This window comes from Petaurus breviceps, unplaced genomic scaffold (assembly GCF_028583685.1).
Source record: "Petaurus breviceps papuanus isolate PSGF00001 unplaced genomic scaffold, PetGlider_PUasm1.0 98, whole genome shotgun sequence".
NCBI classification, from domain to species: Eukaryota; Metazoa; Chordata; class Mammalia; order Diprotodontia; family Petauridae; genus Petaurus; species Petaurus breviceps.
Genome location: NW_027187460.1, coordinates 28,937,895 through 28,994,113, shown reverse-complemented (window position 1 = coordinate 28,994,113; position 56,219 = coordinate 28,937,895). Strand labels below are relative to the sequence as shown.

General features: G+C 41.0%; 1 long non-coding RNA gene across 4 annotated transcripts; it reads right to left on the bottom strand.

Moving 5' to 3' along the window:
• Nucleotides 1-1,766: 1,766 nt before the first annotated feature.
• On the bottom strand, nt 1,767-44,072 carry LOC138156137 (uncharacterized). 4 transcript variants are annotated; one of them, XR_011167078.1, is made up of 5 exons: nt 43,505-44,072; nt 42,308-42,395; nt 16,938-17,144; nt 2,758-2,795; nt 1,767-2,403 (listed from the first exon to the last, which is right to left on the bottom strand). It is a non-coding gene; the product is annotated as an uncharacterized lncRNA (long non-coding RNA). The 4 variants fall into 4 exon arrangements; XR_011167081.1 differs by lacking the exon at nt 16,938-17,144 and having other exon boundaries at nt 42,303-42,395; XR_011167080.1 differs by lacking the exon at nt 2,758-2,795.
• Between the last annotated feature and the right edge of the window lie 12,147 nt (nt 44,073-56,219).

Here is a 56,219-nt window from a genome sequence, read left to right as displayed (position 1 = left end):
GAGAGAGAGAGAGAGAGAGAGAGAGAGAGAGAGAGAGAGAGAGAGAGATTTTTTTACAGCCCAGGGAGGCTGATGTTCTAACTTTGTCTAGGCCAGACAAAAGCCTTGGCCCCTCTGAGGAAATGATTGTTTCCTGTATTTTCAAGGAAGAGCTGCCAATCCCAGGGACAAACACCTCAGCAGAAGAAGCACCATGTTCAGACAAGCTTCTTTCCACCCAGCTCAGACTGCACATCCTGCTCCCCCCTCCAGGCTCTGGGACTGAAGTGGCCTCCCACCCCAGCTCAGGGACCCAGAAGGGCAAGGGCAAGACCAGGCCCAGGGAGATGAAGAGGCAGATAAGAAGCCTCTAACCTCATTGTTAGCATGTCTGAGCTCACCATTTCAGTATTTTTTTTTTTTTACAACACAACAAAGAATTGAAAAGGCTTCCTCCAAAATGCCTTTTTTTTTTAAAAATAAGAACTGGGAGATGAATCAATCATTGTTAATCAGGGTTCTGTGATCTCTAGTCAAGTTATGGTGCTAAGAAAGCAATCGCAGCCATGGGAGGAATTGGAGTAGGGGGCTGGGGGCGGGGGCCTCTCTTCTTCCAGCTATAGAAATCCTTCTTTCCAGTGAATAGGAGCGTGAGCCAGGCTATTTATACCCAGCTCTGGCAGCTCAGGCAAAGGGAGGCTGGGAGATAATGGTCACAGTTTCCATTTGGAGCTGTCAGCCAAACAAGGCATCTCCCCCTTCAGGCGACCAAGCCTCTCTGTATCCCCTACAAAGCCCCCACCTCAGCCCTCAGCTGCTGCCCTCCTGTTCCTCCCGGCCCCCAAGCAGCAAAGGCTGCACAGAGGAGGCAAAGCCATCAGAAATGAGGGAGAGAATTGTGAATAATCCACAGGCTTGAGGGGCCTCAGACTGAAGCCGGGGGCTACACTTAGCAGACAGAGGCCAGAGCTGGCTCTGTAATTTCCATAAATCTTGTTTTGGCACAAAGAACTATTTTAAGGCCTAAAGGAATGACTCTGCATTTAGCACTAGTAGAATAGGGTTCAGACTATGGCTCAAAGTGATTGTGGATGGGTGGGGGAACCTTAACTTTCCAACACAGTCTCTTCCCAAGTTGCTGATGTAGGAGGTGAAGCCCACGGTAGTCTAGAACACTAGGCGTTGGCCCCGTGAGGACCACAATACTACTGAGTAAGGCCCTTGCCAGATTAAAATGTAATTTCTATCTGATTTTAATGTGTTGATGTTTTAATAAAAATAATTTATAAACATGTGGTTTTCTAAGACAATAGGCAGCCCACAGTGATCCTTATGTACAGTTCAATGGCTCCCTTTTCCACCTGAGTTTGACACCATTGGTCTAGAACTCTGAACTTTAAAAAAAATTCCCTCCTGTTTCTCTGATCTGAGGATCTGAGTTGCAGGAAAGGCAGGTCGGTAAGCAAACAGTGCTGGAAAGCCCCTCTCTGGGCTGCCAGGGAAAGAGACCGTCAAGAGGCCTGGACTCTGGCTCCGGTTCTTCTGCTAACTGGCTTTGGGCAAAGTCTGTCTTGTCATCAATTTTACCATCTGTAAACTACAAGTGCTGAGCTAGACTGGAGTTTCTTAAACTTTCCTGTGTCACCACAGTCTGGTAAAGCCTGGAGATCATTTCTTAGAATACTGTTCAGAAGTGCACAAAATGAAATAAATAGCATTATAAAGGAAACTGATTACATTAAAACACGGTTATCAAAATATTTTTTAATTTCAGAGATTCCCCCCCACCCTGTCCAGGTCAAGAACCCCCAAACTAGAGAATCATAATTATTTATCTAACACTTTAAAGTTTTCAAAGCCCTGAACAAACTATTTCGTTTGAGTCCATGGTACCTACCCCACAATAACATGTGTGGTAGGTACCATAAGATAGACTCACAAAAGTTAAATGACTTGATCATGATAACACAGCTTATATCAGAGGCAAGATTTCTCCTGGGTCTGTAGCCTTTTCAGCTGTCCATCTAAGTATCCTCCATGTCCTCAAACTTCTATGGCTATTACCCAAAGGCCTTTGCTTTGGTCCAGCCTTGCCACCTAGTGAGTTCCCGGCCTCTGAGGTTTTTCATGAAAATGAAAAATTTTCATTGGAAATCAAAATGGATGGCCATTTGTTTGGAATATTGTCATTGAATTCATGCTTTGGATAATCATGATCACTTCCTGGACTAGATGAAATCTGAGATCACTTCTAAATGTGGATGACTGTGATTTGGTGGTTATTTCTATTCTCCTTTTCCTTCCCAAGGAGAAAGTCCTTTGTTACCCAGATAGTCTTGAGACAGTTATGTTTCCTTATTTGCATCTGAGTCAGAAAATGCTCCTCTACTTCCCTTTCTTCTTTCACTCAGCCAAGGCAGGAAGCTGCATTAGGGAAGAGTGAAAAGAAAAGAGAGAATAATGGTGAAGGGAGTTCTTTGGCCTGAAGTCTTGAGGTCAACATCAGTGAGAATCAGACAGGCATTCAATAATCATTTAAGTGCTTGTTAAATGTCAGGCACTGTGCTAAGCACTGGAAATATAAAGGAAAGCAAAAGAGAGACCTCTGCATCATAAGAAAGTCGTACTAACTAATGTGATTCCCTTAATTCCAAAGACAATATTCACTACCCTAGAAATATGTCCAGTTCTGGGCACTATGGTTTATGAAGAAACTTGATAAGGTGGAGAATGGCTAGAAGAGGGTGACCAGAATGGTTAAGGGCATCAAGTACATACCATGTATGGCTCAGTTGAAGGAACTGGGGATGTTCTGCCTAGAGAAGAGAAGATTCAAGGAGGAACATTATTGCTATAATTGAAAGATTGTCATGTGGAAGAAGGATTGGGCTTATTTTGTTTGAGGATATGGGCCAGAATGAGGTGGAAATTTCAAAGAGACAGACTGAGACTTGATATTATGAAAAACTTCTTAACAGAGCTATCCCAAAGTGCAATCAATGAGCTGCATTAGGAGGTCATGGGTTCCCCCTCACTTGACGGATCAAGCAAAGGCAGACGTGGCCACTCTGGGGGTGTATTATGCTGGGGGTTCTCTTCTGAGTAGTGGATGAGCTATTTGGCCAGTGTGGTCCACTCCGATGCTGACTTTTCTATGAGTCTATGGTAGTGCACATAGTAGTACATGGTATGTGCACGTAATAGTACATGGAGCTTTATAGATACATGTTTTTACCCATGCAGAGTCATAGAAAATCAGGGCTAGAAGAGACCTTGGACTCTAAGAAGACTTGCACTCTTCCAATGTCAAATCCATGACTTTTTCTACTAAAATGGAAATTGCCAGTGTAAGTGTACCTCAAATGATCTGTGACCCCATCCTTCCCCACTCTCTCAGGATGGAGTTAATTAACACAGCTGTGGCAGTCTGCTGAGAAGTCATCTCCAATTCAATTAGATGCTTATTTTATCTCATTCCCTTAAATTTATTGTTTTTGGAGTTAGATCCAAAACCAAGTCAGTCACCCAACCTCAGAAATATTTATACAACTGAACTTTGATCAAAGTCCTTCAAACTAACAAAACAGCAAGACAGTGTACAGTCCTGAAATAACCTCTTTCTGTGTGGTCTTAGAATAGCTCATTCCTGTCTCACAAAACAAGTCCTTTCCATCCATGGTGCAGCAACGTTCACTTTGGTGTAACCCATGTTTAGACAGGCAACTCTGAAGCAGGGGGCATAGTGGGTTATCTAGGAATTTGGGGACATGTAGATAGGTTAGTCAGTCCTAGGGCCATAGATTTAAAGCTGTAAGGCACCTTAGAAATAACTGAATCTTCCATAAAAGGGCCAAATTTCCTAAAACACAAATCTGGCTGTATCATATTCCTTAGTCAATTAAATTAAATTAAATCTAACCCCCCTCTGAGATTCAAAAGGGTTGTTTGTTTATTTCATGCACAAAATAAAAAAAATTGACAAGCATTTATTAAGTATCTACTATATGCTATGCAATACACTGGGGATATGAAAACAAAGGTGAAAGAGTCCCCTACCCTCAAAGAGCTTACAGTCTAATGAAGAATGGCAATGTGTATGTAGGTATGCTCAGAATAGATGATAATTGGGGTGAGAAGTAAATAGGAGTCACCCACAACCACCAGGATCAGGAGAAGTTTCATGTGGGTTTGATCAGGGTTTTGAAGAGAATTAGATATTCTAAAAGGAGGTAGGTCAGTCAATCAACAAGCATTTATTAAACACTTCCTATGTGCCAAGTACTGTGGGAAGAAAGGCAGTCCCTGTTCTCAAGGAACTTACATTCTAACGGGGGAAGATAGCATAAAAGAGAAAACTGGAAAATATTAGGGGAGGGGGAAGGGGAAGAGAAGAAAGGTACCTGGTAGGGACTGTGATGGAGAAATCCAGAAAGAAACCTGGTGAGAAGTGAAGAAATGGTTGGCATGGGCACCCTCCTTTACTTTATTTGTCTGTCTGTCTATCTATGTATCCATCTATCTATCTATTTATTTGCAGAGAAAGGCCTTTATTTACACTTCCAGCAAGGAAGCTGGTATGCTGCTCACACCCTCCTTTATTGAGATTCTGGGAGAAACCATCCAATCAAATGGAGGGACTGCAGGGGTGGAAGGTACTTCCAAGATGTGAGTTCCACTGATGGAGTGAACTTCCAGGATGGAGAGGTTTCTGGGGGCATGGTGGAAACTCCAGGACACAGCCTAGTGAAGGACCAAGGAGTTTAACCTTCTTACACAGAAGCAATTCCTTCATCTAGAATCATCTTGAGAACTGTCTCAGATCCTCCCTTAACTTTTCCCCCAGATTGTCTCATGCCTGGCAAGCTCAGGGATAGATAAGCTTTAGGAGACAGGATTCATTTGCACAGATAAAGTAAAAAAAAACAAAACAAACTACTTGATCATAAAGTCAAGTGAGACAATTACTTAACCAGAGTAGATCTCGGGTCTACTGAATCTAGAGCTGGTATGGAGATTTGTTGTTATGTTATTTCAGTTGTTTCTGGCTCTTTACAACCCAATTTGAGGTTTTCTTGGCAAACACACCGGAGTGGTTTTCCATTTCCTTCCTCAGTTCATTTGACAAAGGAGGAAACTGAGGCAAACAGGGTTAAGTGACGTGCCCAGGATCACACAGATTGTAAGTGTCTGAGATTGGATTTAGACTCAGGTCTTCCTGACTCAAGGACCAGTGCTCTAACCACTGTGTCACTTAATTGTCCAGAACAGGGCTTTAGAAATCATGAACTTCAATCCTCTTCAACCCTTTACAGAGAAGAAAAGCTGAAGGCCAGAGGGGCTGGGTGACTTGCCCATAGGGCAGAGGTGGGATTCAAAGGCAGGCTCTCTGAAGACAAATCAAGCTGTCTTTCCACTATACCACACTTAGAGCAGAGTTGAGATAACTCCAGAAACCTAGTTGGGACAAGTGGGCTTCTACAATGGCTGCCTGCTGTTCTCAAACAAGCTAATTGGACTTGGTAGGATAGCATCCTTTTGTAGAGGACTCACAACTGAGCCTTGTGGGAGCTTGTCTGCCCCCAAGTTGACTTTCAGCCAGTAGCCAGATGCATTCAGTGGGGAGTAGGGCCCTCCAAATGGGGATGGGGCACTGTTACCTTTTCTGTTGTTCTCCGGATTCACCAGAGATGCATAAAATGACATTTCCAAATATTATAGTTATTTTTTGTTGCACTTAATAGTATTTTGTTTTTTTCCAATTACATGTGAATTTCAACATTCACTTTTGTAAGATTTTGAGTTCCAAACTTTTCTTCCTCCCCCCTCCCCAAGACAGCAAGCAATCTGATGTAGGCTTTACATGTACAATCATGTTAAATATATTTCCACATTAGTCATGTTGTGAAAAATGAATCAGAACAAAAGGGGAAAACCATGAGAAAGAAAAAAACAAACAAAAAAGTGTAAATAGTATCCTTCAATCTGCATTCAGACTCCATAGTTCTTTCTCTGGATATGGATAGTATTTCCAGTCAAGAGTCTTTTGGAATTATCTTAGATCATTGTATTGCTGAGAAGACCTAAGTCTATCATAGTTGGTCATTGTACAACGTTGTTGTTTCTGTGTACAATGTTCTCCTGGTTCTGCTCACTTCACTCAGCATCAGTTCATGTAAGTCTTTCCAGGTTTTTCTGAAATTCCCCTGACCATCTTTTCTTATGGAACAAGAGTATTCCATTACATTCATATACCACAACTTGTTGAGCCATTTCCTGATTAATGGGCATCTCTTCAATTTCCAATTCTTTGCCACCACCAAATATTATAGTTTAAACCCATCAGTGATGCTCATATGTTATTGTGCTGACATCAGCAGAAAGTGGAGCCCTGGGGAGAGAGATTGCAAATTTGTCCATGACGTGGGCTCTGATATACCATAGTGAGAGAACCTGATGGGGCCTGGGGACCTCCTGAAGAATGCCATCCTTCAGGCTTAGAATGCATATACAATCTCTCGTTATGAATGTTTCACGATCATGCTGTAGACTCTCTTTGTTATTACCTTAATAAAACTAACAGCATACATCAGAGCTGTAACTAGTATAGGGTGAACAGGGGTTTGCCCCAGAGTGTCAGCATTTGAGAGTGAGTGGTTAGGAAACCTCTGGGACAGAGGGGTAACTGTCTTTACACCTTGCCAAAATCTTCCTCACCATGCAGCACAGTCACTGTCCCTAAGGTCCTACCTCTGAAGTATTTGTCCCCTGGACGCACTTCCCCTCCAACTCCTGGGGGCTGGGGGAAGGAAGAGGAGGTCTGGACCTCCCCCTCTCCTAGCACAACTGTACCCTCAGTCAGACTGTACATTGTAGCATTTCTATATGCTATCATTCTCCCATTTCTGACTTTTTCTGCTCCAAGTAAAAACATGTCTAGCTAAGATTCTAGCTCACACTGATACAGTATTTTAGAGTCACAAAGTACCTTACATTTATTATCTCATTTCATCCTCCCAACTGTATGAGGTAAGCAGTGCAAGGAACCCAATTCCCATTTCATATATAAGGACACTGATGCTCAGAGTCATGAATTGACACAAAGCATCATGGTCCAGTGGGAAGAGGACTAAATTTGCAGTCAGAGTCCTGGGTTCAAATCTTGAACAAGTTTCTTTTGGTCTATGTGACTTTGGAGACTTTATTTCTCCCCTTTGTCTGAGTTTCCCATCTCTAAAATGAAGGGTTGACTGGATGGTTTGTAAGGTCCCTTCCAGCTCTAAATCTATGACCCTATAAAGAACGACCCTGGTCCTTCCAGCTGCGAGTGCCTTTGCCTTTCAGATTTCCTTAATTCTCTATCTTACATGTACTTAGCTATATACTTGTCTCTCCTGGTTAGAATGTAAGCTCCTCCAGGGCAGGCACTGCTTTTTGTCTTTATCTCTTCATTACTTCTCTTATGCCTAGTCCATAGTAAATACTTAATAAATATGTATTGACTGGTTGAGAAAATCATACAGCTGGGGGATCACAGTGGTCAAAGTGGGGATTTGAACATTAATCTTCCAATTCTAAGTCCAAGACTTTTCCCACTGCTTCCTATCATACATTCTGTGACTAATGAAAAACCCAAGAGACAGAGTTTCTGGGTAATTAATAATCAATTTATTCATTAGGCTAACTAATAATCAATAAATTGATGGTCAGTGTGTTCTCTCAGCAACTAAAGACAAAACCTTGGAGAGGCTGAAAGCTTTCATGTACTTTTGGGAAGGATGATGCCCCTGACAAGTGAAAGTCAACCCTGATTGGTGGATATTTAATGAGGAGGTGGGCTAAAAGTCTTCAGCTCCTCCTACTGAGAATGTGGCTTGATCACCAGACTCAGCCACCTCAAGCAATCTGGACAAGGGAATCCATCTCCATCCAGACCACTCTGGTTGGTTTTCTCCTTCATGAGCTGGGTCACTCTAAATTCTAATGGAGGAGTATGAGGACAGAGGCTTATTTCCTCAATACAAGGACTTGCCTAGACTGGATTCTATTTACACTCTAAACAGAATTAAGGTCTCTTAGTTGGGTGGGGTCACAACCAAGACCCAAGAGCATGTTCCCAGAGGTTTAGGGCCATCTCCTCAGTCATGTCTTCCAGAGACTGACTGACCTTCCATGGAGGCTGGACCTTAAATGAAGAAATAAAAGGAGAAAAATCCTGCATCCTAATTTAATAATTGGCTATTAATATAATAAAAAAGTTAAATTTCTCTCAATTCTCTTAGATTCTGTATCTTGCCCTCTAGCCCTAGACTTCATGTAGTTTTTTTTTTTTATTGTTCTCTAGTTTTCTCATGTTCGCCTCTGCAAACTACACCAAAGACTGATAAAAGGCAAGGAATATATCATAGTCTGTCTTAATCACCTACTGGGTTGAGCCAAGTACTCAGGTATCTCCACAGGCATAGAGTCCTCAAGTAATAAAAATATCTCACGTTATATAGTATGTTAGGGTTTGTCTTATAGAGGAAGGGAAGAAGGATTTATTACATGCCTATTATATGCTACGCCCTGTGCCAAGCACTTTATAGATACTATCTCATGTAATATTCACAACAACCCTGGGAAGGGGGTGTTGTTACTATCTCCATTTTACACATGAGGAAACTGAGGCAGACAGAGGTTAAGCAATTTGCCCAGGGTCACACAGTTGGTAAGTGCTTGAAACTGGATTTGAACTCAGGTCTTCCTGACTCTAACCTCAGCACTCTATCCTCTGTGCCACCTAGCTGCAGTGGCTGGTACATTGTGGGTTTTCCCACAATAACCTTTATTTTGTAGATGAGAAAATTGAGATGGGGGGGGTTTGAAATGACTTATCCAAGGTCATTCATCTAGCAAACAGAAGAAGAAGGACTCAGACCCAGGTCCTTTGATTTCACATCTGGTGCTTTTTCCTCTATACCACATATCCTCAAAGTACTTTAGAATTCTGAAATACTCAAAACAATCTGTGATCTCATCAAAGTGGATTTTCCCTCTAGTAATAATAGCAAGCAATAGCATTTTAAGGTTTGCAAAGCTCTTTACAAATATCTCACTTTATCTTTACTACCACCCTGGGAGGTCGGTCCTATTTTAATCTCTACTTTACAGATGAGGAAACTAAGGCAGAAAGACAGATTAAATGACTTGCCCAAGGTCACACAGCCAGGAAATGTCTGAAACTGGATTTGAACTCAGGTCTTCCTGACTCCAGTCTACCCATCCTATCCCACTCTTGTTCACATTCTCCTGGAAGCTCATCTCGAGGGCTCTAAAGTGCTGTGGACCTGCCTTGGTTTCTCCTGGTGTCTGAGGATGCCAGTAAGCATCATGAGCCATTCTCTGGTTACTTTATACTCAGTCCGCATGAACAGTCCATCTTCATTTTCATTTAGCATTTAGTGTAGTGCCTGGCATGCAGTAGGCACTTAATAAATGTTCATACATTCATTCATTGGATGCCATCCTCCATATTTTAATTATTTATTTATTTAATCAATCAATTGATTGATCAATCATTCATTCATTTATTTTCCTCCATAATTGCCTGTTTGTGGGTGTGCCTTGTGCCTTTCAAAAGGCCTCTGGGTGATAGCCATTTTCAGTTCTTTAGAGATTATAATGTTCCACATCTTGGAGTCATAAAGCAACATGAGAAGAATACTGATGCTTAAAAAAAAAAAGTAGGGTCTGTCTCTCAGAGATGAATTTGGACTCATTAAAATAACTTTTCCACTTTCCAATGGCAAAAACATTCTCCTTCCCCCCCACCCCCACCCCATTTGATTCTGGCCCCAAGTCACTGTCCATGAATGTGAAAGATACACAAACTGGGTGTTGTCTGTATATCTGAGGTTGTCCCCCAAGTCTGGGTGGGCTCTACATTCTTCACCAGAACAAGATGCCCACAGGCTTTCCCTCCATTTCCTCTCCTCTCACTCACTTCTCCACTCTTTGCACACTGGATTCACCATTAAGCTATTATGACTACAATATAAATGCAGAGACATATTAGAGAGAGAAAGCCCTAGCAACTGGAAGATCAAGGAAGGCTCCATGGAGAAGAAGGTATCTGAGCTGAACGTAGAAAGAAACTAGGAATTCAAGGAAGCAGAGATGACAACAGCACGCCCTTCAGACATGGTGGTGAGCCAGTGCACAGATACAGGAAATGGAGGGTGTGAGCCAGCTATGTGCTAGTAAATGTTTAACAACTGGCTTTCTTAAAAAAACCAAAAACCTGTGTGCAGCACATAGGGAAGCTAGGTGGCGCAGTGTGTCTGCTCTATTGAGTACTAGACCTGGAGTGAAGAGGACCCCTCTCTTCCTGAGTTCAAATCTAACCTCAGAAATTTTCTAGCTGTGTGACCCTGGCCAAGTCACTTCACCCTATTTGCCTCAGTTTCCTCATCTATCAAATAAGCTAGAGAAGGAAGGGGCAAACCACTCAGTATCTTTGCCAAAAACACCCCAAATGAGGTCACAAACAGTCAAACATGACTGAACAACAAAGTGTAAATGCTCACCCTAAAAATTTAACAATAGGTTATCATGAGCTGGTATGAGTTGACTCCAGCACGCCCCTAGCTTTGGGTAGGGAATAGTAAGAGGTCCAGGTAGGTTACAAAGGGCTTTAAATGCCAAACAGATGAATTTGTATTCAATCCTAAAGATAATAGGGAGCCACTGATGTTTATTGAATAGGAGGGGACTTTGGCAGCTATGTGGAGGACTGGTTATTATGGGGAAAGACTTAAGGCAAGTAGACCAGTTAGGAGACTATTATAATAGTTCAAGTGACAGATGATTACAGTCTGAGTCAGGTGGCTATGTTCTTACATAGGACATAGGATACATAGTCCTTACATAGGAGAGGAGACAGATCCAAGAAATACTGTTGAGATAGAAAAGATAAGATTTGCACTTAATTGGATATATGAGGTGAGGAAGATGAGAAATTGAGGATAAGATTGAGGTCAAAAGACTGGAGGAGTCAGGAGGACTTCAACAGGAATAGGGAAGTTAAGAAGGGTGGGTTCAGATTATAAAAACTGACAATAAATAACAAATGTTGGAGGGAAAAAGAAGTGTGTTGATGGACTGTTGGTGGAACTGTGAATTGTTCCAGCCATTTTGGAAGTATATCTGAAAATGTCTAAGCTATGCACACCCTTTGAACCCATAATACTATACCTCAAAGAGAACAAAGAAAGAGGAAAGGGTCTTCTATTCTATATGCATAAATATTTATAACATCTCTTCTCATATCTGCAAAAAACTGGAAACTTAGGGAGTGCCTATCAATTGAGGAGACTTAGGTGTGTTTGTGGGCACCAAAGAAGGAACCAGTAGGCAGAAAGAAATTAAAGATTAAAAGCAGAGAGAATGATTATGAGGGCAATCTACTGGAAAAGGGGGGAGGAGATAGGATCAAGAAACATTTGGAAGGGCTTGCCTTAGCAATGGGGGAGGTCATCTCTTCATCAGAGTAAATGAGGAGAAGACAGAAAATGATATCAAGGAGGTGAGGAATCTTCTTATAACAAATGGCCTCCGTTCGACCAGTAAAGTATGAAGTGAGGTCCTCAGCTGAGAGGGTGATGATAGAAGGTACATTAGAGGGCTTGAGGAAGAAAAGAAGGTTTGGAACAGCCACTGTGGGGAATGGGGTAGAGAATCAATTAGGGAAGAACAGAAGGATTTCCTTGCTGCAGTGAAGTCCTAGATTAGATCAGATAGCATAAATTTGTAGTGGACCCAGTCAGTGCGATGTTTGCTTCATTCAGCAGCATATGAGTAGAAGTAGGTGGTGGAAGCAAATCACCATTGGAGTCTGGAAAAGTATGAGCTCAAAGATCTTAGAAAGGCAATGGAAAGATTTGCTCGAAATGGTGAAGACTCAAGTGAGCAGAACTAAAAGAACACTGTATATAGTAACAGCAATATTGTTTTAAGAGTGACTTTAAGTAAATAAGTCCTTTTGACTATTATAAATACACAAGTTAAAAATAAACATATGAAGAAAGATGTAGAGAAAGAACTGACAAATAGAAAAATGTATAGAATATATATGCATATATATATTTGTGTCTAACGATAGTTATCTCTAAGGTGGGGAAGAGGGAAGAAAAAAAGAAATTTACATGATAACTTTATTATATATTTAAAAGAAATAGCAAGTTGTACATAATAGATTTTCAGTTTCATGTGCAATTATCTTTTTTATTATATTATGTTATAGAAATGCTTGTTTTGTTCCATAAATTAAAAATAAAACTATTTTTTTTAAAGTACGAACAGCAGTAGGCCAGGAGACCAAGGAATTCAGATGTGGAGTTTAACCAGTTAATTACAGGATTAAGAATGGGAAGGGAGGAAAGTGAAGCCAGAAGAGGGGTGATGGTTGGAGGATTAGAGGGACTGTAAGTCATGGTGAGGACAAAGAATAGGTTTAAGAAGAATAAAGCATAAGAAGAAATTGAATGATAGGTTAAGATCAAATAAAGGAATTTCAGTGTTCTTTGTCATAGAAGTTGAATGCCTGTGGGGGAGATGGTGTAATGTTAATGGGGATTTGAAGATCTTCCCTTCTCCTTAATAGACCGAATGTAAGCACATGGAGTCCACTAGGGGAAGTGCTTGTGTTATAGATGGCAAGATTAAGAGTGTGACCATCCCTGTGCTCGGGTGGAGTGGCAGGAAGGTCAATCTCTTACCTCCAGAAGAGTAGACTTCTCCTATGCACAATGGGTTTAGTTCAGTTGTTTTCCCCACTTTTCTCTTCAGTATCATTTCTTCTTCTTGTATAAGCATATATCTTGGACTATGACATTCCTGTCCAAGCATGGGTTCCTCCACTCTCCATGATAATGGAAATGGCTTATTGTTGCCATTGTTCAAAGTCATTCACCTCATTCTCTCCTCCAGAGTCATCCAAGACCAGTGGCAGGACAAAAGTCAAGGCAACTGGCAATGGCCCAGAATGCTGAAAATAGTTTGTTATTAAAAAACCAAAATTGCCCATCTCTTTCATGTTTCATCTGTCTGCTATCTTCCTTCTGGTTCCATTTGAAAATGTCCTTGAGATTGAAGTTGGGTTGAGACTCAACTTTACTAAGCTCAATCTCTTGCCAAGTTTTCTTGGAACTAATTTTATCCTTCACTGCTTCTCTATGTTATTAAGTGATATTGCTCATAATCTTCCACCATCCTTCCCTTTAAGATTTTACAAATGAGTTTATATTCTAAATCTATATTCCCTTTGGCTGCTCTGTTTCTCTATTTGCTAAGAAATACAAGTGTCTACTAATTGAGATGGCTTTTAGGCTCTTGCGTCGTCCTCATTACAGCAATTGATTTATATCTGTTAAATTTCTGAATGAATTTATTATTATTTGTGTCAATGTCTTTTCATCCAATCACATTCCATTTTTCAGCAGTCACTTTATCTGTCATATTATCTTCTTTATTTTTTTCTCTTTTTTGTTGTTGTTCAGTTGTTTCAGTCATGTCCAGTTCTTCATGAATCCACTTGGAGTTTTCTTGGTAAAGATGCTGGAGTGGTTTGACATTCATTTCTTTCTTCAGCTTATTTTACAGAGAAGGAAACTGAGGCAAACAGGTTCACCCGGGATCACACAGCTAGTGTCTGAGGCCAGTTTAGAACTCAGGAAGATGAGTCTTCAATTTCAGGCCTAGCATTTTATCCACTGTGCCACCTGGCTCCCTCATTCTTTTTTTCTAGCTTTATATTCATTTTTATCTTTGCTCTAACAAATTGTGGCCTGACTGTATAAGGATGCCTGTTTCAGGAATCATTCCCACACCAGTCAATGAGTCATTTCCTGTCTGTTAAGGTATAGTCATTTTTAATGTGTATGTGTGGGGTGGTGGCTTGGTGCTCACCATTTCCAGAGCTGGCAGTTAGGTGATGCATTGGATAGAGCGATGGGCCTGGGCTCAGGAAGACTCATCTTTCTGAGTTCAAATCTGGCCTCAGACACTTACCAGCTGGGTGACCCTGGGCAAGTCACTTAGCCCTGTTTGCCTCAGTTTACTAATCTATCAAATGAACTGGAGGAGGAAATGGCCAACACTTCCAGTATCTTTGCCAAGAAAATTCTAAATGGGGTCTCAAAGAGTTGGAGATGACTAAAAAGCAGCTGAACAACAATAAATTTCTAGAGCTTCCCAATTTTCCTCTTGAAGAAAGTATTCATTATAGGACCATATATTTAGAGCTGGAAGGGAAACCTTCTGATTCAAGCTCCTGATTTTGCAGACAAGGAAACTGAGTCACAAGGAGGTCGTGTGACTTGCTTAGTCACTGAGGTAGTAAGCAACAATTGGGATCTGAAACCAGGTCTTCTGACCCCAGAGTCAGTTTAAAGAAACAGTCTTTGAACTGCACCATGACAAAGGGAGGCAAGGTGGGGCAAGGGGAAGCAAGGGGAGGCATGGTGTTTCCCACAAAGGAACTCCTGCTGCAACCCAAAATAACATCTTGCAATGCTAAGTCAAATCAATAAGCATTTCTTAAGTGTTTATTATGTGTCAGGCACTATACTAAGTGCTGGAGATACAAATACATGCAAAAAACAACAAACAAACCACAATCCCTGCCCTCAAACTGCTTACATTCTAAGCAGAGAAAATGACCCATAAAAGGGAGCTGACAGGTGGAGGGATAAAGGAGGAAGGAGGGGCAGAAAGTCCAGAGAGTCAGAAACAGAGCCAAGACAGGAATGGAGGATGGTTGGCTTGGTCTCTCCCTCAAAATGGAGGTTCTGGGAGGAACTCATCAATGGGAGTAGGAGACTGCTGGGTGGGGAGACTTTCTGGGGAACTAAAGCCAAACAATGATCTTCCAAAGTGACAAGGTAGCTGAGGCTTGTGAGTCAGAAGCAAGGAATGAAATATGGCTGGTCTTTTCACTTACTTAAAAAAAAAAAAAAGTTAATTCATCAATAAAAAAAGAGAGACCTTCAACAAAAGAGAGGTATTTGAAGTGGTCCTTAAAAAAAAGACATAATGATGTACTTCATATTTTTCCATGTATAAAATGAAAGGGTTAGATTAAATGACATAGAAAGCCCTTTATATCTCCAAATCCATGCCCCTATAATTCTATGCCTGCATACTTCACCTGAGCAATCTGGTTTCCTACCTTATCTCCTAATTGAAACCTCCCTCTCCAAAGTTACCCATGATCTCTTAGTTGCCAGATCCAATGGCCTTTTCTCTATCTTCATTCTCCCTGTCCTATCTGTAGCCTTTGACAGGGTTGACCACTCTCTCCTCTCTGGATTGTCATGACATAACTCTCTCCTGGCTCTCCTACCTTCCTACTCCTCCTCACAACTTTCCTCCATGCCATGCCTCCGACCTGTGGTGTCCCCCAAGTTTTTCTGCTGGGCTCTCTTCTCTTTCATCTATGTTTTCTCATTCATCAGCCCCCCCCCAGGTTCAATGATCACCTTTATGCAGATTTATCTCATATCTATACATCCAGTCCCAATCTCTCTCCTGAGTACTCGTCTCACATCACATTTACTTATTGGATATTTTGACCTGGATGTCTTCTAGATATCTCAAACACCACATATCCAAAATAGAACTCATTCTCTCCTCCCACCCCCAAATCCCACATCTTCTGAACTTCATTATTTTTGTCAAGAATGCCAGAATCATTCTAGTTACCCAAGGGCACAGCCCTGCTGTCATCCACAATTTCTCCTCTGCCTTCACCCCACACATCCAACCATTCCTCTTATATTTCCCATCTTCTCCACTTACACAGCCCCCTCCTTAAGGTCCTCATCTTCTAAACTGATGTATTGTAGTGGTCTCCCTCCTTTAATTCTCTCTCCATTCTAATCCATGCAACTGCCAATGTTATTTTTCTGCAACATTAATCCGACCACCTCATCCCACTATTATAAAATCTCCAATAACTCTCTATTTGGGATTATCTGGTATTTAAAATACCTGGAACCACCCCATCTTTCCTATTCCAGTCTTCATATGCATTACACCCCTTTACTCACTCTATAGTCAAGCAACACTGCCCATCAATACTTCTTTCAGCTTGATGTCTTTGTACTGGCTGTCTTCCATGCCTAGAATTCTCTCCTTCCTCACATCCTTGTCTTTGAGTCTCTGATTTCTTTCAAGACATGGGTTCAAGTCCCATCTTGTATACATACTGGCTTTCTGACCCTCGACAAGGGATTCAAACTCTTATTGTCCCACTTGACTTTCTTTTTATTTATTTATTATTAGTTTTCAACATTCACTTTTATAAGATTTTGAGTTCTAAATTTTCCCTCCTCCCTCCCTTCTTCTCTCCCCAAGAAGGCAAGCAATCTGATATAAGCTATATATACATATATATGTACATATATATATGTTCAATCATATTCAACATATTTCCACATTAGTCATGTTATAAAAGAATCAGAACAAGAAAGAAAAAACACACACACATACAAAAGAGAAAATAGTGTTCTTCAATCTGCATTTAAACTCCATAGTTCTTGCTCTGGATGTGGATAGCATTTTTCCATCATGAGTATTTTGGAATTAGGTTAGATCATTGCATTGCTGAGAAGAGCTAAGTCTAACAAAGTTGGTCCTTGTACAACATTGCTGTTACTGTGTACAATGTTTTCCTGATTCTGCTCACTTCACTCAGCATCTGTTCATGTAAGTCTTTCCAGGTTTCTCTGAAATCTACCTGCTCATCATTTCTTATAGAACAAATAGCATTCCATTACACTATCACAACTTGTTCAGCTATTCCCCAATTGATAGGCATCCCCTCAATTTCCAATTCTTTGCTATCACAAAAAGAACTGCTATAAATATTTTTGTATGTATGGGTATTTTATCTTTTTTTATGATCTCTTTGGGATACAGACCTGGAAGTGGTATTGGTAGGTCAAAGATTATGCAGTTTTAGAGTCCTTTGGACGTAGTTCCCCACGTGATTTCCTAAGGTTAAAATTTTCAGGTAAGGTGTTGATTTCACATCTATGGAGGGAATTTCCTTATCAGGAGTTCTTTATTCCAGTGAAATCACAGGTCCAATTTCATCCCATTATTGTCTTCTATTAAGTATTGAGCAACTGGTGGAAGGTAAGAGGTTTAAAGAGAAGTAAGACAATGGAAGTAAATACTACTACATTTCCTCTGATTCAGCCCCATATCACTGAACCAGAATGATACAAGTGCATGCTTGTAGGCAAATGTACTTGTGATTTCCAAGAAAACTTAATGAAAACATAGTAAAAGGAAGAAATAGAATTATTTGCATTTGTTTTTTCATTTCCACTGTGATTTCCTGGATTAATGTAAATGACTGATATGGCATAAATGAGTGAACAAATAGACATTTATTAAGTGCTTACTATGGGCCAAGCAGTATACTGTGCTAACTGGGGAAACAAATGGAAAATTGAGACAGTTTCTGCTTTCAAGGATCTCACCCTCTTACTGGAGAAGAAGACATAATTTTCTATGAAAAGAAAGTTCATCTGCAGGGCAGATGGAAAGGACCAGAAATTCTAAGGGTGTAGTGGTGAGATAGACATCAAGGTCAAAGAGTTCCTTGTGCCAGCAGGTTAGATGACAGTGCTAGGGTCAGGGGTATGCTGGTAAATATTTAACTATTAGTTCTTGAAAAAAAAAAATCCCATGGCACACTTTAAAATGTAACCTGCATTAGTAACATGTTCTCCATTTTTTCTTAACTCTAGACAATCAACAAAACAATAACTCAAGCCCTGATTTGGGGGTTGCTGATTTCCAAGGTGTAGATGTTCACACTGCAAATATAATCATCAGAGAGCTGATTATTGATGGCTCCAGAGCTCCCCTACCCAAGGTCTGTGAAATGTAGATGCAGAGCAGATGGTAAGAGCTAGTGGTCCTCCATTCACCAGAAGGAAAAGAGTTGGTGACTCCTATCTCATTCACGCTGTGTGAGCAGGCAGGTAAGCAGCCCATATGGGTTCTGAGCAACCCCCCCCAGAAAGGGCTGAAGAAGGTAGGGGAAATAGTGCCTCTAGAGGGGATGGGAGCTTCTGCCCAGCTGTGTTTTACAATAAACTTGAAGCCAGAGGAAGCGGAGGCAAGGCAAGGGGCAGAAGGACACCCTCCCAGTAGCTGGCTTCCACACAGGCAGCAACGGGTAAAGCATCAGTCCTGGAATCAGGAAGACCTGACTGAAAATTCAGTTTCAGATTCTTACAAGCTGTGTGACCCTGAGCAAGTCACTTAATCTCTATTTGCCTCAGTTTCCTCAACTGTGAACTGAGGTCAATTCACCAAATACTTAGTAAGCCCCTAATATGTAGAAAGCATCACTTTCAGTGATGAGAATTTTTTCAAGTTTACCCCCAGTCACCAAATGTACTCACAACTCCCAGGTTATATTGTTGCTGAATGACCTGTAGCTGACATAGCCTAAGGACTCCTTCTTGACCTTGATGTCCATCTCACCACTACGCCCTTATGATTTCCAGTCCTTTCTTCTCCTCCAGTAGGAGGGTGAGCTCCTTGACAGCAGAAACTGTCTCAATTTTCTATTTGTTTCCCCAGTTAGCGTAGTATACTGCTTGGCCCATAGTAAATGCTTAATAAATGTCTACTTGTTTACTCATTTATGCCATATCAGCCATTTGCATTAATCCAGGAAATCATACAATGAAAATGGAAAAAGAAATGCAAATGATCCCTCCTCCATCCTCAATAAACTAACCTTCATCTTCTCTTCATTCTTTTCCCACCTTCTGTTCTTCATTGAAACTTGGCTCTCTCTGGAAGACGTAGCCCCTGACTCCCCTCGGCAGTACTGCCAGTGTACTCCCTCTGGGGTCAGAGGTTTCAGGTTCAAATCCAGCCAATGATGCTTCCTGCTTTTGTGACCTAGGGCAGCAGATCTGGGCAGTTCACCTTAGCCTCCTGAAGCCTCAGTTTCCCCACCTATGAAATAAGGAGTTGGACCAGAGCCTCCTCCACCTCTAAAATCTATGATTTTTCGTGCTTAGCACATTTCCAAGTCCCCTTCCTCATATCTCTAAAATAGGTTTAGATCAGGGTCTTGGTTTCCTTTGGCAAGTCTGGTGAAGCCCATAGACCACTTTTCAGAATGTCTCGAAATTCATAAAACAGAATGTGTAGGATTGTAAAGGGAGCCAATTATATTGAAATACAAATATCAAATAAAAAAATTTTTTTAAGTTCAGGTTATGATATGACCCCAGGGTCATGGATTTTAGAGCTAGAAGAGGCTTTATTATTGTTGTTCAGTCATGTCTGACTCTTCGTGCTCCCATTTGGGGTTTTCTAGCAGAGATACCAGAGTGGTTTACTATTTCCTTCTCCAGCTTACTTGACAGATGAGGAAACTAAGGCAAACAGGGTTAAGTGACTTGCCCAGGGTCATACAGCTAGTAAGTGTCTGAGATCAGATTTGAATTCTATTCTTCCTGACTCCAAGTCTGTCTCTCTATCTACTGTGCCGCTTAGCCTTCTGACAGGAAGAGACCCTAGAGGTCACCTGGTCCCTTAGAGGTCACCTAGTCCAATTCCCTTATTTTACAGATCAGGAAACTGAGGCTCAGGGAAGTTAAGTCATCTGCCCGAGGTCACAAGGTAGGAAGCATCAGAGTCTGGATTTGAACCCCGATTTAAAGGAAGCTTTTTTGGTTGGTCTTAGTTTCTTAAACTCACTTTGAGCTTTAGTGGTTCCTGACATTATTCTGCCAGGGGTAAGTTTTGGTAGTTATCCTCTATCACCTAGCCTTGCATAAATATCTTGCCTGTACATGGTTATTTGCATGTTATTTCCCCCATTATAACATGAGCTCCTTGACATTGGCCCTTGTTCGCATCCCCAAAGCTTAGCATGGTTTCTGGAACATCGTATGCACTTAATTAAATGCTTATTGACTAGTGATGTAGCTGTATTTTTAAAATCTAAGGTAGTCACTGTATCCACATTGGTCTCTGTAAAAAAAACTCCCCCTTTTCTTAATCAGAACCATGTCTGTTTGCATCTTCAGAATGTCATTCTTGACACCTTCCCATCCATTCTGGCTGATGTTCCTCCCCTGTGGAGTCTTAGTCCTTACTATCCTTTCTCTCCACTGTTTGAAATCAGCTCCCTTCAAATCTAGGTTGCATGTCAGACAATAATACCTAACTTTCCTGATCATTGTTATCACAAATTATAAGGTGTACATGGGCCCATAGGTTCCCACCAGACCTACTTCCCCCAGTTGTTAGTGACTCTCTCCCATCCTCATCACTGCATATTTATTTTGTAAGTATTGGCTTGGAACCAGGAAAACTCAAAGATCATGAATTCAAATGTGGTCTCAGATACTTACTAGCTGTGTGACCCTAGGTGAGTCACTTAACCCTGTTTGCCTCAGTTTCCTCAGCTGTAAAATGAGCTGGAGAAGGAAATGGCAAACCACTCTAGTATCTTTGCCAAGAAAACCCCAAGTGGGGTCATGAAGAGTCAGATAGGACTGAAAGGACTGAACAGCAACAATCCTGTATTGACTCACCTGTCAACATTTTATATCCCTCAGGAGGATATAAACTCCTTTAGGGCAAGGATTGTCTCACTTTTGCCTCTATATCCCCAGAGCCTTGGACAAGGCCTAGTACCTAGTAGATGCTTAATAAATGCTTGGGGCTTGATTAGTGTCCAAGGCAGACATCACAAAATGCTACTAGGGCAAACACCTAAAAAAGTACTCTCAAATCAAGTTCTTAAGACAAATTGAGTTGGGAAGGGAGAGGAGATCCTGGATTTCCAAATATAAGTCTGAATTGGGAAAGAGAGCCTGGAATATTGCCCCACCAGAGGAAACAGACACCAGGACACTGAGAATTTCCTGCCAGGGGATGGATCAAGGCCAGACCAGGAGCTCGCCCCCTCCCCGGGGGTATGGCTGCCTTCAGGGAGAGGAAGAGTCGTCTGACAGCATTATTTTCACCCAATAGAAGCAGGTGATGGTCATCAAGTTGTCGATACTTCCCCCGACAAACACTGTTCTAACTCTATGCCAGTCAACCAGTACTCTCCACTCTTCCATTCCACCCCACCCACTCACTCTGAACTTCATGACCGATATATTTACTCTCACTAAATATTCATTCAATAAACATTTATTGAGCAGTCTGCTATGCACTAAGCATGGGGCTAAGCCTTGGGGATACACAAAATAAAGATAAAAAGATACTCTCCATATTTTCAAAGGTAATTTCCCTCTGTGCCTGCAATGCACTCCCTCCTAATCTCCACCTCTCAGTACTCTTGTCTTCTAAATTTTAGTCAGTGGCAAGCCACCTTCCCTATGGAACCTTCCTTGATCCCTGGTGTTAGCACGTTGTTGTTGAGTCATTTTTCAGTAATAGCTGACTCTCCATGACCCCATTTGGGGTATTCTTTGTAGAGGTATTGGACTGGTTTGCCATTTCCTTCCCTAGCTCATTTGACAGATGAGGAAACTGAGGCAAAAAGGGTTAAATGATTTGCCCAGGGTCACACAGCTAGTAAGTGTCTGAGGTCAGATTTGAATTCAGGAAGATGAGTCTTCCCAACTCCAGGCAGGGTACTCTATCCACTATGCACCTAGCTGCTGCCCAATTGATGTGGTGTAATATTTATCAGTTTTCTTCCCCAATTAACAGACTCCTTGATGGCTAAGATCATTACATTTTTGTCTTTGTATATCAATACCTTCACCTACCATAGTGCCTTGCATGTAGTAATAAAAATTTATTTAATTTTATTCAGTGAATTTAATTTAATAATATTGTCACTGATTTCTCAGTTTTTTCCTGAGGCTGAACATTAGCCTAGTCTCTGTGGTTATTGTCAAGAATTAGCTTCCTAATGTTCATATTAGCTAGGTTTTGGTTTTCCATGTGCACAATGAAATATGTTCTCTCTTCATTTCCTCCTCTTTGCTCATGCAAATCCTGTCTACAACCCAAGCCCACTTCTAATTCTATGTTCTCTCTCCTTCAGGGAGTCCTCCCTTATCACTTAAAGCCAGCCAGGTCACCAATTTAATTTGATGGACCTCCTTGAATGACTACTGTGTATAAGGCCGTGAGCTAAATGTTATGACAGATACAGAGAAGAATAAAACAGGGTCCCTAGTCTCAAGGAACTTACATCTAATAGGAGCAAATGAGCTATACACATAAATAACTACAAGGTAAAATGTGAATGTGAAATTAAGACCCTACTAACCACTAATTTTGAGTCCAGGGCAAATACGTGGTTATCACGTGGGCAGATTTCGAAGGTCTGTAATCTTTCTTTCTTCCCCCCCAAATTAAGCTCTTACTACAGTGCTCTGCTTGAAGAATCATTGATTCAGAGCTGGAATAGACCTTACAATCTACTAGAACCCACTTATTTAACAAATGAGGAAATTGAGGCTCTGAGAAGGATGTGATTTGCCCAAGCTCATAGTCAGTAAGTAGTAGAAGCAACATTTTAATCCAGGTCCTCTTACTAAAAACTAAAATACTTTTCAGAACACCACACTGAGGAACTTAATAAATGTTTGTTGAATGAGTGCATGATTGAATGAATCTGTTTTTGAAAGCTTGTTATTTTAAGATCTATTCTTCATCGTGTTTTTGTACAGGGTTCTTAGCTGGATGGTACTGTTTCTGGGAGTGGCTCACTGCTGTGGGCTCCAGGGATGTCAGACCTGTTTCCTTTGTACAGCAGGCCTAGCAGAGTCAACAAATCAGAACAGAGCTTTACAGGTTTTGCCTTTGACTGGACACCTTATTTTGAAAGCATCTCTATTTGCTCAGAGGAAGGAACAGCAACACCTGACCTGGCACAATGCAACTCAAACCCCTTGGGGGTATTGCCACAAGTCTGACATCTGAAATGTATCTGTGTCCTTAAACCTCGTGAATTTGTAGATGTCTGTTTCTAGATCTTCTCAAGTGTCTAAACAGTTTAAACTGAGGCACCAGAAAGGAAAATGTGTATCATCCACTGGTAGGGGAGCAGCTTCCTTCATTTATTATTTTAGTTGTTATTTGTAAAGTATCCTGAACAGAGTAGGCACATTGCTGTTGAATTCAATGTAAATGAATTGCAAATATTCTCTCTCAGAGTGGAGCCTGAGCCAAGCTGGGCTTGTCTAAATCTCATATCACAGTTTCATCACTGCTTACTCCCCACACAGGTACACAATTTATGTGTAGGTTCAGTAGCAATATGAAACATAACCTAGACCAACACGTATATTTATCAGCACTCCCCACACCACATTTACAACACAAAGGGAGGAGCCCTTGGCACCATGGCACCTCACACTGTACCTCCCAGTCCCTACTGCATTCTTCCTAACACCTAACTCTGAACAAATGCTCTTCACAAACCAGCTAACCTGCTCTCTGCCACACAAAGCTGTAACTAGGACAGTGTCAGCAGGGATTTACTCCAAAGTGGCAAATTTAAATGGTGCTTCAATGACAACACTGCTATCGCTCCAGCAGCAAAGGAACAACACAGAATGCTTAGTCAAAATAGGAAGCTACCTGTGGATTTGCTGGGATGAGTCCCTTTTTATTCCCATCCCTCTATAACCTTCATCCTCTCTCAATTAAGGGCACAACAAACATTGCTTGTGCTAAGTATCACTTGTAATCTTCACCTTGTACCTCCTACTTCTTTGGATGGCTCTGAGACTATGCCCCAAACCTTAAAACTATTCACTCATGTTTTAGTAGCTTTCCTATTTCCTGGTATCCCAAAATATCCTTGTGGAAGTGCAAGTATAATCGACCATTCCTGTCTAATCAGCTGTTCCCACAGTGTCAAAAACCATGGAAGAAACTTTTTCCTCATACCATGAATGTCAATACCTGTGCCCTTTTCCACCTAACCCCTTCCTACCTTTCCAATCTTTTACACTTCACTCCACTCCACCCACTCTGTGATGCAGCCACACTGGCCTGCATGCTCTTCCTTGTGTTGTTACACTCCATCTCCTGACTGTCTTTCCACTGGGTGTCCCCAATACTGGAATGTTCTCCTTCCTCACCTCCGACTCCTAGTTTCCTGCAAGACTCAGCCTAAATCTAATCTTCTGCAGGTGGCTTTTCCTAATCCCTGATCCCCGGTGCCTTCCTTCTGAGATTATCTTGTTTGTACTGTATATCCCTTGTCAGAATATGGCTATTTACGTGTTATCTCCCTCATTAGACTTTCCGCACCTTGAGGGCAAGAGTGTCTGGCACATAGTATGACCTTAATAAATACTTGTTGACTGACTACCAGCCTTGGAGTCTGGGACCACAAAAGAACAAAGGTGTACACATGTGAAACACTACCATCATGAAAAAATGCTGGATCTGGTTAAATGAGACCATTTCATGAATTCTCTGATGCATGTCCCTCCACAGAGTAGCATGTTTCTCCTTGACTTTATCCTCATTTCCCTGGCCTTGCCCACTGCTAAAAATTATTTTCTATTACTGGCCTTGCTTCCTGGATTTGGTCACCCTGGGAACTTGGGTTGACTCTAATTGGGTTGAACCAATTTAGCTCCACATTTACTCTTTTGCATCACCACCTGGACCATTCCTTCTTACTCAAGGATGGTTCTTTTATCTGATTCTGCTAATAACTCCCATAATCATCGGCATGGGTCTCTACCATATTCTTTGTAGGCACAAAAGGAACCTAAGATCTGTGATATTGGTTGAATCACTTTAACTCACTGGGCCTCAGAGTCTTCAGCTATAAAATGAGTACAGTAATATCTCTCCTGCCTCCTTCATGTAGTTCATAGAAGGATCAAACAAGATAATGGTTAAGGAAAAAGCTGACTGTGATAGTCCAAAATAAAATCTCTCTAGCTTTGGGGGTCTCTCTGGTCCATAGGGCTCTCTTGTGATGGGCTATTTCTGCTTTGGGCCCTCCCTCTTCCTCCTGCCTAACATTTTGCTCTACACTTTTATGGAAATTTTCATGCCTTATATTTGTATAGACAGGAAATCTTCCAGCCAATACATAGGTCTCTCTGCCTAGGATGTCAGAGATGGGAAACCAATCAGGAGCACTTCAGTAAGAATCTGTCCCCTCCCTATAAAACACGTGACCCTCACCTGCCTCAGCAAAAGGCACAGGTGTAGAGAAGACAAGAACTCATGCCTAGGAAGAGAGGCAGAGACTCTTAAACTTAAAACTTGGATGTGCCGAGTCTGGTGGCATTCTCACTAAAAGCCCTTTTTTTTTTAACTACCATTTCTCTTCTGGCTCTAGTTTGAAGAACATGGCACCCTGGGTTCTGATTACCGTCCTGGTTGCACTGTTCACGCCCCTGGGGTGTCTTCTGATGATGCACCCCTCCAACCAAACATTCAGTTCCTTCCCTGAGTTATGTTACTTAGTGAGAGCTCCTTAAAGCTAACCAGTTCCTGACACTTACGCCACCATGGCATCTTCTTGCAATACCATCCCAGCTCCTCCTGTCCCCACTCTACTCCCCACTTCTTTCCACTATTTATTCTAGGAACAATAATCACATCATGACTACCATTCTAGTAGGGCATGTTGTTTGGTCATTTTTCAGTCATGTCTGATTTTTTACAACCCCACTGGGGTTTTCTTGGGAAAGATACTGGAGTGGTTTGCCATCTCCTTCTGCAGCTCATTTTCCAGATGAGGAAGCTGAGGCAAATGGGGCTAAGTGACTTGCCCAGGGTCACTCAGCTTGTGTCTAAGGCCAGATTTGAACTCAGGGAGATGAGTCTTCCTAACTCCAGGCCCAGCACTTTATCTACTGCACCACCTAGTAGAGTGTGTTGTATCATGCATCAAATGTCCTAAGACTCCATTCACTAGTCCAGTGATTCCAACCTTCCGTGACCACCACTTCCCTAGGAAGGCCTTGGGCTGTCCCTTGTGTGACTAGAAATATATCATAATAAAGGTGTTTTCTTTTAGATATTACTTGCCCAACTCTTGTGAAAACCTCCTTTAAATCCCCAAACTGTTCTAACAGACAGAAAGGAACAGATTGAGCTTTCTAAAGAAACCAATGTAGATATGCTGGGAGCTCATCGATCAACCTAGATTTAAGAAAGACATGGAAAGAAAGACAGTTAATAGGACTTTTAAAAAGAACAGTACAGTCCTATAAGACTAGGATTTGTTGGTGTTGTTTAGTCATTTTCAGTTGTGCCAGGCTCTTTGTGACCCCATTTGGGGTTTCTTGGCAAAGACACTAGAGTGGCTTGCCATTTCCTTCTCCAACTCACTTGACAGATGGGAAAACAGGGTTAAGTGACTTGCCCAGAGTCACACAGCTAATAAGTATCTGAGGACCAATTTGAACTCATGTCTTCCAGACTCCAGGTCCTGGGCTGTAACCACTGAGTGATGTAGCTGCCCTAAGAAAAGGATTAGAAGCTTTAAAGGACTCAAACTCAATAGAAACTCAATAGAAACCTGGGCCACTAAACCATACATAAACATCTTTGTTGACCACATATTGACTTAGAAAACCACATATTAACATTATCTAGGTTCTACTGTATTTTTATTTGTTAAATATTTCCCAATTACATTTTAATCTGGTCCTGGAGTACTAGGGAGAGTTGTGGGTGGCAGGGGTGGGTAGGGTGTTTGGCTCCTCTGCCCTGAATCACCAAATGAGTTCAGGAGGAAAGCAAAGAGTGACCAAAAGGACTTTTTTTAGCTTTATAGAGGAAGACGAATGAATGAATGAACAAACAAGTATTTATTATGTGGTGCTCTAAACCCTGAAGGTACAAATACAAAAGAGACACAGTCCCTACCCCCAAGGAACTTACATCTTAATGGAAAGAGACTACCTCTATAGGGGAGTGGGCTGAGTGTGTCTATGAGTAAGATACTGTGAATGGTCAGGACAAGCACTTGAAGTTGCAATTTGCTCTATGGTGGAGAATGGTCTTCGGCCTGGTAAGGTCAGAAAAAAATAGTTAATAGGGAGATGAAAGTTAAGATAAAGGGGGAGTTAATAAGAGACTCTTTCAGTTGCTGTCCTTAATGAGTTTAGATCATCAGACAAGGACGTGCATCGTTGGGTACTAAAAAGAGCTGGCAGAGATGGACCCTCAGATGTTACCACCAATGTCAGTGATCTTTGGAAGATCAGGCAAAATGGGAGAGTTGCCTCAAGAACAGATCTGGGTAAATATTGTCCTGATTTGAGAAACAGAGATAAATTTGACTCTGATTTCTGGAAAAAATTCTAATTAGCAAAACTAGCAAATGCTTTGTGAGCACCTAAGAAAGGGAGCAAAGGTCACTAAAAAAATAGTGTAGTCTCGGTAAGAACAAGTCAGCTAGACCTACCTCAGTTCCTTTTCTGAAGATAGGGTATCTAAGTCTTAGATAAGGAGGTAGATCAGGGCAGCATTATAGGTATAGTTCTAGATATTAGAAAAGTATCGAACATTTGGTCTTGGGGACAAAAATGGAAGAGTTTTGAACTTTCTAAAGAAACCAATGTAGACATGCAGGGAATTCATCAATCAACTTAGGTTTAAGAAATTAATTTTAAATTTAAGAAAAAGGACAACTAAGTCAATCAATCACTCACTCAATATTTATTAAGCAACTACTATGAGCCAAGCCCTGTGCTAAGCACTGGTCAATTTGGAACTGGATAAATCATTAGATCCAAAGAGGAACCATTCACGAATTGATGTTAACTTGAAGGGAGATGTCTTACGTACTGCAGTATGAGCTAAATGGTGTCACGGTGTCACTGGAACTAGAGTCAAGAGGATCAAAGTTCAAATCCAGCCCTAGACATGTCTTAGCTGTGTGATCCTGGACAAGTCATTTAAATCTCTGGCTGCCTCAGTTCCCTTAATTTTGAAGTGGAAATAATAACAATAGCACCTACCTCTCAGGGTTATTGTGAAGATCAAATGGGACGATATTTGTAAAGCACTTAGCACAGTTCCTAGTGCACTGTAGGAGCTTAATAAATGTTTATTCCCTTCCTTTTCCTTTGCACCAAATGTCTTTCCTTGGTCCTAACTTTTCAGTATTGTTATTGATGATCTGAATGAAGGTATAAATGGCATGCTTATCAAAGTTGAAGATGGCACAAAGCTGAACAGGATAAAAAGTACATTAAGTGGTCAAAAAAAATCCAAAATAATTCTCTACAGGCTAGAACATTGGGGTGAATCCAGTCAGGTGGAATTTAATAGAAATACAACATTAAGTCTTACATTGCATTAAAAAAATCAATTCTACAAATCAAGGATAGATGAGGTCCTGGTTCATGAGAAGATCTAAGGTTGTTAGCTGACTACAAGTCAACAGCATGACCATGGCAGCCAAAATAGTTAAAGTGATAGGTTACATTGAGAAGAACATAATTTTTGGAACTAGGAAGGTGATTATCTCATTCTGTCTTGAAGTAAAAAAGACTTGAGTTTAAGTGCTGCCTTTGACAGATACTATCTGTTTCCATTATATTGTTATGTAGAGATACAGGGGACAGAGAGCTGGGCCCAGAGTCAGGAAGGCCTGAGTTCAAATCCCATCTTAGATACTTACTAGCTTGTGACCCTTGACAACTCACTTAACCTCTGTTTTCCTCAGTTTCTTTAACTGCAAAAATGGAGATAATAATAGAACCTATCTCCCAGGGTTGTTGTGAGGATTAAATGAGATAATATCTCTAAAGCACCTTTAGCTCAGTGCCTAACACATAATAAGCACTATATAAGTACTAGGTATCATAACTATTATATAAGCAAGGTACTTAACCTCTCAATTCCTCAGGCAACCCTCTAAGGTTACATGTTTCAAGGCATTTGATGACCTGAATCTTTGGGAGAGTTTATGCATTGGGAGTTCCCTAGATCAATAAATACATTGGTCCCAATAAAAATATAAATAAGATAATATAAATAAAAATATAAAATTTCCATATACACCCACATAAAATATAATAAAATAAGATACACAAAAATATAAATAAGATATGTAAAGCATAAATAAGATAAAACCACATATACTGCTTTGCCTCTCAGGGGCCAGAACAGCTATGAAATTAGTGAGTAGGAAAGGTGATGGGCACATGTATCCTTGCATCCTTCCTGTGTGTAACACTGATGGTTTGTATATTATCAATAAACCCTATAATTGGGTCAAGGAGTATAAATCTGTTTTTCCTTTCCCTGAGATTTGTAACTGGATTAACTCAAATCCATTTTACCTCCTTGCCCATCATGGAGGTTTTCCCCTGAATCTGTGTGTGTGTGTGTGTGTGTGTGTGTGTGTGTGGTTTTTGGCAAAGGTGCTGGGGAATGCACATTATCTTCTGCACACAGGTGAGGTTCGCTTTGCCAGAAACCCCAGGTTTGTAGAAAATGTCCTGGATTTAAAAGCCTCTGGGACGTTCAGTTTCCAAGAATGTATGTGTGTGCCCCCATTTTCCTTAATTAGAAGTTGGCCGTCACAGAACTGCTTCTCTTGATGTCATAGAGTTTTTCTGAGACTTGATGATTTAAGTGTTGTCTCTAAGCTACAGTTTTCCAAACTCACTTGGTTATAGAACACTTTGACCTTGAACAATCTTGAGAGAATATATAAATTCTGCTTTGTAAGTCCTGAGGGTATTTTTTAAAAATCTACTGGATCAGTGAGAAAAAAGGAGAGAGAATTAAGCTGAGTTTCACTTTTTTACATGGCCCCATAAAGTATTTTTGACACATAGAAATTTTCATACTTAGTATTCTAAAAAGGAGAATATCATTAGCAGTAGAATTTTCTGATGGGATGCCCATCAGTGGAGGCACCATGGAGCAGGGGATAGGGAGCTGAATGTGGCATCTGAGATGTGGATTTGAATCCTAATTCTTCCATTTATGACCTTTGTGGATTTAGTCAAGTCCCCTAATATATCTGGTCCTCAGTTTTCTCACCTAACAAAATGAGAAGGTTGGACGAAGTGACCTCTAAGTTTCCTTCCAGACCTAAATCTATGAACCTATGAGCTTGGTCACATCCATACAACACCAGACTTCTATGAGCTTGGTCACATCCATACAATACCAGATTTCCCAAGAACTTATGCATGGAAAACACTGGGAGAAAACCCTCACAGCTTGGTGGACAGTGCAACAGCACTGATACCAACTCATGATTTCTGTAGTGATGTAAGCTTCAGATAGTGCTTTCTTCAGAACAGCCCTGGGATATGTAATACCAGTGAGTAGTAGGATGATACCCATTTCACAGATGAAGAAACCTGAGCCTTAGAAAAATCAAGTGACTTATCCAGGGTCACAGCTAGAAAGTACTACAGCCAGGACTCAAACACAGATTTATTCCCAGTCCTGTGCATTGTCCATTAGACCACACTGCCTCTATAAACAACAGAGTTTCCATGTTGTTCCCTCACCCTGGTTACCCTCAGTATGCCTGTGGCATACAAACAGCCAGTCTCATAAACTTCAGTTATTCTGAATAGCAGTTGGCCATTCAGCACAAGGAAAGGGTATTTTGTTACTTATCCCAAGTGCTGGTTTCTAGTTATGCATTCTCTATCTAAAGATAACACAGATCTCACCAGGGAAAGACAGCTGGATTCTCTTCCCTAGGCTCCTTTATCATTGGAATCAGCTGTGTTCCAAGAATGCTCCAGCCAGAGTAGTTCAACATAGTTAATATGTAAGAACATTCATCTCGCTCTTGCAGCAGGAGGAGGAGGAGGGCCAGCAGGCAGGCTGGCAGGACAGCCCTGCTTAGCCTTAGAAGTAGGCTGAGTATCTAGAAGCTGTTGTTTAGCTATACCAAAGATGCTAGGTCTATTATCAATATTCTATTCTCTCTGCATTTTTCAGTGTTACATAAGCTCTGAGACCCTGTGTTTGTAGGCTACATTGATTCCTACATTTCGGCAAATATAGTCACGTTGAAAGTCGGCTTGCTCTATGGTGATCCACTGATCCCCAGTACAACAGGTACTCATGCAGTTTGGAGGAGCCGCTTCCCCATCTGTTAAATGGAGATAATAACAGCATCTACCTCCCAGGTTTGATGCAAGGACCAAATTGGATAATATTTGTAACAGTGCTTTCAGATTTGCAAAGCATTTTATAGATACTATCTCATTTGATTCTTACAACAACCCTGGGAGGGAGGGTGCTGTTATCATCCCCATTTTACAGTTAAGGAAACTGAGGCAGGTAGAGGTTGAGTGACTTGCCCAAGGTCACACAACTTATAAGTAAGCTATGATTTGAACTCAGGTTTTCTTGACTCTAGGCCTAGGGCTCTATCTAATGTGCCACCCAGCTGCTGAAATCTATTTTACAGGTGAGGAAACTGAGCCTCAGAGAGGTTAAATGATTTGCCTAAGGTCATACAGCTAGGAAGTGAAGAAAACCTGATTAAGAACCCTGTTCTCCTGGCTTCTTGACCAGTCCTCTTCCCAGTGCACCTCACTTTTAAAAAGGAACAGCAGGGCCATTCTAATGGCTATTCAATTCCATTCTAAATAGCACTGATAGACGTTTCCCCTAAACTGGGCAGATTTCTGTTCAGAGTATCACAAATAACTCAGCTCCTGCCTCTCCAGAGATACCAGAGGATCTTCTCTGAGAGCAAGGGTGCTAAAGGGGGCTCCCCGACCTTTCCCCCTGACCCTAATCATTGCCCTTCCTGTCTGTCCTGAAACAACCTGAAACAACTTCTGAACTTCCCACTGGGCCCTACTTGGCAACCCTGACATCCCTTCAAAATTTAAAATTTTGGGGAGAAAACTATAAAATTAATCGGGGCTGAGCTCCCAGAAGTGAGAGTGTAGCAATATCATTGTACATAGAATTAAAAAGAGACTACAATAATCTCTTTGGGGTGGTTTCAAAAAAATAGTTTTGTATTTGCTTGCTGCTTGCAACATATTATAGTCCAGAATTTGCACAGGACTTTGTAATCATCTCTTCCCTAGAAGACAAACATGGTTCTAGCCATATTTACTAGGGCAGGTATACACTAGTACCAAGGAGATCTAATAACACAGAATGGCCAACGTAGGTTAGAATTCCAAGCATTTTCCATTTCCCAAAGGAAAAGTAGAAAAGGATTTGAACAGAGTTCTCAAAAGAAAAGTTGTAAATATTAACAAACTATACAAGAGGTTTCAGATCAACGATAAGAAAAATGCAAATCAAAAATAACTCTGAAGTCTCACCCAGCAAATTGGCAAAGATGACAAAAGATGGAAACCTATTAATTTTGGAGCTGGGCAAAGACAGACACACAAATACACTGTTGTTGGTGGAGCTGTGAAGTGGTCCAGCCGTTCTGAAAGTATTTGGAGATTATTTTAAAAGTGACTAAAATGCCCGTGTTCTTTGACTCATTAATCCCATTGCTAGGCATATACCCCAACAAAGTCAAAGAAAGAGATTATTTTAAAAGTGACTAAAATGCCCATGTTCTTTGACTCATTAATCCCATTGCTAGGCATATACCCCAACAAAGTCAAAGAAAGAAAGGTCTGATAGACACAAAAATATCCATGGCAACACTTTTTGTGGTAGCAAAACTTGTTGTTGGGTCATTTCAGTCATGACCAACTCTCCACTGACCCCATTTGGGGTTTTGTTGGCAGACATACTGGAATGGTTTGCTATTTTCTTCCCCAGCTCATTTTACAGATGAGGAAACTGAGGTAAACAGAGTTAAGTGACTTGCCCAGGATCACACAGCTAGTGAATATCTGAGGTCAAATTTAAACTCAGGTCCTTCTGAATCCAAGACCAGTGCTCTATCCACTGCACCACCTAGCTGCCTACAGGAGCAAAACAACAACAAAAACTGGAAACAGTAGATGCTAAACAAAATGTGGTACATGAATTTGATAGAAAATGGTTGTACCATAAGAAAGGACAAATATAAAGGACTGAGAGAAGCATCCGAATACATATGTGAACTATACAGAGCCAAGCAAGAACCAGGAATATGGTATATAATGACTATCAAAAGTCAAAATAAAGAACAAAATATACTGTATAATTATTATGATCAAATTTAAGAAAAACACACCTCCCTTCATTGCAGAGCTGGGAGACCATGGATATTGCACATGCCAGTGCTGATATGCAGATTAATTTTGCTGAACTGCTAAAATAGCCTTTGTTCCAAGGATGGCAGAGGAAACAGTTGCCTAGCCTGAGCCTGCTGGAGAAGGATGGAAACGCCATCTTGCCACTGGTCCTGCCCAGAAAGGAGACAAACTGCATTTCATTCTCCTCCCTGCATCTCTCCCCTTGCCTGAGCTTACTACACTCTGAGGCTTGATGCCCTGAGAAGACTCCATCCTTAAGCCAAACCCCTAGGAATGTTGAGAACCTACCTGAAATCATTCCTCAATGATTAAACTCCCACGTGGTCATACTTTCACCCCACCCAGGGACTCTGAACCCCCAGCAGTCATTGTTCAAAGCCGGTTCTCCATACCACTCCCTTCTGCTCATCCCCCTCAAGCCAACCACTCATTCCCCAATGTCCCCCTCTAAAGCTATCTGCCACCCCCTCTGCTGTTGTGTTTGGAATGCCTCCTGCATAGACAACAAACTTGCTTTTATCTTAAACCTTTTTTCCTTTCCTACTCTTCCATATTCTTGCACTCATTGAGACCTGATTCTGATAGTCTCTTTTGTTGTAGTTTAGTCTTTTTTCAGTCCTGTCTAATTCTTCATGACCCCATTTGGGATTTTCTTTTTTGTTTCTTTGGTTAATTTTTAGGTTGGGTTTTTTTTTTTAATCTTTTTAAAATAATTTATTTATTTATTAGTTTTCAACATTCATTTACACAAGATTTTGAGCTCCACATTTTCTCCCCATCTCTCCCCTCAAACCCCTCAAGATGGCAAGCATACTGATTACTCCTTTCCCAGTCTGCCCTCTCATATTCCTCCCCTATCCCTAACCTTCCCCCTTACTTTCTTGTAGGGTAAGATGGATTTCTATACCCCATTGCCCGTATATCTTATTTTCCTGTTGCATGTAACAATAATTTTTTAACATTTGTTGTTTGGTTTTGTTTTTATTTTTTTGCTTTTTTTTTTGGAGGGGGGAGGGCAGGGCAATTGGGGTGAAGTGATTTACCCAAGGTCACACAGCTAGTAAGTGTTAAGTGTCTGAGGCTGGATTTGAACTCAGATTCTCCTGACTCCAGGGCCAGTACTCTATTCACTGTGCCACCTAGCTGCCCCTTAACATTTGTTTTTAAAACTTTGAGTTCCAGATTCTCTCCCTTCTTCCCTCCTCACGCAGCCTCACTGGGAAGACAAGCAATTCAATATAGGTTATACATGTGTAGTTACGCAAAATATGTCCATAGTAGTCATGTTGTGAAAGACTAGCTGTATTTCCCTCCATCCTATCCCACCCCCCATTTATTTTAATTTCTCTTTTGACCTTGTCCCTTTTCAAAAGTGTTTGCTTATTTGGGATTTTCTTGGCAGAGATACTGGAGTGTTTTGCCATTTCCTTCTCCAGCTCATTTTATAGATGAGGAAACTGAGGCAAACAGGGTTAAGTGACTTGCCCAGGGTCACCCAACTAGTGAGTGTCTGCAGCCAGATTTGACTCAGGAAGATGAGTCTTCCTGCCTCTAGACCCAGCACTTTATCCATCTAGCTGCCCCATGGTCTCTTTTCTGTTCCTCAAATGAAATACTCCCCCTCCTAACTCTAGGCATTTATGCTCATTATCTCCCATACCTGGAATTCTTCTTTCTTTATCTCTGACTCCTGGCTTCCCTGGCTTCCTTCAAGTCTCAGCTGAAATCCCACCTGCAAGAAGCCTTTTGTGATCCTCCTTAATGCTATTGCCTTCTCTCTATCAATTATCTCCAACACAGCTTTTTGCAAGTTGTCTGTTCCATAAGTCTGAAAGCTCCTCAAAAGCACGGGGCTGGGTTGTTTATTTTTTTTCTTTCCTTCTATTCCCAATGCTTAGCACAGTGCCTGGTACATAGTAAGTGGTTATCAAATGTTTGTTGACTGTTGACTAAACTAATTCATGATATAGAAACAAATCACATCAATAAAAATAAGACAATTTTTTTTAATTTCCACGTTTTAGATTCTGTTTCTGGACTCCTCCATTTCTAAAGAGAGGTTTAGCTAAAACAAAAGGGTACATGACAATAATTGCTGTTTGTCGTTCAGTCGTTTTTCAGTCTGACTCCTTGTGACCCCATTTGGGCTTTTCTTGGCAGAGATGCTGGAGTAGTTTTCCATTTCCTTCTCCAGCTCATTTTACAGGTGAGGAAACTGAGGCAAACAGGGTGAAGTAACTAGTCTAGGATCACACAGCTGGTAATATCTGAGGCAGGATTTGTACTCAGGTCTTCCTGACTCCAGGGCCAGCACTCTGTCTACCACATCACCTAACTCTCCAGGTAACTCTGAAGACAAAGCAAGACAACTTAGACCTACCTCTTAGCTGATTTATCATTAATATTGCCAGGTAACGACCAAACTCTTGACGGCCCCTGTTAGAAACCTTCTCTCAGAATCATAAGACCATAGACTGCGGGCAGAAGGAAGCTTAGACTCCATCTAGTCCAATGCTCTCCTTTTACAGATGAGGAAACTGAGGCCCAAGAATGTGAAGTGACTTGTCCAACACACAAGTATTAAGTATCAGGGCTGAGATTTTAATTCAGATCCTCAGACCTGCTTTCCTCAGAAATCCTATACTTTATCCTTTCCTTACCTCAGCAGATGACCTCACCTCTTATTTCATTGATAAAAATAAAGGCCATCTGATACTTCTTCTCACCCTGTCAAACCTGAGTTGTCCAACCTCTCTTCATTTTCCTCCATCCTCTCTTCCTTTACACCAGTTTCTGATAATGAGACAGGCCTTCTTCTCCTTGCCAAGGCCAAACTTTTATCCTGTATTCTCCTATCTCCTTTGGCAGATCTCTCTCTCATTTCTTTTCTTTTTCTCATCTACCATCTCTCCTTATCCACCAATCCCATTCCCATGTCTTCAAACAAGCCAACGTCTCCCCCTCCTTAACAAATCTGCCTTTGATCTGCCATTCCCCTCATGCTGTTGTCTGCATCTCTTTTCTCTTTTATAGGTAAACCCATAGAAAGGGGAATCTGTACTTATGGTCACCATTTCCCCACCTCCCACTCAGTTTTCAGACCTTGGACCCAAGAAACTTACAATTTAATAGGGGGAAAGACATTTGATTCCATAAACATTTATTAAGTACCTACTATATGCTGGGTATATACTATGAGCTAGGACCTGGACATCTATACAAATTAAAAAGGAAAATGTAATAGACACAAGAGTATCCCCAAATTCTATTGGAAATTACTTTTAGTTAGAGTTAGAGGAGCATAAAGAAAGGCTTTATGGAAGAAGGTAGTACCTGAGTTGAGCCTTGAAGGAAGGAAAGGAGAGGATTCCACAAAGGGAAATGAGGGAGGGGCGTTCATTCTAGATATGAGAGACACCAAGAGCAATGGTCCAGAGATGAATGGAAGGCAAGATGAGAATACGGGATGGAAAGTATTCCAAAGAGAGTACTTTGAGATAAGGCTGGAAACATAGGTTTGATTGAGAAAAAAACAAGGTCTTGAAACCTAGAATAAGAGGTTCTTACTTTATTTAGGCAGCAATGGGAAGTCACTGAAAGTCTTTAAGTCAAGGCATGGCATTATTAGAGTGGTGCATTAGGAAGATTAAAGCCAAAGCATGAAAAATAGATTGGAAATGAGATAGAAAGAAGACAAGAAGGCTGATTAGGAAACTGATATAATAGTCTGGGCTAGAAGAGGTGAAAAGAAGCAGTTAGACAGGGCATTAAGCAGAGAAGGAATATGAAAAATAATCTAAAGGGCTTGGCAAGTGACTGGATGTGGGAAATGAATTGAAAGGAGGAATCAAAGATAACCCTGATGTTACCAGTAATTCAGAGACTGGGAAGCTATTGGTACCAGCAATACAAATCGAGAAGGGTAGTAGGAGGAACAGGGCTGGGGGTGGGGGAATATATCAATGCCATAGCCAAAGGTTATATAGCCAAGTTGAAAGCAGATAACTGGTTCAGTTCCAAGAAGGAAAATGGGCTGTTTCCAGTGTTGGTAGATAGATCAGCTAACTTTTGTGCCCTTGGGTGGCTTGGATCTTTCCCAAAGACAGAGTCAGACTCAGGTGGGCCTCATGGATACTGATTGGGATTCCCAAGAAAAATTTCCCCGAGTGGGTGTCACTTCTTGAATATAATGAACAACAGGGAAACTGCTGGGAAATTTATAGGAGCATAAATGTAGATGTGGAAGGGACCTCAGAGGTTGTCTAGTCCAACCTACTCCTTTTCTAGACACTGAGGCTCATGGTGGTCAAGCATCTTGTCTAAGGTCACACAGGTAGTGAAGGTGAGAGACTTGAACCCAAGTCTTCTGACTTTAAGAGTCAGTGCAGAATAATATTGGGCCTCATTAAACAAGATGAAATTTTACATGTAATACACATAAAGTCTTCCACTTGGGTACAAAAAATCAGCTTCACAAGTTCATTATGACAAAGGTATAGCTAGACACTAGTTTGTCTAAAAAAGATCTGGAGGGGATTATTGGACTGCACATTGAATATCAATCATCAATGCGATATGGCCACCAAGATATCGAGTATGATCTGAGGCTACACAGTGAGAAAGGTCTGGTGTCCAAGACTAAGGAGAGGGTATTAATTACTTAATACTTTGCTCTACCCTAGTCAGTACATATCTGAGATTCCACATGCAGTTTTCATGATATGCTTTAGCAAAGATAAGCAAAAAGGGATTTAGACTAAGGCAAATAGGATGGTAAAGGGTCTTGGGCTTGTGCCACCTGAGGATTGGTGAAAAGAACTAAGTGCCTTAGAAAGGCAGTGTGGGTAGTAGACTATTGGACGTGAAGCTAAGGAGAACTGGGTTTAAAACTTGCCTCTGGCTTCTACTAGCTGTGTGAACACAGACAAAACACTTAACCCCTCTAGAACAAATTACATTATCTTCAAAACGGGAATCAATAAAACTTATGGCATGTACCTGATGGAGCTGTTGTTGGCCTTAATATGAGATAACACACATATGCCTCTTTAGAAAAGTCAGTTATTTTATAAATTGAAAAGAGGTGCAATTAGGCTTGATGTTACAATTAGAACCTGCCAAAAGTTCCATAGGATATCAAGAGGTGACTGGTTCCCCCTCCATTCTCTGGAGATCTTCAGGCAAAAACTAGATGAATTGTCAACAGTTGTGTTGCAAAAGGGAATCTTTTTCAAGTACAGGTTAGAATTTCCATCTTTGTGATTCCATGATCTTGTCAGGAAAAAAAAACATCTATAAAATGGGTATAATAACAATCAATAGATAACATTTATATGGCACTTATGTATATATATTATATATATAATATATATTATATACTTATGCTGAGCACTATGATAAGAACTTTACAATTATCTCATTTGATCCTCCTAAGAACTCTGGGAGGTAGGTGCTATTATTATACCCATTTTACAAATGAGGAAACTGAGGCCAAAAGGTTAAGTGACTTGGCCAGGCTCACACAGTTAGGACATATTGGAGGTCACGTTTGAACTCATCTCCTCCTGACTACAGGCTCTGTGCTCTATCTACTGCACCACCTATAACAGCTATAGTGCTTAATTCACGGAGTTGTAAAAATTCAATGAGATACTGAATGCTTTTTCTCAATCGTTATGCTTCTTGACCTCTCTACAGTCTTCAACACTGTTAATTATCATCTCCTGCACAGTCTTTCCTCTCTAGATTTTTCAAGACATTATTCTCCTTTTTGCTGGATTAAAAAAAAAACCGTGTTTTGTTTTTAGATTACAAATATTTCCAGATTACCCCTGATCTGATGAGAAGTCTCTTGTAAAGTAAAGCAATTATGCAAAGTTAACAATACAGTGATCTCATCTGGAAATACATGCAACATTCCACATCTGTAGCATCCCCCCAACCTCTCTATTTTTAAAAGTATGTTTTAATTAACAGAAATATATTTTCTCTCCCTCCCACATTCCATTCTGTGAAGGGAAGGGAGGGGGAAAGAAAAGCAAATGCCTTGAAACAAATATGCATAGTGAAGCAAAACAAGTATCTTCATTGGCTGTGTACAAAAATGTGTCTCATTCTTCACTCTAAATCCATCCTCTCTCTACAATGGAGAGCGTATTTCACCAACGGTTCTCTGGAATCATGAATGATCATTATAATGATCATAGTTCTTAAGCTTTCAGAGTTGTTTGTCTTAACAGTGTTGTTATTATATAAATTATTTCTCAAATTTATAATTGATCTTTTATACTTAGGTCTTGCATCCATTTGGATCTTTCCTTAAGATGGCAAATAGCATATACACAAAACTAAGAGCTACCATCATATGTAATGGAGATAAACTAGAATCCTTCCTAATAAATTCAAGGGTGGAACAAGGATGTCCATTTTCACCACTTTTATCTGAAGAGTACAAGAAATGTTGGTCACTTAAATAAGATAAGAAAAAGAAGTTGAAGACATAACCACAGATACAGGAGAAACAAAATTATCACTTTTGCATATTGATATGATGGTGTATTTAAAGAATCCTAAAGAGTCAACTAAAAAACACTTGAAACAATTAGTAACATCAGCAATTTGCAAGATATAAAATAAATCTGCACAATCATCAGCATTTTTATATAAAATCAATAAAACCCAGCAGGAAAAAGATGGAGAAATTTCATCTTTTAAAATAACAACTGTATAAAATACATGGGAGTCTACCTACCAAGATAAACACAAAAACTATATAAATACAATTGCAAGGTATTGTTTACAAATAAAGATCTAAATAATTGGAAAAATGTTAATTGCTCATGAGTGGGATGAGTCAATATAATAAAAATAACAATATTACACAATTAATTTACTTTTTCAATGCCATGCCATTCATACCACCAAAAGATTACTTAATGGAATCAGAAAAAAAGAATAACAAAATTCACATGGAAACAAAAAGGTCAAAAATCTCAAGGGTAATAATGAGGGAAAATGGAATAAAGGGAGCCTTCCATCACCAAATCGTAAACTATACTACAAAATTGTAATTCTCCAAAAAAAAATTGGTGCTGGTCAAAAAATAGTGGGATCCATCTATGGGACAGATTAGGTAGACAACATAAAGAAAAAATATTATCTTACTGTAGCTTGTTATTGTTGAGTTATTTCAATTATGTCCAAGTCTTCATGACCCCAGTTAGAGTTTTCTTTTTTGCTTTTTTTTTTTTGGAGGTGAAAAGGAAGGGCAAAGTAAATATTATGTGTCTGAGGCTGCATTTGAACTCAGGTCCTCCTGACTCCAGGGCCGATGCTCTACTCACTGCACCACCTAGCTACCCCAAGTTGGAGTTTTCTTGGCAAAGATACTGGAGTGATTGGAGTGATTTGCCATTTTCTTCTCCAGCTCATTTTATAGATAGAAAACTGAGGCAAACAGGGCTAAGTGACTTGCCTAGCTAGTAAGTGACTGAGGCTGGATTTGAACTCAAGAAGATTAGTCTTCCTGACTCTAGACTCAGCGTTCTACCCATTACATCCCCTAGCTGCCCTGTCTAGTAGCCTAGTATTTGATAGATGTAAAGGAAAAAAACCTACTGAGATAATAAGATACTATTTGATTTAACAAAAAAAATAAAAAATAAAACCCTGCTGGAAAATTGGACAGGATGGAAGAAATTAGATTTCGCTTTATATACCAAGATAAACTTCTTTGCTGGATTTCCATACATATCACACCCACTAACTATGGCTGACCTCCAAAGGTCTGTCCTTGGCCCTCTTCTCTTCTTCCACTATACTGTCTTTCTTGATTATCTCATCAATTCCCTTGAATTCAATTAATATCTCTATGCAGATGATTCTGTCAGAAGCAGTTATGTGGCACAGTGGATAGAATGACAATCCTGGAGTCAGGAAGCCCTGAATTCAAATCCAGTCTCAGATATTACTAGCTGTGTGACTCTGAGCAAGTCACTTGGCTTTTATCTGCCTCAGATTCCTCAACTGTAAAGTAGGGATGATATTAGTACCTACCTCCCAGGGTTGTTGTGAGGATCAAATAAGATAATATTTGTAAAGTGCTTAGCTCATAGTGATAACTTAACAAATGCTTGCTGACTGACCAATTAACTTGGCAAACCATAAATGTATGTTATTATCACTTGATATCATTATCTTTGAGGGCAGAGCCTACTTCGTTTTTGTCTTTGTGTTCCAAACACCTAGCACAATGCCTAATACATGATAGATCCTTAACAGATATTTACGGATTGATATAAAGTTGATCCAGGTGGTCCCAGGGTGCCCTGAAGCCTTTGGGATTCTGTAATCTAAACTTTCTATTCTCCCCAGTGCCTACCACTGTGCTCTGTTCACAGAAAGTCCTTAATCAGTATGTGTTGAATTGAGGTGAATTGAATTTATTCTCCAATTCCCCACACCATTGTTAGCTCCTAAAAGACAAGTAAAGAAGTAGTTTCAGGAACCAATGTCAGAGTTCACATGTTTTTCCAAAGGGTCCTAATTTACAACCAAAGATCCCTTTGGGCCGAGCCAAGGAGAACCCAGCTTCAAATGTGTTTCTAACCTGATATGTAGATATGTTTAAACCAGTGGCAAGAAATTCAACCCTGTGCTTTATTATTAAGCAATCAAACTCCTAGGCCTACACAATGAAATAGGGAGGGAGGTTACAAAGCCGCCCAAAGCGGTAGAGGACATTACATCGTCTCCATTAGATGGGTATTGGCATCCTATGGCCCATTCACTGTTTTCCCTCTAGACTCCTAACAGCAGAATTGAGAGCTCCAAGCAGGATGCAGAGTTAATGAGACCAGTCTTATGACCAATGAAATCTTTTCCACAGTTAAAGGTCCTCCATCATCACTCAAGATGCAATAAAGGCTGATAGCTATGCTATCTGGTGCTGAGACCCACACTTGCCAGGCTCTCTAAGGAGTAGCAAAGAGGCAATGGTTTTTAAAGCTGTCTCCCAGCAAAATATGGACAACTGAGAATGCTTCTTGTTGTGTAACTAACTGGGGTGATGAAGAAGCATCATCGTTGCATTCACAGCTGAATTATCTATCATTCTGTATCTGGGCCCATTTACCTCACCTTACCGGATCTCAGTTTCAGCATCTATGAATTAGATGTAGTGAAATTTACACTGCTTCACGAAGTCGTTGAAAGGAGAGGTGATTTGTAACCCTGGAGGTGTAATAGAAATATGAGTTATTTTTATGTTCAGAGAAAGAATTGTGTGGGTTCAGGACACAATGGTCAGAGCGCTAAGCCTGGAGTCAGGAAGATACGAGTTTGAATTCAGCCCCAACCACTCACTAGTTGCATCACCCTGGACAAATCACTTAATTTCTTTCTGCCTCAGTTTCCTCATTTGTAAAATGGGAATAGTAATACCACCTTCCTCCCAGAGTTGTGAGGATTAAATGAGATGATGACAACTGTAAAAGTGCTTAGCACAGTGTCTAACACCTTGTAAGTGGGATATAAATGTTGACTGCTGTTAAATATTTGTTGCCGTTGCTGTTGTTCAGTTGTTCTCAGTTGTGTCCAACTCTTTGTGGTTTTCTTTGGAAAGATATTGAAATGGTTTGCCAAAACCTTCTCTAGCTCATTTTACAGATAAGGAAACAGAGACAAACAGGGTTAAGTGACTTACCCAAGGTCACACAGCTAGTAAGTAGCTGAGGCCAGATTTGAATTCAGGAAGATAAGTCTTCCTGACTGTAGGCCTGGCACTCTAGCCACCACTCCACCTAGTTGCCCGTTCTTAGATATTAGAGAGCTTTTAACCTAATATTTTCATTTTATAGACTAGGAAACTAAGGTCTGGACAGTGAGATTGTATAGTGGATAGAGCACTGGGCTTAGAATCAGGAAGACCCATTCCATGAGGTCAAATGTAGACCCAGACACTTATTAGCTGTGTGACCCTGGGCAAGTCACTTAACCCTGTTTTCCCCAGATCCTCATATGTCAAATGAGCTGGAGAAGGAAATGGCAAATCACTCCAGTATCTTTGCCACAAAAACCCCAAATGGGATCATGTAGAGTCAGACACAACCAACTAAGGTCTAGAGAAAAGAAAGTGATTTTCCCAAAGTCATACAGGTAGTAAATAATAAAGGATTTCTATCCAGATCCTCTGTCTCCAATACAGCACTCTTCACTATCTACCAGACTACCTTCCTGATAGCTATTTGTATATGGGCTAGTAAAAAATCAAAGGAAAAAATAGAAAAGAAAAAACAGCAAGAGTCCCCTTCTTGTATGGCCTCCACTTTCCCCACACTAACCTCCTCCTTTTGCTTAGTCTTGTCTCTCCTTTTCTCGCCGTCTCTTGAGCTTGCCTGTCGGAGATGTAGAAGCATCTAACAAAATTTCATCGCATTGTATTTGGAGTAACCCAGGGTAGAGACAGGCTCACATAGTGTCAGAGCTGGAAAGGAACACAGCAGCCAACTCATACAACCTATCCCTAAACAAGAATCTAAGAAGTCGCTACCATGCATGTAGTGCTTCAAGTTTTACACAGCATCTTACAGATGTTATCTAACTGGGCATTCAGCCTTTGCTTTGAAGCGCTCCCCTGAGGGGCAGCCCACTCCTCCCAGTCCACTACACTTTGGGATCATTCGAATCATTGACAGGCTTTTCCTTGCATTGGCCTAGATTTGCCTCTTTGCAATTCTACCCAATGGCTCCTGAGGCCATGCCAAGCATGTCTACTCTGTTCCACAGCTGAAGATTCTAACATGCCCCTCCCTAAGCCTTAGCTTCTCAAAGCTAAACATGTCTATTTTCCTCCAATGATTCATACATGGCATAATCTTGGGGCCCTTCAATATGATGATTGCCTCCTGTCTGGGGACTCCCATCCTGAGGGATGCACTTTGAAGCTGCCTATAATTTCAAGAATGTGTCTGATACAAGTATGGTGACATTGAATTAAAAATGATTCCTTCTCTGTATCCAACAGGCATTGGGGAAGATGTCTGTGTATTAAACTGGTGCTATTGACCGACCCAGTGTGCTCAGTCAGAAGGTTTTCTATGCTGGAGGAACTAGGAGAGCCAGGGGTGTATATGACTCAATGAATACCTTAGCAGTGACACCTGTCTAGGGGAACGAGTGGGAGCCGCAGGTTGGCTGAGGAGGAGGTTGTGCAAGACTGTGCTAACAGCCCCACAATCAAGGCATCCATCAGAGCATCAGGGTCCAGGAGGAGCTCCAGGATCTGGCTCAGTCACCAAGGGTGGGCAGCCAGCATCTGCCTCATCATGGGGGAGGGCTGCCAGAAATCTTGGCTCTGTTCAGTCACAACAACAACACAGGAAGACTGCATGTGTGGAATCTTCTGGGGCAAAGGATGATAGATCATATAATTGACTCCCCTTATTTTATAGATGAGCCAGAAAAGACCCAGAGAAGTGATGTTCCCCAAGTCACACAGGTAAGAGTTGGGCAGCTAGACACTATGGCCTGCCTGGAGTCAGGAAGACTCATCTTCCTGAGTTCAAATATGACCTTAGATACCTACTAGCTGTGTGACCCTGGGCAAGTCACTTCACCCTCAGTGAAGTTTGCCTCAGTTTCCTCATCTGTAAAGTGAACTAGAGAACCTCTCCAGTGTCTTTACCAAGAAAATCCCATAGGGGATCCAACACAACAAAATAGAGATAATAATGCCTATAGCACATACCTCAAAAGTTTGTTGGGAGGTTCAATTGAGATCGTGTATGTAATAATAATAGCTAACATTTGCATAGTTCTTTAAAGTCTGCAATGTGCTTTATAAATGTTCTCTCATTTGATCCTCAAAACAACCAGGAGAGAGGCTGGTGTTTAGTTGCTTCAGTTGTGAATTTGGGGTTTCCTTGGCAGAGACACTGAACTGGTTTGCCATTTTCTTCCTCAACTCATTTTTAGAGACAAGGAAACTGAGGCAAACAAGTTAAGTGACTTACCCAGGGTCACACAGCTTAAAAGTGTCTGAGGCCAGATTTGAACTCAGGAAGACAAGTCTCCTTGATTCCAGGCCTTGTGCTCTATCCGCTATGCCACCCATCTGCCCCATGGGAGGGAGATGCTATTATTCCCATTTTACAGATGAGGGACCTAAAGACCCAAGAACACACAAGTACTAAGGAAGAAAACAGGATTTGAAATAAGGTCTTCTGATTTGAAATCTAGCACTTAACTATGCTGCCCATCTGAGAATATCCCAAATGGGAAACATTTCAGAGTAACTCTATTCTCTAGAACGATGAATGATGCTTTTACTGGCAAAAAAAAAAACTGATGGAGAAGATATTAGCAACTATGAATCCATGTGTGTTTCCTTATCTCCATTCACCTTTATGAGAATGCTCTATACTGAAGTGGAGGGAATCCTGAATGAAAACAAGAAAAATAACATACGCTGTCTTTCACAGATGGTTTTTTTAAGCATGCCACATCGGCCCAGTTTGCTTCAACATTTTTATCAGTGATTTGGATGGAGGGAAAGATGGAATGCCTATCAGATTTTCAGATTTTAGACAGTCTAATTGTTAGGAGATTGTTTTCTTTTCTCAGGTAGCTGGTAGCACAGTGGATTGGAACACTGGGCCTGGAATCATGAAGACTTGAGTTCAAATCCAGCCTTAGACATAAAGCTACACATTTGATGATAGAATAAGAATTTCATAACTAATTAAAATTTAAAGGTATAGATATAAAATATTATACATGGATCAGAAAACACTTGCACAAGTGTAGAGTGGGTGAGGCATATTTAGACAGAGATTCATAGGAAAAGATTCTTAGGGGGTTTAATGAATTCCAAGTTTAACATGAGAAAGTGTCACTTGGCAGCCAAAAAGTTGTTATATTTTCCCCCAGAGTAAGGGATCCCTCTGTATTCAGGCCTCGGCAGCTAGGTGGCACCATAGTGCACAGAGCACTGGGCCTGGAATTGGAAAGAACTCAGTTTACATCCAACCTGAAACACTAGCTGTGTGACCCTGGGGAGGTCACTTAACCTCTGTCTGCCTTAGTTTCCTCACCTGTAAAACAGGGACAATCAAAGCACAAGTTGTAAGGATCAAAATTATTTTGTTAATTTGTAAAAAAAAGTGCTTAACCCAGAGCCTGGCATTTAGTAGAAGCAATATAAATTCTTATTCCTTCCCCTCTCCTTCTTATATCAAACCCCAAACTTCCTCACTTCAATTTTTCCCCCTTAGTCCTAGTTTTGATTTCTGGGGGATCAAGCAGAACAATTCTAATCCCTACTGTACAGGAGAGCTCTCTTTTTCCCCATGCTCAGTATCCCCCCCAACCAGTTCTTATATGGCACAATCTTGTGGCCTTTCACTATCCCAAGTCACCCTCTTCTGGAATCTCTCTATCTTATTAATTTCCTTCCTTGAATGCAGTTCCCACCTGAACACAAAACAGATATGGTCTAACCAGGGCAGAATAGTGCAGGGCTATTAATATATTTTGGACATTAATCCTCTCAATTCAGGTTATAATTACATTACATATGTTTGGCTGTGACCTCTCATTGGTGATTGATAAAGTCAACGAAAACCCCCAATTTTTTCCCACCTGAACTGCTGTCTTAACCAAGCCTACCTCTCCTTTGTACTAGAGAAATTAAATTTGTGAACCCAAATATAGGACTTTGCATTTCTATTAAATTTTATCTTATAGATTTAGCCTGTCAACATCTACTTGCCAATTTAGTAAGTATGCTATGTATGTCCCAATCCTAACCAATGAAGATCATAGGACAAAGGAGAGATCACTGGGTCTGTTCATTGAGCACCTCTCTCCAAGTTGACATCAACTCATTCCAAATCCACTATCATATTCTAGCCACATCTCCCTATATTGCTCACAAGAATGGTGAGAGATTTTATAAAATATTTTGCTTAAACCTAGGTGAACCATATCAACAGCATTCACCTTATCCGACAGTCAAAGGTTCCCAAACTTACTTGGTCTACCACCCCCTTTTCAGCAAAAAAACTACTCAGCACCCCCCTGGAAATCTACTTTGTTTTAGCCATTTAACAGTTTTGTTTTGTTTTTAATGTGCATCATTTAAAATTACTACTGGATCATTCCAGTGCCCCCTTGGGGGGTGTTATCACCCATTTTGGGAACCTATGGTAGATACCCTGTCCAAAAAAGAAATGGTGTCATCTGTTCTTCACTAAGCCATGCTGGTTTTTAATAACCATGATTTCACTTATTAAATGTTCTTCATCCATCATGCCTTAAATAATACGATCGAAAATTTTGTCAGACATAGAAATCAAGTTCACCAGCTCATTATCAGGGATACATAGGATACAAGGGGACACAATTAAAGATCTGCAAAGAAAACCACCCAGACACCTAGGTTCTCCAGACCAACACTGCTGCCAGAATCATGACAAGTTCTCATCTGGAGTCTTCGTTCTACCTCCTATCGACACATGTAACTGCCTCACTTAAATCCAATACATGCATGAGACAAGACATCACCCCATGTCATTGGTCCTCTTTGAAAACAGAGGACAAATAACGACATTTAACTCTACTGTCATCATGCGAGGTCCAGGGTACAAATTCTAGCCCAGAAACATTGGCTCTCCTTGGCTTTCAAAACTGTCTACAGGGAACCTCTGATCGGGAGAGAAGCTGTTCCCCTCATTAGAACATAAACAATTTGTATGAACTGATGCAGAATGAAGTGAACAGAACCAAAACAATTTATTATAACAACATTGTAAAATCAAACTTGGAAAGATTTAAGAAGCCTGATCAATGCAACGACCAACTATGAGTCAAGAGGACCAAAGCATGATGCACAATGGTGCATGCCATACACTTCCAGACAAGAGTGGCAATGGGCTCAAGATGCAGAACTATATACTATATATACACATGAACATACACACACAGAAATATATGTACATGGTCATGGCCAATGTAGGCATTTATTTCACTTGACTATATATTTGTTATAGGGAATTGTTTTTTCTTTTCTTTTTCTTGCCTGAGGAGTGAGAAAAGTAAGAGGGAGAGAAAATAGATTTTTGTTCATTAAAAAATAATAAAATTAAGTTAAAAACAAAGGACTATTAGAAGCTGCTACTGCCTTCCTGCTTCTACAGCTCAACTTTCCTGCTTCCCTAAAAATGATAACATTAGGAAAGAAATCCTCCAATTGGGGGCAGAATCTGCTAAACCTATGTTCTGTCCTCTGGCTTTCCATCTCTTACGTGCACAGATACACACCAGCCAGGGCAATAACATTTTTAGGGAGTCCACTTGACCCTGGCAGGGATATCTTTTATTTTTTCTTATATGCTATATGTGCTCACTGAAGTTCTGAAGTTACATTTCAATTGGGGTGTGTGTGTGTGTGTGTGTGTGTGTGTGTGTGTGTGTGTGTCTTTCCTGGTATCTTCTTCTTGTGTAATTTTCTCTTTCTGTAGTAGGTACCACTGATGGTTATACTTCAGGCCATAATAACACAACAAAGCTATCACTGTTCCCAGGAAAGAAATCTCTTATGAAGCAAATGGCAGTTAACCAAGCCGTGGTTTCCCTCATAGAAAACAGTGGATGCTGGGAGTTATGGTGAACTATTGTGAAAGTAGGGAGAGTTTGCCCTAGGTAGGCAAGCTTGGATGCCACCCACTCTCCCTTGGTGATCTCATCCATTCCCCTGGGTTCAGTAATTAGATTTCCACAAATTCCACAAATGAAGGTATAGTTCCTTTCCTACAGCTCATCAGCAATCACCTTTTGGACACTTGAACTCATCCAAGTCTCCAGCAGGCGCCATGTCCTTCTGATAATTCTACCTCCATAACACTTGCCTATCTCCCCTCTTCTACATTTATGTCACTGCCACCCCCCTTCAAACTGTCATCATTGCTCACCTACACAACTGGGCCAGCCTCCAGACACCTCTGCCTACTTCCCTCTATAATTCATCCTCCATACAACTGCCAAAATCATCTTCTGAAGACTCAGATGGGATCATTGTGACTCAAAGACTTTCAATGGCTCCCTCTTACAGCAAAGATAAAACGGAAGTTCCTTAGCCTTGCATATAAGGAACTCCACTATCTGGATCCCATCCACCTTTCCAGATGTATTTCATGTTATGTTTTTTTTTTCTTGGCGGGGGAGGGGGGGAGATTTCTGAGAGATGAATCAGATAACTGGAGAAACAAGGATTTTTAACAAAATTTTTTATGGAGTTTCTCATGAAATTGTTGTGGGAAAGATGGAGGAATGGGAGCTAGATGATAACACAATTAATTGGATTTGGAACTGACTAAAAAATTGGATTCAGAGTCACTGTTAAAATGGCTAAGGTAAGAGCTAGGTAGATAGAGCACTGGGCCTGGAGTCAGGACATCTGATCTTCCTGAGTTCAAATCTGGTCTCAGACTTATAGCTATGTGACTCATGGTAAGTCACTTCACCCAGTTTGCCTCAGTTTCCTCACCTGTCAAATGGACAGAAGGAAATGGCAAACCACTCCAGTATTGTCCAAAAAACCTCAGATGGGATCATAAAGAATTGGAAATAAATGAAACAACTACCTTTAATAAGGATAAATGCAAAGCTTGTATTTGGCTTAAAAAAATATTTCAAGTAGAAGATAAGATGAAGTATGTTGAGACAGCAGATTGCCTAAAAAATATCCCTGGGTTTTAGCGTGCTACAAGCTCAGCACAAGCCAGTAGTGTGATATGATAGCCGAAATAAAAGTTAATGTGATCTTGGGGGGCATTAAGAAACTCATCACATCCGGAAATAAAGGAGTTGAAGGTCCCAGTGTACTCTGCCCTGGCCAGACTATGTAGGCTCATAGATCTAATGTTGAGAGGCCCCTCAGAGGCCACTGAGGTCAAGCCCCACATTTCACAGGCGAGGAACCTAAGGCATGGGGAGGTAAATCGCATGGGTAGGAAGCATCGGAGGTGAGGATAGTGTTTAGTTCTACATGCTATAGTTCAAGAAAGATGTTGATGAACTGGTGAGAATACAGAGGTCAGCCAGGATGATGAAAAAAAATCTTTATTCTTTGTCTTTTGAGGACTGATTGAAGGAACTGGCAATTTTTAGCTTACAGAAGAAAAGACTTCAAAAGGGGGTGAGCAGGGAGGAAGAAAAAAAGGGAGAAATTAGGCTTGTATCATCTACCAGATGGTAGAACTAGAGAAAATGGGGGAAAGTAGCAAAAAGGTACATTTAATTCAATGTCAGAAATTCTTATTAATTACAGGAATGGACTGTCTCTGGAAGCAGGAGTTACCCCTCCTTTGAGCTCGTCAAACAGAGGTTGGACGCTTGTTGTGCTGATTTTGTGTGTGTGTGTGTGTGTGTGTGTGTGTGTGTGTGTGTGAGAGAGAGAGAGAGAGAGAGGGAATGAGAAAGAGAAGAAGAGAGAGAATAAGAGAAAAAGAAAGAATAAGAGAGGGAGAAAGAGAGAATGAGAAACAGAAAGAGAATGAGAGAGGGAGAGAGGAAGAAAGAGGGAGAATGACAGAGAAAGAAAGAATGAGGGTGAAAGAAAGAATGAGAGAGGGGATGAGAGAGAAAGAGAGGTAGGAGGGAAGATGTGTGTATGTGTATGTGTTTTTATATGCTTGAGGGTGAGCAGTATCATGCTACAGATAGAGCACTATACTTGGAGTTGAGAAGACCTGAGTTCAAATCCTACCTCAGACACTTATTAACTGTCAGCCTAGGTAAATCACTTATCTCTCTGTGCTTGGTTTCTCATCTGTAAAATGAGTATTATTCCATGAACTCTAAGGTCCGTTCCAGCTCTAAAACTATACTCTATGGGGCAGCTAGGTGGCACAATTGGATAGGGCACTGGACCTGAAGTCAGAAAGACCTGAGTTCAAATTTGACCTCAGGCAAATCATTTAACCCATTGACTTCAATTTCCTCAACTGTAAAATGGGGATAATCATAGCAGCTACCTCTTTGGGTTGTTGTGAAGATCAAATGAGATAAAATTGTAAAATGCTTAGCACAGTGCCTGGCACAAAGTAGACACTTAAGGAATGTTTATTGATTGATTCTGAAACAGAGAAGGTTAGGAGTTAGAGGCCAACACCCCCTCTCTCTGTCCATATTGACTCAGACCCTTGAGGCTAGGAAGCTGAAACAGTCACAAAGCCCTCATGAGTAAGGGCCCCTTTAAGAACAGGGCAGGCCAAAAGAACTTTCACCAGGGTGTACTTTTTACCCACCTACCTCATCCCTCCTCCTGGAACTCCCCACCTTTGGTATTGACCTAAAAAGGGCACTTCCCTGCCACTCCCCAGGTATCTCATCACAACCAATTTACCAGCTGACCACACCTCTGTCTCTCTTCTGTCAACTGCTGGGCTCACCCAGCCGGGTGAAATCCTCACTCTTGCTTCCTCCCATCCCAGCCCTGACTTGTTCCTCCTCCTCCTCCTCCTCCCCCCTCACAGGCTTGGTTTGGACTCTACTGACTTTCACCAACCACTAGGTTCCAAATGCCAACCATGCCCCTGCCAGGAGCAGCATCACTACTGTCCCTGCCCCTGCACTCTGGCCTCTCTGCCCTTCTCTCTCAGCTGCTCTTCTTAGCTGAAATAACCAATGACCACCAATTGCTCCTACCCTCTATTCCAAACTAATATATGTGTGTATGTTTCTTGCTGTTACATCATCCTACCCTCCACTGACCACACTGCTTCTCAATGAGGTCGATCCAACACAAGCACGTGAATGAACGAGGTTTCTGGGTCTCTCCCATCTCCCACAGACCAAATGCAATCGTTCAATTAGGAAGGCCTGGGTATATAATGGATAGAGAGCCAACTATGGAGTTAGGAAGACAGGGTGTTAGTCCAGTCTCTGACACTTAACCTACTAGGGTTGAGTGACTGTGGACAAGTGCCCCAAGGAACAGAGTGGGTGTTATCTGCCTTGGAAGAGGGAGCTTCCTTAGCGGTTTGGTTGTTTACTACAGCAATGAAATCACAAATCTGCTCCAAATATTCTTGTCCTGTTGCTTCTTGACTCAACCCAGGATTAGTAATCAGAAGACCTAAAGCCTGGTCTTAATTTTACCACTTTCCGGCTGCATGACCTGCAACAAGTCCCTTCTTACCTCAGGCCTGTTTCCTGTAAAATCAGAAGGTTGGACTAGACATAGGAATCGAGGATCACAGATTGAGAGTCAGAAGGGACTTTAAGAGTTAACACTCTCAAGTCATCCAACCCTCTTATTTTAAAAGGTGAGAAAATGAAAGCCCGGAAACATCAAATTCTATGAACCTAGGTCACTAAATCATTTAACCTTTGGGGGCTCAGTTTCTTCCTCTGTAAAACAGGAGTAATAATATTTGTGCTGGCTAGCTCACAACATCTCTGCCCATGAAGCTCAAAGGACAGAATGCAGGTGAAAAAAATGTACCTTCATGAAGCAAGCACTTTCTAAAAGTGAATTATTCTTACTGCATTTGTATCAGGAGAGGCAGAGCAAACCACTTTGCTAACATCATCTCAGCAAGGCATCCTTATGGATGCTCATGTGAAATGTCATAGAAAGCTATAAAATGTGTTTGCTTCACTGGGGACAGGCCAAATTGCACCCTGGACTGTCAGAGCCAGGCTTTATTCTTAAAGGCGGAATTCTAACATGTTAACCCCTGCTCAAGGGAGCTTGGGGGGGATAGGGAAGGGAGGTAGAAAGGAAGCAGTGAATAGGTGGGGCCAGGGGATTTCTTGAGTGTGTGAGAGGAAAAAGGGAGGTTCAGAGTGAAGAAATAAATCCTTTGACTGAAAGGAAGGGAAAGTTCCCTGACTCGGCTTTTCTGGTTAGGGTTCAGTGATAGATATGACTATTCATCTTCCTTGTGAGATTTAACACCTGCTGACTCACTGGGCTGGGAGCTCACTCCTGTAGTGCAGGAAGGTCAGGTTCTGACCCCAGGGGCCCTGTCTGAGGTCTAAATGTTGAATTCTAGGATGCTGGGGGCCAAGGATTGATTCTGACACAGTCTGCTCCAGGAAACCTCCCTCTTATCTGTTCCCCTTCTCTCCACCCACATAAACACCACCCCATTTCAGGCCCTCATCACTTCCAGCCTGGACTATTGCAATAACCCTAATGGATCCCCTTGCCTTCATTCTCTCCCTCTTTCCACACCACAGTTGCCAAAATGGTTTTTCCTAAAGCACAGATAAAATCTTCTCACCCTACCATCACCAAAAGTTCCAATGGCTCCCAGGTGTCCTTAGGACACAATACAGTTGGCCTGTTTGGCGTTTACAGCCCTTCATAATCTTGATCTGGCCTACATTCTCAACGTTTTTGTACCTGACTTTCCCTCCTGCACCTGGCTTCTTTCAAGCCTCACCTTCTTCAAAAAAGCCTTTCCCAATCCTACTTAATCTTAGAGCTTTACTCTGAGACCGCTCCCAATTAATCCCAATTGCATATATCTTGTTTGTACATAATTGTTTTCGTACTACCGCCTCCATTAGACAAGAGCTCCTTAAAAACAAGGACTGTTTCTTCTACTTTTCTTGTCCTTCTTTGGATTCCCCAACTCATAGCATGGTGCCTGGCATATGGTAGATACTTAATAAATGCTAATTGACTAATTGACCTTATGTGTGGGACAAATTGACCTACATGCTATTCACTAAACATCTCCAGTCTCTAAATCTTTGTGGGGAGTTGTTCTCTACAATGACAGAGCATCCAACTAGAAGCATGTCTCAGACCCAACTATCTCTTCCAAGAGCTCCCTAAAGGTGTCATTCACCACCTGGCCCTGTCTCTCTCAGGTAAAATGATAAATGGTATCACTGCTTAATACAACTGGGATGACCCCACAAACCCCTCCTGATTCTCAAGGTCATCCTGTCCAAACCTCTTCAGGGCAAGGAAAGGACAAGCAGACCTGTGACCTGATTCCTCTAATTGTAGTGTGATTTCAAAGCCTTTCTTGGCCAGACTTATCTCCCCTGCTCAGAATTAAATGAGTTTTTAAAAGAAAAACAATACTCTGACTGCTTTCAATACTACAATCCAGCAGAGCTATTCAGTTGTTTTTCTCACTGTCTAAATAGAAAGTGACTTAGCCTGAGTGTAACATGGAATCAAAATTTAATTAATCCAATCCAGATAATTCAATCCCCCTCCCCTCAAAAAAGCTGGTTTTTACCCCTCCCTTCCCTCTCCCCTTCACAACAGGATTTTCTGGACCTGATTTATCTGGCTTATTTCCTTAACTCTCCAAGTCTCTACCAATATGAACACAGCCTGAAGCTACATGGAGAAAATAATTTCCTTAATCTAATAATAGCTCACAATTATATAACACTCTTAAGATTTACAAAGTTTTTTCCTCTCAATAACCCTTAGAGGCAGGTAGCCATCCTTTGTCCTAAGATAATAATTTGAGTTTCCATAGTGCCCTTCTAGGTAGCACAAATAGAATTAGCCTTATTTTCAGATGAGAAAAAAGTTTCAGAAAGGTTAAGATGACTTGCTCAGGGCCACACAGCTAGTTTATGATAGATCTGGGGCATGAACTTGGGTCTTTCTAATTCCCCATGCCAATTGTTTCCCCTGTAGATCTCATTCTCCAGGAATAAGAGGCAGATTTGATATATTTAATTTTTTTTTTAAGCAATTGGGGTTAAGTAACTTGCTCAAGGTTACACGGCCAGATGTTTCTGGGTGGGTGCTAAGTGTCTGAGCCCGGATTCGATCCCAGGTCATCCTGACTCTGGGGCTGGTGCTCTTACTCGCTGTGCTACCTGGCCGCCCCTGATATATTTAATTTTAAACTTACAGAATTAGTTTACTTGTAGAACTGAAATCTCAAGGTTAAAGAATCAAGATGGGAGTATAACAGTGTGGTACAATGGGAAGCATACTGGATTTGAAATAAGAGGGCCTGGGTTCAAATCCTGGATCTTCCACTTCCACCAATATAAATGTAGGCTCCCTTGACCTTCCTGTGACTCAGTTTCCTCATCTGTAAAATGAGGGAATACAACTTCCCACTCTAAATCTATTAAACTATGGGTTAGGAAAGAATTTAATCAACAAAGCAAAATATTAGGAAACAGCCCTGTCATTTAAAAATGGAGAGTGAGGGCCCCTAGTGACTTTAAAGTTTATCTTGCCGACCTCCTTATTCTGTGGACGAGGAAACTCTAGGCCCAGAGATAGTTACTGGGCTGGAAGACTTACTCAAACACACAAAGAAGCTGTGATTTCAACAGTTATGGAACTCCCTCCACCAATACAAATAGCAACTGTGTATGACTTCAAAGATAAGTCCTAAGGGAAGGAGAAGAGGGGAAAGAGAACAATCATTTATTCAGTGCCTACTGTGTGCCAGAAACTGTGCATCGAACTTTACAAATATGTTATCTCACTTGATCCTCCCAATAAACCTGGGAGGTAGGTGATATTATTATCCCCATTTTATAGTTAAGGAATCTGAGGTAGGCAAAGGTTAAGTGACTACCCAAAGACACACAGCTATTAATGATTTGAGCTAGATGTGAACTTGCTGACTTCAGGCCCTTAGCTTAGGGAGCTGCTGAAGGTATATAGAGGTTAAATGATTTATCCAGAACCATATAGCCTGGGTCAGGGACAGGAGTTGAACCCACCTCTTTCTGACCCCAAACTCAGGACTCTCTCCATTATGACATCACTTAATAGTCTAGATAAATGGAAATCTTGCCATTTAAAGCTTATGAGTAAAAAAGTAATCAAACTGAACAAAATATTATTTCAGTTCCATCTTAGTGAGGAAAATTTGATGGAGTATTAGAAAACTTAGTATCTTTGGAGACAGGGAAGCTAAGGATTGGCTTTTTTTTCAGCTGCTTCACTGGGTATTTGGATGAGAAAGTATTTGGATCAGTTCCTGGGACAGCAACACCCCACGAACCTGGGGTAGCATGGTATGTTTCATGCCTCACATAAAGGAATTC